The 60,948-nt window shown below is 46.5% G+C and overlaps 2 protein-coding genes across 4 annotated transcripts; one reads left to right on the forward strand and one right to left on the reverse strand.

Annotated features, from left to right (window-relative positions):
- Positions 1-32,347: 32,347 nt before the first annotated feature.
- LOC142571755 (insulin-induced gene 1 protein-like) lies at positions 32,348-39,845 on the reverse strand. Of its 2 annotated transcripts, none has more exons than XM_075680332.1 (5): positions 39,660-39,845; positions 39,118-39,239; positions 37,977-38,143; positions 36,034-36,133; positions 32,348-34,755 (listed from the first exon to the last, which is right to left on the reverse strand). In XM_075680332.1, exons 1-5 carry the CDS (start codon positions 39,841-39,843, stop codon positions 34,708-34,710), a joined length of 621 nt encoding a protein of 206 aa, XP_075536447.1. In that variant the 5' UTR covers positions 39,844-39,845; the 3' UTR covers positions 32,348-34,707. The 2 variants fall into 2 exon arrangements, with proteins under 2 accessions (XP_075536447.1, XP_075536446.1); XM_075680331.1 differs by having other exon boundaries at positions 32,348-34,788.
- A 137-nt stretch (positions 39,846-39,982) lies between these two features.
- fidipidine (coiled-coil domain-containing protein 93) lies at positions 39,983-60,402 on the forward strand. 2 transcript variants are annotated; one of them, XM_075680328.1, is made up of 18 exons: positions 39,983-40,121; positions 41,003-41,104; positions 41,191-41,285; positions 41,363-41,474; positions 42,615-42,710; positions 43,357-43,431; positions 43,708-43,851; positions 45,194-45,241; positions 46,801-46,887; positions 46,989-47,081; positions 48,117-48,179; positions 48,943-49,233; positions 51,972-52,080; positions 55,065-55,147; positions 55,742-55,779; positions 57,516-57,600; positions 59,770-59,883; positions 60,210-60,402. In XM_075680328.1, the coding sequence occupies exons 1-18, from the start codon at positions 40,032-40,034 to the stop codon at positions 60,270-60,272; spliced, it is 1,788 nt and encodes a 595-aa protein (XP_075536443.1). In that variant the 5' UTR covers positions 39,983-40,031; the 3' UTR covers positions 60,273-60,402. The 2 variants fall into 2 exon arrangements, with proteins under 2 accessions (XP_075536443.1, XP_075536444.1); XM_075680329.1 differs by lacking the exon at positions 39,983-40,121 and adding an exon at positions 40,412-40,807.
- The last annotated feature ends 546 nt before the right edge of the window (positions 60,403-60,948 follow it).

The raw sequence follows: 60,948 nt of genomic DNA on the forward strand, positions 1-60,948 counted from the left end.
CAGATTCCACGGATGGTTCCTCATGCATCGGGACTTATATCCAGGAAGAACATTTTGCGTAATCTCTTTCGAGACTAAGAACGCTGCCTGCTACCGCTGGATAACGCAAGTGATTTACTTCTCTTGTGCTCCATTGCTTTATCTCTTTCTATATTCTCACCCTTTCCCCCGTGCAGAGAGCTACCGCTGGCTATCATTCGTGCCTTTCTACACGCCCTTTCCTTCTCTCTTTTCAAAAAATTATTGAAGGCAATGTACGGTATCAAGTAAACAAGTGGCCGCACGAGAATACCCGTGCAAGCGAATGCGCATTTCAGTCATGATAACAGCGTCGTGGTGTGAAATATGCACGCAGACGCCATGCCGTAAATGCGTTATGTGTTTACACTACGTGTCGGTATAACCATGGGATGTTACAGACACATATTGAATAACGCGAAGCGGCAGTCGGATGATTTCCGACATTGGCGTTACGCTGCCGAGCACAAGGTCGTGGGTTCGTTTCCCAACTGCAGACGCCATATTCCTACGAGTGAGGAATGCTAAGTCACTCGTTCATGCAGAATTGGGTAGCTGGTTGATAGCTGTTGTTACGTTTCGCCTACGACGCGCGGTATAGCCGGCGCGGATGCAACGGAGGCTGGGGCTTCGTTCAAAGCGGCAGACATTTTGGCCCGTTCGGCGCCGCTGCTACGCCTCCCCGCCAAGCGCGTCCAGGCATGTTCCAATGCCACGTGTCTTCGGTGTGCGTGTGTGTGTGTGTGCATGTTGGTGCCCACGCTTGTCAAAGCGCGGCAGCCGGGGAGAGGAGCTCCCCCAACTGTGAGGCGAGGAGGTCTGAGCGGCGCCGGCCCGGCGGATGCGTCACCTACTCTTCCCAACGTTCCCGAGCGGCGCCGGCCCCGCGGATGCGTCACCTACTCTTCCCAACGTGCCCGAGCGGCGCCGGCCCGGCGGATGCGCCACCTACTCATCCCAACGTTCCCGAGCGGCACAGTCACGTGCGCGTCTATAGAGGCGTTCCTTCTTGCCCTCAACTGCGAGAGTATAAAAGCAGCTGCCCCCGGACGCCAAGGGAGAGGCTCCGATTTCTTCTGTTGAGTAACGTGCTCTCCAGTCTCTCCACTTCGGTCGACCTGACCGCCCGCTCTTATGCTGTGCTTGAATAAACAAGTTGTTCTGTTACCAGTCGACTCATGCTTTGCCGGGACCTTCGGATGCTTCCAGTTGTGCCCCAGGCCGCCAGGCCAACGCTACCCTTGGGGCTTGCGACCCAGGTGCAACAACGGGCGTCAGCGCTGAGGTTACAACACTGTTTAGTCAAAGGTAATCCGGAGTTTTCCTTGACGTCTCATATTAGCTCAGTGCGTTAGTGACGATAAACCTCGACAGCCAACCAGCTATATTGCCGTCGCATTTTTGGCATGCGGGCGCCCTAGCAGCTGTGATCGGCTTGTGGTCCAGTGATAATTAAGGCTGGGACTTTACAAGGTCGTTTTAAATGGGTAAGCGTTTCTATGGTTACCCAACGAGAAAACTGTCCGTCCGTCCCTCCTTCGTGTAAGACGATCGCTTTCAAGATAGAGCCAGCAAGCTGTGGAGGAAGAAGACGACGATCGCGCGAGCAGTGGCACGAGCGCGTCTCCGTGACCACGTGACGTGTACAGTCAAGCACAGCGGGGCGTGACACTTGCGCAGACGCCGGACGTTTGCGCGCATGCGCGAGTAAGAGCGGTGTGCGAGAGAGAAAATGTGGGGGCTTTTGCTCCTTCAATATATGACTCTGCCTAGGTACTACGGAGGAGTTTCTTAGCGCGTGTTCTATGTGTTTTTCCCTAGCCGTGTCGGCACTGCGGAGTGGTGTCGAGTTTGTTTACGCTTGGATGCTAGCTGCCGGCGCGGTCAAACAGGTGATAACATAGCAGGTGTTTCCGTCGGATCAGTAGGGCAACTCGTAGCAAACGACGTGAAAGAGGCCGATACGCATACTATATTGAAAATCTAGAAGGCAGAGCGCCTTAGCAACCGCGGTTGAACGCGAGTGGCTGAAAGGGCGCCGTTGACGCTCGACACGTTTTACGCTAACCTAACCTACGTTAACGTAACCTAAAGAGGCCGAGACAAAAAGACAATAATGCTCATGACGTAACTGTTGTGAGAATACGCCGCGCCACCCTAACGCCTTTTACGCTAACCTAACGTAACCTAAACTGACGTGAACGTAACCTAAACCTAAGCTAACCTAACGTAACGTGGACGAGACGCAAAGCCAATAATCCTCACGGCGTGACATCAGGCAATCTCGGTCAACCGTGGTTGCTGAGGCGCTGTGCGTTTGTTTCACTCAAAGGGGACCACTCAAAATGCTTCTGAAAAACCCAGGAGAGCAGGCCCGGCCTCTGCTACGGCCCCTATTGCTCCTCCGGGAAAATCAGTGTTTTTCTTTTTTTTCTTTTTTATTAAAGGTAAAGTGCCGGAAGGCGCGACAAAGCTATAATCAGGCATGACTGACTCAGCACCAGCGCCGCACGCGCGAGAAAGTCTGTCCGACGTACCTTTAGATACAGCGATCACCAAATGGGTCGTCAGCGCGCGCTGGTTCACCTGTTTCGCCGCGCCGGCAGCCAGCGTCCGAGCGCAAACAAACTCGGCCCCACTCCGCAATGCCGGCACGCTTAGGGACAAACGCATACAACACGCGCAAAGGAGCTTCTCCACCGTATACTGCCTAGGCAGAGTCAGGTATTTAAGGAGCAAAGGCCCCCAGATTTTCTCTCTCGCACCCGCTCTTACTCGCGCCTGCGCAGAAACGTCGAGCGCCTCGAGAAACGCCCCGCCCCGCTGTAGCTACTAGCAGTTATAAAAATGCAATCAGGAACGTACCAGAAATGTGGATCAGCCGCGGCTTCAGACCGGAACGTCGTCAGCGCACCTAGCACCGCCTGCAGCGCCTGCGGTACTTTGCTTGCCTCATCAGTTCACGTTGCATAGCTTTCCGCAGCAGTTCGCGTCGCCGCAGCGCTTTCGCATTTACCGTAATGGCGCCAAGACGACCGCAGACCCAGGAATGCAGAGTATCAGCGTGAATACAGATTACGCCAGAAACAAATGAACGGCGCTGCGCAGAGCTACAGCGACACGCTGCCGAACGCAACAAACAAGAGGAACGACGCCATGTCTATGCTACCCAATACCGACGTTCCAGGGAAAGCTTCATACATTTCCTTCGTTTTTTTGTCACGTTCGACGCCTATATAGTTTTGGAAACTCGCAATCGCAACATTCTTATGGGAGCTGGTGGCTCTTTGGTGCATAATCTGTATTCAAATACTTTTCATCCAGCGGTGCTCAGTATCAAATGTCAATCAAAGAACAGCCAACGACGCACATGCATCAAAGTCCCCAATTTCACGCGCAAGCGTAGCTGGCCAGCTCGTGAAATCGGAGGTGTCTGTCTGAAACCGCAAAGCAAGCGAAAGAGGAAGGCGCCAGGGCCTCTATACTGGCTCCGGTTTGCCTACAAATTTTGTCTGCAAATTTAATTAACACTATGGGCAACCATAACGCATAAATGTGAGGGTAAAAAGCATTAAACGTCCTTCATACTCTTTAATCTAACGCTTTGAACACAAAGTCTGACACCCATATGCCTTGTAGGTCGTAGGGAGGAACTTGGGAGGAACTAGGCGTACGGGATTTATTAACTTAAAACAAGAGATACATTCGACAGTCTAGCGTGACTCCCAAATGGAGCACGCAAGACGAAGCATACAGCACGCAGCTCCAAGCACACTGCTTCTCGCGCACGAGCACGAGCACGCCCTAGCAGCCGCACAACAGCTGCTTATAAACACTCTGTCCTCCCTAGATCCCTAGGTGAGGGAAAAACGGCAGTTCACCGCCGATTCGTAGCGTCCAACGGCATCGTAGCCGACCCGCCTTTTGAGGGGGAGGGCTCACACATACACGTACGCACTTTGGATTCCGAGAAACCGAATTGAGCTGGTCCTCGTAGCTAGGTGGTCACGCTTGCCCCAGCCGGCGCCTTTTTATTCCAGAGCTGACTTTCTCCGGTAGTCGCCACGAGTGTCAACAGACTGTGACGAATCTTGGGGCCCGAGGAAAACGTCCCGCAAAGCACCCTTTTGTTAGAGAAGCTCTTCTTGCTGCAAAGAGACCATGAAGGCCACGACAAATCAACCAATAATACACGGTCCGCCAAACGTGGCCAGCAATGCTGCCGTCGCCGATTCTCATGGTGGATTAACGCTGTCGTGGTCTCCAGTTCTCCGAAAGAAGTTCATGGTTGGCTAGTGCTGTCGTTTTCGCCGGTTCTCTGAAGGGCGCCACCACCGCGGATCGATCGAAGCACCTGCAGCGGCTTGAGATAGCTTTCCAGAACCGTACCCCTGCAGGCTGACTGTAACAGCCTGAAATTGCGCTACTGAAATGTTTGCTATTAATGGATAACGAAAAAAAGTCTTGGTGATCTTCCACTCTGTGAAGAGGGTTGACCAGCGAAGCTGTGTATGTGGGTCCCTTAACCCCTGCTTCACCTCCGCCGCGGGTCGGCCCGGCATTGCACTATTTTCGGGATCGGCCCACGTATGGGGAGTGCTTCATGCCTGCTTCACCTTCGCCGCGGGTCGGCCCGGCATGGCACTGTCTTCGGGATAGGCCCACGTATGGAGAGTGCTTCACGCCTGATTCACCTCCGCCGCGGGTCGGCCCGGCATTGCACTATCTTCGGGACGGTACACGTATGGGAAGTTTCTTGCTTACGACACGAAAATTTTCTTGGACGGTAGAGGTATACAGCTTCGCTGTAAAATAAAATTATGAAGAACCGACCCTGCTGGCTTTTCAAGGATACGTTAAGCATGCATTGGGAGGTAATTATTTGCGGCACTATATTGCACTCTGTTGCGGAGGGAGCTCCTCCTTGCCAACATGCCTTATCCGTACGCAGAAGCCAACCTGTACTTCGAGCGCCACTTCCTCAAGCAGCGCATTCGGAACCCCGTGCAGCGCCTGCCACCACATCTGATAGCGTCACAAGTCTCGCGTCACAACGACAGCGTCTCAAAGCGCTAGCTGCCACGAAGGAAGAATGCAAGAACGCTCCCTAAACGCTCCCTTTACCACCGTGCCACCATGCAGTACTGAACGGTACTACCCTGCTAGCGATACCACCACACTGTCCGACGGCGCGGTTTTCACGCGCAAGCGTAACTGGCCAGCTCGTAAAGTCGGCGGTATCTGTCTGAAGCCGCGAAGCAAGCGAACGAGGAAGGCGCCTGGACGTGAACAGAGTCTCGGGCCGGGGAAACTACGAAGGAGGGCGCTGAGCGCGAGGCAATGTAATCCCAGCTAGAGGAATGTGTAGGTAACATTGAGCAAATTGGCGATGGAGAAATGAGGCGAAGCATCGCGGAGGGGGAAGGTAGGGGGAGGCGCGCTGGGTTGACCTCCTGCGGCAGTTGCTATAGGTTTTCTTTGCTATGCATACGTACCGTGTTCGATCGTCTCGCGAAAACATCGATCTCGCGTGCCGTACACTTGTATGTGAGTTAAAGCGTGCGACCTTGAGCCGACGATGGCGGCTCAATGGCTCAATCTCGCGTGCGCAAGGGGAGGGAGCGCGCCGTATTCCTTCGCGCGCCTAACACCGGTGGAGGGGAGGGAGAACGGCGTTGTAATTCGGCCGCGCGCGGTCGCGCGGGCTTTATCTTGAAAGCGGTCTGCTTTGGGGGGAGGGGGAGGGGGGGCACAGCTTAGGTGGGCCGACGGCTCATAGCTTTGCGTGCGCCGTGTTCTCACCGCTCAGTTTGCGTTGAAGCTACAGACCGTTTTATCAGCGAGGAGGAACGTAGCCTCGAACCAGCGCACCGCGCCTCCTCGCACTGGTATGTGCGTATTCCGTTTATCTTCTAGCGGCAGCTTCGAAAGGTAGCGGTTGAATTGCGAATTAGTGCGATTCTAGCGTGCTCTGTCTGGGATTTATGCGATGTCAGATGACTCAAGGTCGACGGGCTACCACTCTGCTGTATTTAGGCTGAAAAAATAACTTTCGGAAGCAAGCCTGAAGTGCATCTTCAATTCGCGGCGACTTCGTGGACACCGCCGCTGTGATAGCAGAGAAGCGTCCGCTTTGTATTGTCGGCATACAAGGACTTGTTGCCATCGCGTGTCTCTTCGGAAGGTTTTGTTCGCAGTGAGCGCTAGGCACCCGCCGTGGTTGCTCAGTGGCTATGGTGTTGGGCTGCTGAGCACGAGGTCGCGGGATCGAATCCCGGCCACGGCGGCCGCATTTCGATGGGGGCGAAATGCGAAAACACCCGTGTGCTTAGATTTAGGTGCACGTCAAAGAACCCCAGGTGGTCAAAATTTCCGGAGTCCTCCACTACGGCGTGCCTCATAATCAGAAAGTGGTTTTGGCACGTAAAACCCCAAATATTATATTATGGGCGCTAGGCGACGGACTCAATACTCGGCACCCATGATCAAATATGGGATATGACAGAAAGGTGCGCATTCGAGTCGGTCAGCTATTGCGAATGGATGAAGTTAACTATTTTTTCGTGCACGCACATTAAACTTACTCTCCTGAAACGTGTTCTAAGATTACCATGCTTGGCAACCAATGTTCTGGTGGAAGTTGACCGAGGACGTATTATGAAAACAGTACGCGCCAAGAAATGAAGGTGTGTTCTTTTGCATTCTGTAACCAAAACCATGCCTACCGTGTGCCGGCCGGCCCTAGTTCACATGGGCTCCCCTGTGCTTCAGAATCTCGCCGGCAAGCTGTCGACCCCGCTCCATCGTGCGCTGTATTACTGCAGAAAATAAAGTTGCTGTTGCAAAGGGCAGTTGTTCGTTTTTCAGCTGTCTCGGTTGGGCGAGATGACCTTGCACGCACAGGCACCATTCGAGACCTATGAGCGCATAATCTTTCGACGCGTCGCGTGCGTCTGATTGATCGTGGCATAGGCGCGGCCACTATCATCAGCTCATTTTTTCCGTGTTAACAGCCCTTTGAGCGAGTTATTTTACAGTTCTTTGTTTTGTAAAGCTTGATGTCCGGATGCCAGAAACAATGTTCGTACCGCGAAAATTTTAGGAGCACGAAAGCTGGCAAAACGCTCCTCGGAGCTTCGCACTTACCTGGATTGGGATGTACGCTGGTGCGGCACACCGCATGGGACATGGAGACACCTGATTGTTTTCGCCTGAGTGATACCTTAACAGAGTTCAAGGCTAGACATACAATAATAACACGTTACATGTATACGTTGCGTATCGAAAATGTTCAGACTTGACTCGCCTCCTATTTCGATCGTAGGCAGAGCTGTCGGACCGCCTCTAAGCCCGTCGCCGTTCGATACTACGGTTATGTCGAAGCTAAAAGCTTAGTGATGACACTAAGAAGTTTCCTAATACAAAGAACTTGTTGACACCTCTTGAGAAAGCGCAAAAACTTGCTGCTCGTCGTCAACATCACGTTCGCCGTGCACCCTTCAGCGCGATCCCATATACCACTATGGCGCCGGACGATAGACGGCGCTGTACGAAGGTCACTTCGTTCGCTGCTGCTGCCGCGATTCCTCACGCCAGCATTTTCACAGCGAGGGTCCTCGGTCATCGACTGTGAAGCGTTCATGTTTGCCTCTGCGCGCTGACACCACGGTAGATAATTCAGATAGTAAGCGAATGCTTACAACGGGGCCTTCTACTCCGGCGGCTGCTGCGTATGGCGCGGCCGCGCGAGCCTTTTCTTGAATGCAATCTCCGATGCGGACAGTGTAGGCGTCTAGGCGCACCAATGGCCTATAGCGTTGTGCGCACTATAGCATTCATACACTTTCGCGTCACCCGCGTTCACGAAGTGAAACGTCACCGTAACATTTTTCGGTTTGAAACGTAATTATAAACTATTATAAAATAAAGGTTACCTTGCGTATACGTCGCTCGAATAGACAACTTCTTTGAGCGTCTCTTTCTTTCTTTTTCTTTCAGCCAGTAATCTGTATTTTGTATTTCGCCGGCTCCGCGTTGGCGATCAACGAGACGCTTGCACGCTTGCGGCGGTGAACGATGGCGGCGGGGTCCAGCAACGCAGCCTGCGTGGGAACGCGAAATAAGCGGCAGTATGACCATGGCGTCGGCGACGAATCATCGCTACGATAACAGCCAGAAAACCGACCCCTATAGCACTTCCGACGTAGAGTGCGAGAACTCGCTTATACGTCTTAGCTGTCTTTGATCTATCAGTTACTCAGATTGGCATACATATGCGAAGTGTCATTTCTTCTTTTTTTTTTTTATGTCACGGCAATGCTTGCTCTGCTTTCCTACTTTGGTGTCGGTATCCTTCTTTATTTCTTTCTAACCTTTATCGACTTTTCTCCAACACACCCCACAGGCGCGCCTGGAGAAGTGCTGTGACGCATGGGTCGTTTGGCATTCTTAGCCTGCTAGCCTTACTACAGATTGCAAATAATGGTATATTCAGCAATACCTTTTCAGCCTTTGCTGTGCTTGAATGCTAATCGCATCATTCATCGTTAGATGGGCTCTGCCGGAAAATTTTCAAGCATAAGAACTATACTGTTTAGCCTTTTGCAGTACATCATCTGAGGTCGCCATTTCCACCATTTAAATGTCATCGGCTGTCCATGTTGGGCATCAAAATCTCTTTTGTACTCATTTACGTCTTTTAGTTAGGCTTAATAAACTTAAAAGACATATGTTATGAGCAAAATCTCCCATTACTTTCTCGTGGGACACCATCATAACAAAAATTCGGGCAAATATTCACTAATAACTCTAAAATATTATGTGGAAACAAGAGATGCTTTGGACAAATGTACTACAGGCAGCAAGCATGCGCTTAGTGTTTGTTTGTAGCATTGCTCGACGTTGTTCAGTACGCATATTGTGGTTGATTTGATGTGTGCGTTATTTGATCATACGAATTATTTACAAACAAGCTATGCGTTCTAACGCCATCCTCTGTAGCACGCAAAATTTGAGTGCCGGTGACCCAACTCGTTATCTAAATATGTAGAGTGAGTTATGCACACGTATTGTTTGCGATTTGATGCATGGAAGCAGAACGGCTGGAACATTATGGCGCCACCCCCAATAGACACTATATAAATAAGATATTGCCACGTACGTGTACTTGTTTCTCTTTATCGGGCGACACGTATTACCGCCTAGCAAATGTTATCGCACAGCGTAGGACGCGTCTGCATGTATAGGGAGTTTCTGGAATGTTATCGATGCTTCCATCCGCTAGCTGTCTGTGACCGAACCTTGTGTAATCTAATCGCATGTGTGCGCGACGCGAATAATGTAAAACTTAGTGGAAGGCACGCGGGTCCCAGCGATTACTCTGGAACGTTCGACGACGGATGTATAAAAGCCGACGCGCTTGATCCGCAGATCAGATTTTCGACGATCGCCGACTGTGTTCGCCGTTGTCGCCATTCTTTTAGTGTAGCCTTTTTTTGAGGGCACAAGTTCGCCCAATAAAACGCTAGTTTCGTCTTTCCTAGTCGGGCTGCTTTCTTCACCGTCACTACCAGGTGACAATATCCTTGAAGAAGAAATAGCCAGCGTATTGGGTCCTCTATTGTTCCGGTTCAATGTCAATGACGTTGTTGATGTTGTCAGGCCAAATGTCCACATACGACTATTTGCCGATGATTGTGCTTTGTTTAATGAGATCACCATTACTAGCTACCAAAATGACCTAGCTGAATGACAGCCCGAATAACATCTTTCATTGGTGCAAAAAATGGGAGAGGACCCTAACGAAAAAAAAGTGTTTCACTCGCAAGCGTAACTGTCCAGCTCTTAAAATCGGCGTCTGTCTGAAGCCGCGAAGCAAGCGAACGAGGAAGGCGCCTAGGTGTAAAGAAAATCGCGCGCCGGGGAAAGTACGAAGGAGCGCGAGCGCGCGGCATAGTAACGCCACCTAGAGGAAAGTGTAGATGACGTTGAGCGAAGGCGGGAAGGACAAACGAAGCCAAGCGTCGCGGAGGACGAAGGTAGGCAGAGGCGCGCCGGGTTGACCTCCTCTGGCAGTTGCTACAAGTATTATTTGCGATACAGACGTACCAGGATAAGATCGTCGTCCTCGCGCTCCGTACGCTGTGTGTGCGAGTGAAAACGTGCGTCCGTGAGCCGACCATGGCGGCTCAACCTCGCGTTCGCAGGGGAGGAAGCGAGCCGTATTACGTCGCGCGCATGACACCAGGGGAGGGCAGAGAGGCAAGCCGTTGTACTTCGGCCGTGCGCGGTCGCACGGGCTTTATCTTGACAGCGACCTGCTTGGCGGGCACAGCCTAGGTGGGCTGTGTTCTCACCCTCGAGTTTGCGTTTAAGCACCACTTCGCTCGCTGCTGCTGCCGCGATTCCTCCCGCTAGCGTTTTGACGGCGAGAGTCCTCGGTCATAGGGTGTGAAGTCCTCATATTTGCCTGTGTGCACTGACACCATGCTAGGTAATGCAGATAGTGAGCGAATGCTTACAACGGGGCGTTCTATTCCGGCGGCTGCTGCGTATGGAGCGGCCGCGCGAGCCTTGTCTTGAATACGATCTGCGATGCGGACAGTGTAGGCGTCCAGGCGCACCGAGGGCTGTTACGATCGGCCTGCGGGGGTGGCGTCCTTCGGAGAAGCGACCTTCGAACCCTTCCCGGCTGCTGCGACGAGTGGCTTTGGAGAGCCAACAATGTGCGTCTTCGGGGAACTGGCGACGCCAGCAAAGTTAACCGACCATGCACCGCCTTCGGAGAACTGGAGACCACAGCAAAGTTAATCAGCCATGCGCCTCCTTCGGAGAGTCGACGGCACCAGCAAGACTAGCCACGTTCGGCGGACCGAGTATTGTTACTTGATTCGCTGTCGCTTCATGGACTACTTGTAGCAAGAGAGCTGCTGGAAAAGGGTGTTTGCTTACGACGGGTAGTTCATGTATAATATCTTACTTTTGCATTTCTTCACAGAAACGCTCGGCAGTAACACGAGGACTAAAATAACACTGCAGTTTAGATTCTACAAGCACCAACTCGCTTCTTTACCTGCTTCTCAATATTAGGCGGTTCTTCACGTGTTTATATTAAGTGGCGGTAATTTGAAGTAAAGCTAATGAAGGCTTACAGCTATTTGCAGAATACGGAGAGGAATGTACCAATATATATTTTCTTTTTCGTGCTACACGTTCAACTCACTTGAGAAATTTACTGGTGCTTGTTACTTGAGGAATATACGTGACGAATCTGTTTAAACTGACACAGGATGCTCCGCCCAAATTTTTTAGTGAGATATGCTTTTGGGATCGCAAGGCTGCAGCCAGAAAAAAAGCCGAAACGTCAATCATTAGTAGAATGGGACATATTGAATATATCATAATTCCCCGGTGGAGGGTCAAAAATCACGTGAAATATGTAAGGCCTATGTGTCTTCCTTATGAATGTTTTCGAGGTTCTCTTTTATGTGCCGAAGAAGCGAATAGTTCTCCGTTTGTATAATTAAACAACGCTGGATCGAGACATGGTGAGGCAGAAGGTGCTTGAATTTTTCTTTTCTAGGCAACCTAAGCTGCGCTGTAGTACCTCGAGAATGCTTTAGGCATTCCAATTGGCGCTGTAAAAAAATGCTTTATGGTTTCGATTCGAACTTGTAGTGAACTGGTGCACATGGGTTTCGCGAACAATGCGTGCCTCGCCATGCCGACAGTCGGTTGCTACGGTTACGTGAGGGGCGTGCAATATTGTCGATAAAGGCTACTGAGGGCCACCATGAAACATTTCATCGTTTGCAATTGATTGGCTCTCGATCTTAACCACGAAACCTTTCTTTCGGGTGATTGTTACTATAGTATTTGTGAATTAACTATGTAAATACTCTACGTGAGGCGCCGTCGTGTTAGCAGCCGTGAGCAATTCGTTTTATGGGAGCCTGTTTCAGAAAGCGGTGAAAGAAGCAGCAAACTTTTTCATAAGGAATGCGCGCTCAACTCTTTCTTTTACGCATTAATAAAGCGGCCACATTTCACTAGAACAACTCACCAGAGTAATAAGAATCGTGATGACAGCTTCGCCGAGCAGTGTCTTTCTAACACGGATAACATGTTGACGCCAATTACCAAGATTGTTCTTCCATGTAAAATACAATATGTCTCTCATAGCTAAATATTAAGGGAATGTTGTCAAGTGTTTAGCAAAGCATCATACACAACTTCGCGTGTTGAATTTGCAGACATTCTCCTTACGCAAAATTTATGGACAGACACGGCGCATATATGCATTGTAAAATTAGTAGAACTCTTCAACGCTACATAGCTTGCGATATCCAAGCCGCAAGTTTTCTCGACTCACGCGCTTTTGAAGAAGAATCTGTGGTCCAGGCATGGCAGCAGAAAGAAGCCGACATACCCTTCAATAGACCTTTTGCTTCCGCGATGTGGCAGCAGTGTGTTCATAACCCCAGGGAACTTCCGGTCAGCCAACTTCGACAGTCAAGTTAGCCAAGAAAAAAGAAGTATTTTGTCGCATAGTATACTCCAGGCACATATTCTTGGTGTTTTCAGATATAAGGAACGTGCGCTGAACATCAAGCTCATGTAGGGGATCTTTTTGTTGCATTTAACACCACAATTCACCTGTCAAACGTTCCAACTCTGCAGCAAAACTAGTGCCAGCTGGAGGGTCCTATAAGTTTATAGGCTATTGTAACATATTCCGCTACTGATCGCTTAACCGGAAGTCTTCTGGGAGCTCTGTTTGTAAGCATGAATACCGCTTTGAAGCATCGAACTCGTGGCTCAGTGGTAACGTCTCCGTCTCACACTCCGGAGACCCTGGTTCGATTCCCACCCAGCCTATCTTGGAAGTTGCTTTTTATTTATGAAGTGCCTGCCGTGATTTATCGCTCACGGCCAACGCCGCGGACGCCGACACCGGCTTTTCTGCGACACGAGCTCCTTAACGCTATCGCGTTAAAAGGGTCTATAAGTACGGCTCTAGCCACTCATGCCCCAAGCATACATTAAGGGAACGAGCGCGCGCGGCAGCCGAGCAAGCCGCAGCGAGTGGCGTCCTAGCCGTGACGTCACTCACAAGAGGGCGCCACCCCAAATTCTCGCCTCTAATATTCTTAACCAAAGTTTTGCTCGGCTGGTTCGACCTTGGTTAAGCTGGCTCCCTATACGTGGGGAATGGGAAATAAAGATAAGAAGGCAGAAGCAGAGTCAGTGTACGCGCATAAGCACATAAATATTCACTCACTTATGTATAGTCACGACTCACAAGCGCTCGTCTAGTCACAGGGGCGCTATAACGTAAAGCTATTCCAAACTTTTATATTCCAATCCGCCTCTTTTAAGAGCTTTAGAATAGGGGCCCCAAACGTTTTGGGGCCCCACAGAAATAGCGTCGATGCCACTGCGCATGCGCGAGACGCAAACTGCATTTGGGTTTTGCGTTGGGAACGCTGTTTCACCGATTTAGCGGGAGCCCAAATAGCGGTCTCAAAAGCTTTGCGTCAGCAAACATGGCGGCACCCATCGAAGCGATGGCTCTAACCTAGCACCAAACTGAGTTTGATTCGCGGTAACGCGTGAAGTTCGCAAGCTAGGAGAAGTGACTGCGGTTATCGCTTTCTCTCAACTAGCGTGTGTTATAAAGATTGATTCATTACACGCCGCTGATTCCGAATTCGAGTGTGGATTTTATGGCTCGTAGGCCTAACACGGCTAAGCTGGGCTGGTGAAGGCACGTAAAGTTGGTTTTGTTGCTCAAAACTAAGCGCAACTAATTGTTTGCTGCTTGAAGAGTAACCTTTAAATTGTAATTAAACGCGAATACACGCAAGTCAAAATTACTATTCCTATCATAAAATGATATATTTTATTTTATTATTTCTAATAGTTTTTCTTAGACGCTGTAGTGGCGCTGTCAGCGCAAGACGCTATCCGCAAACGCAAAGTCCTGTTCTAAAACTCTTCACTCCTGCGTGCCCCAGCGCTATAGTGTTCTAGAAGACTGTACCCAGCGCTAACACCCGCAAAGCTCTTTGGGGCCCCTATTCTAAAACTCTCTTTTCATGTTCCTGTGCTGCCCTCTGACACACGGCGCTGAAAACGTTTCGGAAGGGTGTCGGGGATTTCGCCGGTTGATTTGTGCACCTGCGCCCATGTTGAGTGTGCGTCGGTTGTGCGGTTCGTGGATCGCGTTCAATTATTACTGGTTTCTCCGGGGCAGCATGTCGTTCATCCATCGACTACAGTGGGTGAACAGGCCCGAGAGCGCTGTTGTGGTAACAGCGCGGCCGATGAAGGCACGCTGAGTTCCGTCTGCCGAAGCGGCTGCCTTGAGTTCGTTGTCGCTGACGTTTGCGATGGCACATCACTTTTTGTATTAATTTTACACATTCACTAAACATATCGCATATTCAAGAAGCCTTCGAGTGCAGCCTTCCGCGTGGGATTGGCCAAAGGAGTGCATTTTTTTACATCTACAGCTTCAGATCGCTGTTAGCTCTTCGAATATTGTAGAAACGGCGCATCGCTAATGTGAAATAATCTCAAAATGTAGCAAAACATACAGGCGAGTCAGTATGTGCGGCCGAGTCCCTTAAACAACTGCTACTGTGATCAAGATACTGTGACACACACACACACACACACACACACACACACACACACATATATACATACATACACACATACACACACATACACACATACACACACACATACACACATATATATAACGGACTGTTATCACTGATTCTCGGTTTTGTTTAACTTCGTCATACTTACAGTCTGCGCGTGCTATAAAGTATTATAAGAGACAACTGTGCTCGGCATAAGTCCCCACTTATATGCCGTGCAGTTCTCTCGCGAAAAGGCGGATGTCATCGCTGACACCGTTGGCAACTGAGCGAGTCTATGCTGCTGTATCGAATGCACTGTCTCTCCTTTCCTGTTTGACGCAGAGGTAATTAAGAAATGTCAGCACAAAAACGCGCACAGACCGACCATTTACGGGAATGCGACCGGCGGCGTTCGGGAACAATGACCAAAGTAAAGATGTTGGCACAGCGCTGTGTCGCCGCTTGCCGCTTCCTGTGTACGTGCCATGCGAAATGAAGAGTAGTTATCAAATCGCTGTAGGACCGCAACCTATATATAAGAGCGGTTTCCTTAGTTCTGACTGCTTATTTTTTAAGTCCAGCTCTGTATCGTGCGGTGCTGCAGGCAAGACATGACCAGAGGCTCCAAGCAAGGGGAGCGGAAAGCGTCCCCGTTTATTAAACAGCCGTGTATATATACACTAAGTGGGAGAGGGTGTGTTCCCTCACCACACTGTGTCATGGGCGATACCGATAGCTGTCACGTCACACGTGCCATAGATGCGAAGCCAGCGCTGCGCCAGATACGATACATCCCCTTTTCTTTCAAAGGAGGGAAAAAAGAAAGAAACACAGGAAAGAACATAAGTAGAAACGAACATTGAGAACGCGATTTAGGGAACTTGCACAAAGCTTCGATTATAAGTAAGCCTCTGTGGGGGCCTTCGCTCTCGGGTTGACCGTCTGAACGCAGGTTCTTGGTTCTGCTGCAAGCATGCAGGAGCGTTGGATGAGGCGGGAATGTGGCCAGTGACTCGGCGGCACTGTTGCTGCTGTATGGTGAAGGTCTTCCGTCAGCCCCTTGGCGGAGGTCTTCCTCGGAGTCACAAAGGCCTCTTTGTCGAAAAGCTTCTCTTGTAGGCAGCAGATGTCGTCGATTGCGCCGCAAGAATGTGTAGTCTTCAATAATTATGTTATACGAGCGGGGATATGTCGCAGCTTGAACGACTTGACCTTTGGTGGCCCACTCCCCTTCTTTGATGCGTACCGTGTCTCAGGGGTTGAGTGGTGGTAGTCGTCGGCTGCAACGGTCGGTCTGACGATGCTTCTGTACGCTGCGACCTGGGCAGGGCCGGACGTCGGGCAACGTTGTGCGTAGTCGTCTTCCTTGAAGTACTTCGCCAGGTGATGGTCCGGATTCCATTGGAGTAGATCTGTAGGCAAGAAGACCAAGCCAAAAATCGTGATTCATTTTAGTGCTTTTCTTTAAAATCGTCTTAACTACTTGCACACCTTTTTCCGCCAGTCCGTTGGACTGGGGGTACCGAGGGCTAGAAGTGGTGTGGTTGAAGTCGTACCTTCGGGCAAATGCAGCAAAAGCGTGGCTAGAAAATTGTGGGCCATTATCCGAACAAACTTCAACTGGTATGCCGTATCTAGCAAAGATTGCACTTGTTGCTGCAATGACAGTCTTCGCGGTAGTATCTTTTAGCAGCTGTACTTCAGGAAAGTTTGATAACGCGTCGTAGACGCACAGGTATGACCGTCCACCATGCTCAAGAATATCGATGCCGACACGATGCCACGGTTTATCAGGTACTGGGCGTACCTTTAACGGCTCTTGGGGCTGTCTGTACGCGTACGTTTTGCATGCAGAACACGCCTGTGCGAAAGTTTGTGTCACGGTTTATTCCTGGCCAGAAGACGAGATGCCTGGCCCGTGATTTGCATTTATTAATGCCCAGATGACCTTGATGGATGCGTTCCAATGTTTCTTTCCTCATCGTAGCCGGAATTACAACTTTGCACCCTTTTAAGAGGACTCCGTTCACGTGAGAAAGCTCTCCTTCAAAAGATTTCCAATGGCCTTGGAGTGCTTTTCCTGCCGCCAAGTCCACAAGAACTTGTTTTAATTCTTCATCCCGACTAGTTTCCGTAGCCAACCTCTTCCAGGTGTTATCGGTGACAAGTGAGGAAACAACACTTACTGCGTGCACTTCAGTGTCGTCGTCGACGTCGTTTTCCGTGATGGGTACGGTTGTTGCACGTGACAGCATGTCAGCGAGAAGCAGTTGCTTCCCTGGTGTGAACTGAAGTTTTACGTCATAACGAAGAAGGCGCAGGAAAAAACGCTGCAACCTCGGGGGCATGTCGCCAATGGCCTTCTGCGAGATAGCGATCAAAGGATGGTGATCAGTTTCTAGAATAAACGGCCGACCGTAGACAAAATGGTTAAACTTCTCGCATCCATATGCCACCGCGAGGGCCTCCTTTTCAATTTGCTAGTAACGTTGTTCGCACTCTGTAAGTGCCCGCGAGGCATACGCGACTGGCTTCCATGTATCCTGGTGGCACTGCAATAGCGCTGCGCCGATTCCGTTTTGCGATGCATCACATGACACCTTTGTTGCTTTTGTTCGATCGAACACGGCTAGTAAAGGCGCTCTACTTAAACTTGAGCAAAGCTGCCTCCACTCTTCAGCGCGATTAGGCGTCCAGTCAAACGCAGTATTCTGCTTTATAAGATTTCTGAGGAGCGTCGTCCTTTGGGCCAGTGACGGCATAAACTTGCTGAAATAATTCACGGTTCCTAGCATCCTCTGTACTGCGAGCTTGTCGGTCGGCGGTGGAATTTGAATCATTGATTTTGTCAGTGACGGGCTTGGTTTGATGCCTTCCTGGTCAATGACGTCACCAAGAAACTCGATTTTACCGACACCAATGGAACACTTGTTCGGATTAAATGTCAGACCGCCGCGTTCTGATGCTTGCAGTACCGACTGCAGCCGCCTGTCATGCTCCTGCCTCGACGACCCCCACACCAGTACATCATCAACGTATACTCTGACCCCAGGAAGGCCTTCAACCATTTCATTTAGCGTTTTGTGGAATACCTCAGGCGCCGATGATATACCAAACGGTAAGCGCAGAAATCTAGCGCCCGAATGGCGTTGCAAAGGTGCAAATTCGAGAGGTTTCGTTGTCCAACGGAATTTGGTGAAAACCAGAGTTCGCGTCAAGACGGGTGAAAACTGTAGCGCCCGCTAACTCTGCCTATGTCTTCTCTTCGCGGCATTGTGTAATGTTCTCTTGATGCATTGGTTAATCCTCCTGGGGTCGATACATACTCAAATTTTCCCGTCCTTCTTTCTAACAATGACCAATGGGCTTACCCAGTCTGTGGGCTCGGTGACTTTGGTTATGATGCCTGCGCGCTCCATGCGTCCCAGTTCTTCTCGCAAGGGTTCCTGTAGAGCCAGCGGCACTCGTCGGGCTGCTTGGACGATTGGCGTGGCGTCGTCACGTAGAACCATTCGATAGACCCTTTCAACGCACCCGGTTCCTGTGAACAAGTGGCGAAAGTTCCTTGCGACTTCCTCGGAACTGTTTCGAGATACTGCGTGTATGCGCGACACAAGTCCAAGGTTTTCGCTAGCCTGTAAGCCTAGGATGTCCTGGTGCCCCTTGGACACCACGAAGAAGTCGAGGACGGCGCAACGATCACCTAGTGCTAATTCTGTACGAATGACGCCATCATGCTTGATAACCCCTCCGCCATACGAACGTAACACCGCGCTGCTTGGTTTCAGGGGCGGTTTTGGGCGAATTTTACGGTAGCATCCGAAAGGTAGTAGATTTGCTTGCGCTCCTGTGTCGACCTTGAATTCAAGTGGTACGTTCTTGATTTGGCCGACAACTGCCCAGTCGTGTTGGTTTGCTGCGCAGCTTGACACGTCCAGAATGTCAAAGTTATCTTCACCGCCCTGAAGTTCGCCATTATCAGCAAATCGTCTGCAGCAGATAGCAAAATGGTTGGGGCGTTGACATTTGCGACATGTTTTCCCGAATGCAGGACACCTTCGTGGCGGGTGCATACGTGCGCACTTTGGACACTTATAATGCCTGGGTAACTCACTTTGTTTACTTGGGTGTTCCTTACGCATCGCGTCAATGTGGCTTTCGTCCCGTGCCCAAACTTTTTGTTGCGCTGCCGTCGCTTCAGCTGCTTTAGCAACCTGCTCAGCCTTCAGTAAATTCAGCGTAGTGTCCCGCAGCAACCTTTCTCGAAGTTTCTCGTCGTTAGTTCCATAAACAATTTGGTCCCTAATCATTGCGTCCATTTGGGAGCCAAAGTTGCATGCTCGTGCCTGGTTCTTTAAGTCTCGCAAAAAAGGTTCGAAAAGCTCACCAGGGGCCTGGACTCGCGTACGGAAAACGTAGCGCTCATGGACTTCGTTCTGCTGAGCCGCACAATATGCATCGAACTTCGCAATGACAGTGGCGTAGTCATTCCTGCTCTCGTCTTCGCCAAAGCTGAACGTGTTGAAGATCTCGATGGCTTCCTCGCCTGCAACGCTCAGCAGAAGTGCTGTCTTGCATGGTTCCGTTCGAGGCTTGCCGGTTGGCTGTTCTGACGCGGCGAGAAAAAATTCGAACCTTTGCTTGAATGCCTGCCAGTTCTTGGCAATTTCACCAGCCGAGCTCAGCGGGCCTGGTGGCTTCAGGAAGTCCATGGGGCTGGTCTTGTAGTATAATCGTCGGTTCACCAAGACTGCACGTCGGCGTTCATCCCACTTCTGACACCATGTATCGTGCGCTGCTGCAGGCAAGACATGACCAGAGGCTCCAAGCAAGGGGAGCGGAAAGCGTCCCCGTTTATTCAACAGCCGTGTATATATACACTAAGTGGGAGAGGGTGTGTTCCCTCACCACACTGTGTCATGGGCGATACCGATAGCTGTCACGTCACACGTGCCATAGATGCGAAGCCAGCGCTGCGCCAGATACGATACAAGCTCCAGCGGTAGTGGGTACACGAACTCGAGGGGGTCAGGCCTAACCCAAACTTCGCTAAACAGGATCAACATTGACTCAAACTTCACGTGCACGGCTTGAGAGGACTGAAACTCGTGCATTTCAACTTCGAAGGCATGTCGACGCATTTTGAGCGCGAGTAACTAGATGTACAAGTGAATGAGCTGCAGCTACCGCGTTGTCGGTTCGACGGCTGATCACGTAGGGTTCGGTCAAGCTATATACGGTCGGCACGCTGATATTGTCGGTGCTGTCGACACGAAAGCCCGTCGCGCTAATAACTCGCACCCATCGGTTGCGTCGTTGTCGGCCTATTACGATCAAATGGTCTCAGTGACACAGTGCTGAATGGTCGGCCAATCTTCGGCGTCAGCGTCTTGTCGGTCTCGTGCCGACCAAATGTTACCACGCCTTAAAACAGTACACGACGTCAGGCACGCGCTCCCACCACCAGCAACAGTGGGCCGACGCTGCAAGAAGACTGCGTCAGCAACGTGCTTTTGAAGTGTCGCTCAAGTGTAACGCAGGGGTTTATCGATAAATTTGAAAGCCGTCAATGCAAGGCGGCAACTACGTGTTTCACGGTGCAGTTCGGACCAAGCCCTGGCCCTTTTCTGTTTCAAGGTGGAGTTGCAGTCTTACGCACCTTTTCGGCACCGCACCGATGTCGGGCTACCAATAGAGTTTCAACGCGGTACATGGCACGAGCGTTTGCAACAGCCCGCGCCCAAGCGCTTTTTTTTTTTTTTCCGGCGGTACTTTCCCCCGATATCTCGCCGCGCGCGCGTCCCTTCCAATACGTTTCGCGACTAATCCGCTAGGGCAGGGCGCACGCGCCGTCGCGCCGTGAAAGAGGCGGATTCTGCAATCAGCGCTCCGCGATTGGTCAAAAACTTTTTTGGACCACTGCCACTTCTCCTGTCTGCCATGCGACGTCACGAAAACCGCTAAAGCTCCCAATCTGACATGACGTGTACACACTGATTATGCATGATTCTACTGAACAAAAGAAAAATAATTATTTCTGATTCCACGCCATTTCGCCATCAACCCTCTGCTATTGGTCAATTGGTTTCAGGCTGCACCCACTTCATTTTCCAGTCACTCGACGTCACAAAATTGTGAAAACTCATTGCGTCAAAGTGACGTGTACGCGTTAAAGATGCATTAATATGCTGAACAAAACAGTTTTTTTTATTATTCTGAATAGCCGGAAATAAAAACATATTGGAATAATTTTACGTTATAGGGCCGCAGTTCGCTTGAAATAAATTTAAATCCTGAGTTTTTTTTTTTTTTTTTACGTGCCAGAACCACGATCTGATTATGATGCACACCGTAGCCTTGGGGACTTCGGGTGAAGTTTGACCACCTAGGGCTGTTTAACGTGCACCTAATCCTAGGTGCAGGTGTATTTTTGTATTCTTCCCCCATCTGAATGCGGCCGCTGTGGCAGGGGTTTGAACCCGCGACCTCGAGCTCAGCAGTGCCACGCCATGGCCACTGGGCTGCCCCGGCGCGCGTCAGTTACATTCAAGTAGCGTATTAGCGGTTCGCTGATCAGCCGCGGAAGGACGGTGTCCCGCAGAGGACGTAAATAGAATGATGGTTATGATGACGGGACCTTAATTAAGATTGCGATGCGTAGGCGATATAATGCGATAGCACGGGTTTTCATTGACGTCATTGTGCCCGCGCCATGTTCGCCTACTACAGCACATTGAGACGCTGCGTAAACGAGGAACGCAAAAGCACAACAGGACGCTTTCCCAGTGAGACAAAGCCATCGCGTGGGGGGGGGGGGCGGAGCTGCGGTGCTCTAGCCGCGTTCCAGCTGCGCCTCTATTACAATGAAGGCAGGCGCCGTATCTTCCCGCGATTCTTTACAATATCCATTCTTTTTCGCGTTTCCTGATTGTCTCCGGCGCTGCTCGGACACCGCGTGCCAAGTGGCCGATCTCAGCGATGACGGCGTCCGTGGTTTCCACTGGTCCTGCAGGCGCTTCTGAGGAGAAGACTTCTGGACAGCATGGGCAGAAGAACGTGTCCAACAGTTAGTGTGCCCGGAAGGACCGCGGATAGTACTCAAGGAAGTGTTAGGCATTCTTCACACACATTTCCGCGGGCGGCAGGACTGTATACATGTGGTGACATATTTGGAGCAGAAGGAGACGCTCAGGCGTAGCAATTGCCGGCCAGGTCTGCCAGGCTAACCCCGCCTGTAGACACATCACCGCCGCCACCACCACCATCGTGGCCGAGTCAATGAGGAAGCGCGAAAACCCCAAGTGGTTACCCGCGGCAGTGAACATCATTTCAATTATATTTCACTTTCGGGGAAGGAAGCAAGGGTGGCGAGAAAAAAAAAAGTGTTTAGTCAAGGCTCAACTAGGCTCGTGCACCGATAGTAATCGTGGCCGCCATGTTCGCGTCTAGAACGGGGAAAAAGCTGCATCTGTGCCATCACATGAAAGTTGTCTTAACTGAACATGACATTTTGCTGCGAATAACTCGTACAACTGAACTCATAGACGGCGCCACTAATCACACGGGTGCTGTTACGTTTCGCCTACGACGCGCGGTAAAGCCGGCGAGGATACAACAGACGCCAGGGCTTCGTTCAAAGCGGCAGACATTTTGGCCCGTTCGGCGCCGCCGCTACGCCTCCCTGCCAAGCGCGTCCCGGCATGTTCCGATGCCACGTGTCTTCATGTGCGTGTGTGAGTGTATGTGCATATTGGTGCCCACGCTTGTCGAAGCGCGGCAGCCGGGGAGAGGAGCTCCCAACAACTGTGAAGCAAGGGGGTCCGAGCGGCGCCGACACGACGGCTGCTCCTCCTTCTCTTCCCATTGTGCCCACGCTTGTCGAAGCGCGGCAGCCGGGGAGAGGAGCTCCCAACAACTGTGAAGCAAGGGGGTCCGAGCGGCGCCGACACGACGGCTGCTCCTCCTTCTCTTCCCATTTGCCCACGCTTGTCGAAGCGCGGCAGCCGGGGAGAGGAGCTCCCAACAACTGTGAAGCAAGGGGGGTCCGAGTGGCGCCGACACGACGCTGCGCCACCTTATCCCTTTGTGCCCGAGCGGCACCGTCACGTGCTCGTCTATGGAGGGGTTCCTTCTTGCCCTCAACTGCGAGAGTATAAAAGCAGCTGCCCCCGGACGCCAAAGGAGGGCTCCGATTTCTTCTGTTGAGTAAAGTGCACTCCCGTCTCTCTACTTCGGTCAACCTGACCGCCAACTCTTTGCGATGTTAGAATAAACAAGTTGTTTTGCTGTTACCAGTCGACTCATGCTTGGCCGGGACCTTCGGATGCTTCCAGTTGTACCCCAGGCCGCCAGGCCAACGCTACCCTTGGGGCTTGCGACCCAGGTGCAACAACGGGCGTCAGCGCCGAGTTCCCAACAACTCGTGCCAGCGGCGCGATTACAACAGTGCCCGCGTCCATTTGTGGCCTCTGTATGCGCTTTTATGAGGGTCTCCCTAGAGGATATATACGCTGGATCCACCCCTGACCTGACCGCATAGTATAATCTACAGCTGCAAAAAAAAAAAAAAAGAAGAAGAAGAAGGAGAAGTCGCAGTTCGAAGCATTGATAGCAATAGCAAAGTATTAGACAACTACACGAAGCAAGGTTCGTAGATTTAGCGGCCGTTTATATTGCACTAAGCTTTCGTTTAATAACAAAACTAACAAGCGTGGTGTCACGCGCGAACAGACACACATGAGCTAGTCTCTCTCGATGACCGCAAACACTCGCGGTAAGAACTGTGGAATGAAGAAGATCCGAAGCAGCGGCGAGGCGAATTCTCCCTCACGCTGCCTCTCGCTTCAACGCGTCTATGAAACTTCAGATCATGCGACCTCCAACGCGAGGCTCGTGAAAAACAGCGCACAAGATGCCACCAGTCATGTCTGCTCGCCTGCTTCGCACCCGCCGCAGATTACCAGCAAGATAGTGCACGCGCGACTGCGCCATGCGTGGCCACAGCCGGGCTAGAAACGAGACGTTCATTTGAGCGATCGCCAGCTGTTTGTGCGCAGGCGCGAGTAAGAGCGAGCGCAAGAGAGAAATTCTGGGGGCTTTTGCTCCTTGAATATATGAATCTGCCTAGGCACTACGGAGGGGGTTTCTGAGCGCGCGTTGTAATCGTTTGTCCCATGCTTTGTCTCCATACATGCCGGCATTGCTGAGTGCATGCTGTCGAGTCGCGGGTCGCTTTTTTTCGTCGCGACGATAGATTGGATTTTTTACAAGCACTGCTCCAGGAGGGCACATGTAACCGGCAAACGGAAGCCTCAGGAGAGCAAAGCGGCGCAGTATCTACAGGGCACCCAAGGGATGGCGGGGGGAAGCAGGGCGGCCCGTGGGTTGGCGCCACAGAGGCCGAAGCGTGCTAGGGGGTGTTCGCATAAAAATTTGGCTGTTCGCGACGGCCGATCTTATACACCCATGGCACGCGCGGTTTTAGCTTTGGTGTCCCCGTTGCCGCTTTGGTGTCAAGGAGGCGCCGCCAATAATGCGAAATAATGGCACGTTGTTGCAATTAGTAAAAAGAACGCGGTTGAATAAATATTGTTTCGTCCAGCCACCAACTTGTGACGCTAAGTTCAGCACAACCGCGACTTCTGCAACACCAGTCAGAACTTTGCCTCTGAAGGTACGTCGGACAGACTTTCTCGCGCCTGCGGGGCTGGTGCTGAGTCAGTCATGCCTGATTAAACATTTCTTGCTTCTTACGGTGCTCTACCTAAAAAAAAAAAAAAAAGACACTGATTTTTCCCGGGCAGCAGTAGCGGCCGTAGTAGAGGCCGTAGTAGAGGCCCAGCGGTCGCCAAATCGGGCGTCAGTGCCCGCTGCTTCATCTGTTGTACCGCACCGGCAGCCAGTGACCGAGCGTTAACAAACTCGACTCCACTCCGCAATGCATGCACGCCTAGGGACAAGCGCCTACAAGAAACCTCCTCCCTAGTGCGTAGGCAGAGTCATCTATTCAAGGAGCAAAAGCACCCAAATTTTCTCTCTCGCGCCTGCGCACAAACGGCTGGCGTTCCCTCAAATGAACGTGTCGTGGGCTAGAAGAGGCACACGCTCACCTGCCCCCCTCCCCCTTTGCGTACACGATCACGATAGCATGCGCTCATCTCCCTCTCCCTCGACCCATTTCGCGAGTAAGGACACGGCGCGCATCAAGCCATCATCCTGCTCGGCTCACGCTCGCAAGCTTTAATTTGGGACCCCAAGAGCATTGCGGGTCTTAGCGTTGGGGCACGCAGGAGTGAAGGGATTTGCGTTTTCGGATAGCGTCTTGCGCTTGCAGCGCCACTACGGCGTCAAAGAAAAGCTATTTTAAATACTTACATAAAACATACCATTTTACGATAACAAGAGTAATTTTGACTTTCGTGTTGTAGCGTTTCATTACAATTTAGAGGTTATTCTAGAAGTAGCAAGCAATCTGTTGCACTAAGTTATGGGTAACCAACTTTACGTGCCTTCACCAGCCAAATTAAGCCGTGTTAGGCCTACGAGCCATGAAATCGACAATTTAATTCGGAATCAGCGGCTTCGAATAAATATTCTTCATTACACACGTTGACTGAGATAAAGCGATAACCGCAGTCACTTCTCCTAGCTTACAAACTTCACACATTACCACGAATTAAGCTCAGTTCGGTCCTAGGTTAGCGCCGTCATTTCGATGGGTGCCACCATATTTGCTGACACAAAGCTTTTGGGGCAGCTTTTGGGACTCCCGCTAAATCAGTTAAATAGCGTGGCCGACGCAAAATCCAAACGCAATTAGCGTCTCGCGCATGCGCACTGGCTTCAACGCTATTTCTTTGGGGCCCTAAAACGTTTGGAGTCCCTATTCTAAAACTCTCTATTATTGCACTTGGACTTTAAACGGAACCTCAAGGTGTCGTCTACGCCAACGACGACAGCGAAAATTCGTCTGGAGTGTCCAAACGTGTTCTGCACTCCATCGAATTTCATGGAGCGCATATCGTCCACCCAGCCATCGTCCATTTACTGGCGCTTCCAAAACTTGTTGCCCCTTCTGTCGTCACGCTGTCGTACGGCGAAAGGACTTTCCAACCACAAGGCCATACATGGCAGCGCGCTCATGTGATCAAATATGGTCGCGCATGCAGCAGCGCTGCAAAGCAAAGTGAGCTTTTCCACGCAAAGCCTTTTACTGCGGTGAAGCCTTCTTTGACGACCGCGTTTGAGGTGGCCGCGCACACGCATAGTGTAACTGCGAAACATGGCAAACATTTTGTGATAGTATGCAGTGACGTAGCCAGAAATTTGTTTCGGAAATATATATATATATATATATATATATATATATATATATATATATATATATATATATATATATATATATATATATATATATATGTGTGTGTGTGTGTGTGTGTGTGTGTGTGTGTGTGTGTGTGTGTGTGTGTGTGTGTGTGTGTGTGTGTGTGTGTGTGGAGGTTGTACACCACGCGAACTCCTAAGACTCGTCGGACAAGAATGCTTTAACAACGAGGATGCACGTTTTTGCGTTGCCGAAACAACATTTGCTTAACTTCTGACAAAAGTTTTTCATTGCTAATGCATGAAGTCATTTCGCATCAAATTATGTTATCATCCTTGTGCTGTTTTTAAAAATGCTGATATTAAAAAAAAAGAATTCGTTTACATATTGATGCATAAATATAATGTATGTTAATGGCCTAGCTTTTACATGACTTGGAAGCGCTAAATACGGGGCCAAACAAAACCAAGACAGCGCACTATCCTGTGTCTTGTTTGCAGGCCAGACTTGTTGCAGCCCAAGTAGCAGCGGAGATAACCGTTGTTTTGCAGCCAGATCTTCTAGTGAGTGGTACGGCCACGAATAAGTACGGAATAGGTCGAGCACTATTTTGCAAGTCGCCTGTCACTCAATCGCCCTTTCGGCGTTGCGGGCGGGCTATATTATTCAAGATTTAAAAATACAAGAACGGAGTTTTGCGCTAGAACTTCGATAGTATGATATGAAGCAAGTTTCACTCACTTTCAGTGACCTGCTGTCCGACTTGTTTGAAGAGATGTTTGGAAGTTGCGTGATCGTGATATTGTATTCATCACGCGACACATGTTTTTATTTGATCACACTCGGGAACTCATGATGCAGGCAGTCCGAAGAAGCGCTGCTTCCCGTTTAGAAGCCTTTGTGAAAATTACGGCATCCGTTGTTCGCAGTAAAATAAGGGCCAGTAGCTCCGACAGGCTTGAAAGCGTCCTGTATCCTGACGCTTGTATATTCTGGAAACTGCCGAGACGTTTATTTAGCGTGGGCTCTGCGCAGCAATTAAGCAGCACGTGTTACGACAGGGTAGAGGAGCCTCAGATAGCCTATGGGCTATTGGCCACGGGCTCGACCACGGGCTCGTATTGATCACGTCCCCCTTCTGGTGTTGAGCGATCGGACAATGACGAGACGCGCTCCCTATGTCCAAAACTTTCTGTCAACTTCGTTCTTGACGCCTTTTACGCGACTTCCCCCCCCCCCCCTCCATTCCTCGTCGTATCCATCACCTCTCTCCCATTCTTAAACTTCGTTTCCGTTGGTCACCGTCGCACTCCTCAACACTCGCCTGCTTGCTAAATGGAGCGGCGGCCCCTAACATTCCTATATTTCTGTTTTGGCGAGGACTTCGAGGCCATTCACCTATCTGACCTCCCACCTGTTTCTTGTGGCGGCTTCTTAGCTTCCCTGGCTCAGTAACCCCGTCCTTGATATATTTTGTCGTGCCCAAATGAGTGATCTGTAGGCCTTTCTTTCTTGTCCCGTTTTTTTTTTTTGCGCTGTTTTCATTCTTAACAGCGTGTACAAGCTAGCCTAACAGCGAGCTCTTCTCAAGTTTAGTAACATAATGAAAGTCAGAGACAAGGGAAAGAAAAAAGAAAAGGGGGGGGGGTTGCTTATTATGCGTTTCTTAGACAAGCAAGTCGCAATATTTTCGGAATGTTTTTCTTCCGCGCAGTGTGGTCGACGATTCACTAGAAAGTACCAGAAATGAGAAGCTCTTCGACGATACAAAGGTCCGGCGGTGAGTAACAATGCCTCACTAGTTTTATGCATGCGCTTGTCCCATCTTTATCTGTGTGTGAAATTTTTAGGGCTGGTCCTCCTCAGCAGTTATGGTTAACACGATCCGGAATGAGGTAGAGGCGCGCCATGAGTGGTGCCGCAATGTTCTGTGCTTGGGAGAGGGGATCGCCTACATGAATCCCCCCATCTCCCACCTTTCGCATCGCCACTATCCCTTGCCTTGCTTTCACATTCAAGCTTTTTCTTTCATCTATGTCGCTTCGGAGCCCACTTCCTGAAACTTTCTGTTCCGTGGGAAAAGGGGGGTAACGCAGGAGGGGATTCGTCAGGGGAGGGCGGGGGGGGGGGGGGGGGGGGGCGTTCCACTAACGCCGGTTCGAACCTCCCTGGCTACGCCAATGACAGTATGGATTCCGATTATTGTAGCTGTAGCCCTGATGCGGATTCCTAGTTGTGGCAAGTATCTTGTGAGCGTCCCCTTTCGGCTTTGTTTATAGAACCTTCTTACTCTCTTCCATTGATGTCATGTCCGCCAATGCAATGGTGCACAAGCTAAAATGTCCATTCTCTCGCGGCCTTTCGCGGTGAGCCCTGTCAGGCCTCTTGAACTTTCTGCACGGAAATTTTCTGTGATGTAGTTACGCGGAAATGAACTGTTAAATTGTGTTGTTACAAGTGCCTCGCTATGGTCCGGAGCGTTGCTGGCGGAAAGCTACGCCATATACTCGCGTATGTAGCTATTAAAACACGCTTAAGTTCGAGAAGGGAGTTTTTAAATTGGTTTTATGCGTTAGCAACTAAGCTAATGTTTTTTTTTTTTTTCGGAGAAAAAGTACAATTGTGAACAATAGAAGAGGGAACATGGAAGTTGTCAATAAGCAGCGATTGCTCGCGCCGTGTGGATTCAAAACTAACCTCTTCATATGTAACAGCAGGTATCCTTCTTATTGAATATTTAGTCTCATTCAACACACTTACGCGGGCCATGCGTATTTAACCAGCCCTCCCTCTTGAAAGCAATTTGGGTATTCGCATTCACGATTGCTCTAGGGGGTACAGTTAATGTTTTGAAAGGATGATCTTATCTACATATAAAATAAAAATTAAATTCTATGGTTTACATGACGTAACCACGATATGATTATGTGGCGCACGCCCATTGTGGGGGACTCCAGATTAATTCTGACTACCTGGGTTTCTTTAACATGCACTTAAATTTAAGTACAGAAGCTATATATATATATATATATATATATATATATGTGTGTGTATATATATATATATATATATATATATATATATATATATATATATATATATATATATATATATTGCCCCGGCCACGGCGGCCGCATTTCGATGGGGGCGAAATGCGTAAACACCCGTGTGCTTAGATTTAGGTGCACGTTAAAGAACCCCAGGTGGTCAAAATTTCCGGAGTCCTCCACTACGGCGTGCCTCATAATCAGAAAGTGGTTTTGGCGCGTAAAACCCCAAATATTATTATTATATTTTGCATTTTGTCCCCTTCGAATTGCGACCGCCGCGGCCGGGATCGAGACCGCAAACCAGAGCTAACTTCTCGTAAGTCTCACTGTAAATGTCGCGCGGGTCTTCCTATACTTCACGTTGGGCGGCATAGTCGATCGTCATCTGAGGAAGATCAAGTCATGTGTTGGTGCACACAGCGGGCCTTGCTATAAATGTTGAAAAATGATAACAGGAAGAAGGGGGAAAAAAATGGCGACCTGAGAGCAATTTCCGGCAGCTACGTACATGATCGACATACGCACGCCGCGAACAGCAGTTAAGCTACATGCTCATTGGTCAGTATAGTAACAATTATCTCACCTTGTGGCCGGTTTACGATCGACTGCCGCAGGCCCCGCAGCCCGTACGGCGTGTCGAGAGTTAATTACAGTGCACTCCGAATTTGCTTGCCTTGAAGAAGGCGAGTCCGCATATTTCCTTTCTCGCCGGCGATATATTACAATTACAGTGTACTAGATCATTATAACTTACGAAAAGGAACCTTCGACACCGCTTCGCCAACTAGGAACCGATTTACCGGTCCGTGCACTCTTCTGCGGGTGCCTCGATTCACGGGCAGTGAGGGGAAATTTTGCTCAGCCGTTGAGAAACTTTCTTCGAATTCTCATGCGTTAGTTAAAAACGATCCTAATCGTGTCCACCGCGGAAAGAGTGGTGAATGAACGTATACCACGCGCACGCGCAGCCAAGGGGTGTCGCCGAGTCCATTATTCTTTCATACTTGGCAAAGGCTCTAGCTCACACCGTTCTGCATACTTATATTGTGTGGCTTGGGTCACAAAACTCACAGTATCTCGTTTCCGTAAATGGTCTGCTTTAGCAGTGGTCACACATAATAAATGTATTAGAAGCGAACGATTATGCGCGCCCTCGCACTGGTGGAGAGGATAGCTGCGTCGACATATGGCAGAGACGTGCGGGAAAGAGCGAAAAAGCGATCGGTCGAACCGTTTCGCCTCAATGCACCATTCATCATACCACAGCGCCTCGGCGCTCTCAACATTGTGTTCGAGAAGCCGCTTCGTTTTTCGCTATGGGCTATCATGGAAAAATAGTTGCACGCATCTGTTGTCAAGTGGCGCCACCTCGAAGCGATTAATTGAACTGCAGAACGGCCTTGCTCGTGCTTCCTTCTACCGCATTCGAGCTTTAGTACGGCCGTAGCAAGAGCCTGTGGCGTAGCCACGGGTGGCACGTCGGGCACGTGCAGCCAGAGCCCCACCCCCCGCACACACATTTCTGCATAATCCTCTTCCTCCCTCCCCGTTTCCGGTCGAGTGCGTGTCCCCCCATCCACCCTTCTAAAAAAAAAAGTGAAAAAAAAAAATGGCAACGTCACTGCCAAGAGCGGTCGCGCAGTGTGCAAGGAAGCGCTATATCCAACATTAATAAAAATGAATCCCGTGCTGCCACCGAAACTCCTTCAGCCGCATTTTTTTTTTATCCTGAAGCTGCGTGACCCTATAGTTTTGTAGTAGGCCCCTCCAGTATTATTACGATAACCGCCACTTCTATGAAATTTGACCTAACAAAAATTGTAAACGATCCTATCACGAAGATATATTTTTTTTCTGAATGTGCTATTGTTGACAAATAATAGGTTTCATAAGTATCCTACATTAATGAAAACTACAAATATGGAAATTAAATAGTGCTTACATTATTTGAGCTCAAATTGTCATTGTTACTAAGGCATCAATCGACTGGTTACCAAGCCACAAATATTTCTGACAGCTGCACCATGCTCTCATAAGAATTCCAAGATGACGACCTTGAATGGGCAGTTCTGCTTTATTGGTTATAATGTCCTTTTCAATTGTCTTCCTCCAGCAACAAGATCATGTGAACTTAGGTGCTGAATGTATGTGGCAATATAGGAGACACTATTTATGGTCTGGGCACATCATGTCATGAGCAAAAAATATTTAGAAGTGTTGTTCAAGAGCAGTACATATGTAGTTGGGTTAGTTGGTGAACAGTCTTAGAATAAGTCTATGCAAAGCAAACAAACAACTCTTACATACAAAACACACAGGATGAGTACTGTCTCAGTTGCATCCTGTATCTTTGTATATGAGATGTTCGTTCACTAGCCGCCAAAATTGTCATTCAAGGGATGCGTATCGTACTATCCAGTCTGTTACAGCACTTTTCATCCAGGTGCATGAGCGATCCTCTCTGGATAGTTGCATGTCGATATGAAGTGCACGAGCTGTCAGTGTCTCCAGTGCTTTTAAGCAGATGCTCAAGTAAGCTTCACAACTGTCCAGGAGGTACTTAACTCTTTATTGACTAATGTTCCTTACAAGTAACATGCCAGAAAAATGTCCTTTTCTTGCCGAGCTTCAGTGTGGCGCACAAACATTCGGGCTAAATGTTTATTCCTCCTCCTTTGGCTAAATGCTTTCGGCCAATCATGAATGACAATCAGCAAGCATAATTTACTGTTTTAGAGCAGGGACACACAACGAAGAGGAATAAGTTTGGCACAGCATTGCTTTCTTCTGAAAGCACATGTACAGCAGATAGACTGATGCAAGATCTCTGGCTGCACTGGTGTCTCTCAGGTGACGTAAAGCATATGTAATGTACACCTGTGGTTCACATGAGATGATAGCCACCTGCAAGTAACTCCAAACGAAACTATAGGTGGCTTGGGGTGAAGCTCACTTCCAGTTTTCTGCCTGGCGTTTCCCACCTATTGCCGAAAAGGCTTCTTTCCATTGATTTTGCTTATTCTTGGTGTGTTTTGCATGCTTAAGCTAGAAAATAAGCATATTTTTCAGGTATTTATATGTGCCGTCATTAAAGAGTCAAGCATTGCACAGGCAGCTCTCGTTGAAAAGGTCTACAAGCTTGATAAGGAGAATGTGCTGTTAGGTATCTCTCACTGTACATTGACTTTGTCATCTGGCATGGAATACGAGCATCACTGAAAAGCAATGGGCAGGCTACAAGATGCCAGTACAAAATATATGGCCTTTTTTAAAGCATGCACCTATGAACATGACTGAATCAAAAGAAAGCAGGTACGCAAACTTTATTAGACCACTGTAGGCCTTCGCATATTGCCTTTACTGGAGTTCACATTGGTACAGGAACAGCAACAAACACTAAAATGTGTTCAATATATGGCACAAGATAGAGAGATGTGTCACTCAGCTGCCTTGGATGAAATTTCTTTATATACTAAATCTGTTCCTCTTCCACTGACATTTGAACACGGAGACACATGGCTGTACAGATGAAGAACACATAAATAATGTGACGAGTTTATTTAATATAGTTGGTCAGCATTAATGTGCCGCAAGCGATGTAGGAGTGAGCGATCAGGTGACAAACTCTGCGTGACTCTCATATTTGCTATAGCACAACACCTCTCATATCTAACGGGCTGTCTATTTTAGAATACTAGTATTTGTTCATGGAGAGTTGAGACTTCAATTTATCACCCAGGAGGTGAAATTCAAAACTTCCAGACTGCATTCTAGACAACGTTGGCAGACCCTGTATAGAATGTAGGGTTGCACATATTCCGTTGTTTCTATGTACAGGGGTGCTTTCTAGTGCAAGAAATGCTAGAGAGAAAAAAAAGCAACTATGATACACACATGATAAATACTACACAGAGGCAGAAGACAAACTGTACAATGTTCTGACAAATGACTTCAGCAAATATATATACATATAAATGTATTGCTTACTTATTCTGTGCAAATGTTTCAAGAGAACATAGTGTGCATGCTTAAAGCGACTGAACATTGTCCATTATTGCACATTTATACATGCCTGGACAAACATATTGCTATACTATTGAGGATTATGGCTTCCAGTCATGGAAATGCTGTCACATCAGAAGTCTGGCAGAAGAAGGAGCGACGATGTAGGTACACTGATCGAATACCAAAGGTAGGGTTTGAAGCAGTTTCTGTGAAAAGAAATCCAGGATTTTTAAGGATTTCCAAGGTTCCAACAAAGCACCTTCTAGAACAACACTACATTCAACAAGTAAAATCCTTTTATCAAATGCACAACAGGGAAAAAAAATGAAAAGAAAAAGGGAAGAAGTACTATACATGATAACAGTTTAGTGAGCAAACCAGCAATGCACACCACAATGCCTAAACAGATTAATGGACTGGGCTTCTGAATTGCACTAACAAAAAAAAGATCCACTAAGCTTAGCTGAAGATCAAATTTCAGTATTCTTAAGCACTTTGTGAAAGTTAAGCGTTCAAGACTTTAATTCATAAGACTTTAATTCATAATTCATAATTCAAGACTTTAAAAATCATAATCTCATTCTAAAGTAGTACCAAGGGCAACAATACATGTTTGAAACACCCAAAAACCTTAATTTGTTCCCAGACTTACTTTTGGAGTGCTGTAACAGATTTGTTCCTTCTTCACTTCTGCCTAACTGGACCCACTACCGTAATCGGGCATCTTTGCTTCGTCCAGTGCACCGAGTGCAGCTGTCGATTCCAGGTGACAAGAGGCAGTGAAGTACTACTGCAAGTTCTTTGTATGATACCAGAACAAGCCTTCTCAACGTAAGCAACACGAGTGAGAAGGCTTAAAAGCTGTCAGGCTACGCCAATGCTTATTAAAACCTGGGTCACACAACAAATGCGGCCTACATACAAATGCCATTACATCAAAGGAAACACTATACTTATCTAGAAGACGTTGAATGAAAAAACTATCTTTGAAATGCTAGGTTTCTGGTCATTAGCAGACAAATGTCAGCTATTAGCCAGGCTTTTCTGTAGCCAGTAACAAAATTTTTTACATGCGTCTACATAGCTTCAGATCATCTCATGCGAGTGCACAGGACGCTTAAATAATACACATTTCGTGCACCTAACTTGCCACAATCAATACCTCACCAAAGATGCACTCTGTGCAAAACAATAAAGCAAAACAAAAATAAGTACAGATGCAAGGACATTGCCCCAAACAATCCCTTTGGTCACTGCATACACAAGCACACAAAAATAGGTAGCAGAACAAGCCTCCGCAAGCGAAATAGCGCGATTCCAAGACTCCAGAGAACGCAATACATAGTGCAGCTCAACACGGCTTAGTTTGTTCACACAGGTCGGAGAAAGTGAAGGCAGTCTCTGACTGATGACGTCGATCGCACACAGTCTGTAAAAAGTCAGCATCACAGATACACGTTTTTTTTCATGAAGCCTACAGACGCACACAGTTTGGTGGTAGTGCTGCTTGTAGAAGTACTCGAGTAGTGCTAGCTGCTCGCTCAGTGCTGGTTTCACAAGAAGCTCACTCCTCAATCAGCCAACCAAGCTGGTGCCACGTGCTTCACTGCAGACCCTTGGCAAGGTACGAAAAGAGTTGTCCCGAGAAATGACACAGTGTGCTTCATTCTTGGTGTTTCTTGGAGGCAAGAGGTTCATCAGATGTCTCTCCCTGCAGAAGCAAAGTGCCCCACTCTGAGAGCAGCTAAAAGATGTGACAAGAATGCAAAAAGGAGCCATAGGTATTTCAGCTGGTCACTGGTCAAGTCTCCTGCCATGCTGCTAGCGAAATGCCAGGCCAGCAACTGCACATGCAGCAGTATTGATAGACTGATGAATTGATCATTTCATGGGGTTTAAGTCTCAAGGCAAAAGTGGGGTTATCACAGATGCCGTAGCCGAAGGCTTCAAATTAATTTTGAGCACTTAGGGTTCTTTAATGTAGGCCTAAATCTAAGTACCCGAGCATTTCTGCACATCACCCCTATCAAATTGTGGCTGTGGCAGCTGGGCAACAAACCTGTCATCTCTCGCTTAGCTGCAGAACACAATAACAATTGAGCCACCATAGCGTCTGCATTCATTATTTGATGTAGGTACTAGTGCAAGTGCCAGTATCCTCGTATATTCATCTTGATGCACAACTGTATTGCTAATGATGAACTCTACAGTAATATAAAAGGCAGAGATGTATATAAAGTGACAGAAGTAAAGCAGACTGACACAGCTCTTCTGAAATTAAACTCTGAACGCAATGATAATGGCAGTCATCCTACTGTAGCCAAATGTACTTAATTGCCGGAGCAACTTTTGCGGTGACTGTAACCATAGTTGCAAATTACATAAAAATGTGCAATACTGATGATTTCTGAAATTTTTGCAAAGTCCAAAGTCAAAAATGGACTTTTATACAAGGAACTTGCATTTATTGCTTGTAAACTGCACAGGTAAAATGTTCCGGAATGGTGTACAAAGTAACAACACTAGAATATCAAATCTAGGTTCTCTGCACTGTATGGCCTACTATCATAGATTAAGTGTTATCATTTCCATGAAACTACATTTAAGTCTTTTAGTAGCACCCATAAGAGCCAGACTTCTTGAATTCAAGAATGTAAGCAAATATAACGAAGAAAATGACACGCTGCATTCTTGGCATGTCAAGTTTCAGCTTTGCTTTCAGGGCTGATGTGTCCTGTTCTCAATGTATCCAACTTGAATACTTTAAGGTAGAAGCAGCAGCAGGAAAACTAAATTTGGTCAGTGCGACACTAGGAATTAATTTTCACTTTACCTGCGGTATAATTACAAAATGTGAACAAAAATGAAACCACTCAAGTGATTTTGTCAAGAACAGGAAGCTAACTAGCACAGCTCACTCTTGTAGGCATTTCCCACATGCAGACATTTTTGTTCTGTCTAAAAATTTAAGCAAGCCCAGTGTCCTTACCAGTGCAAGCAGCCGCCCAATGTTCCCGACTGTAATGCCTCCCGAGAAGAACACACAAGGAAGCCAGGATCTTACGAAAGCCAGGTCTTTCTCAGAACACCTTAAAGAACGAAAAGAGGAAAAAACACACACACACGATATTTCAAGCTTGATAGCACCTTTCATAATTTCCCTAAGCAAGTTGTAGTACTTTTTTTTTGCACTTTGATCGTAGTAGCCAAAATATGATAGGTGCTGCGTGTTTATGCAACCATATGTTTTGACAACAGTGGCCCCAAAGGTAATTTGAACCAGCTAACTTCGTTCACTGCCCGACTAGGCAACCAGCTGACCATGCCTGGTCAACCGCATAGACTGTGGTCGTCACATGAAACACGCAGCCTGTGATCAGCGAAAGCCAGCTTGCCACTTCCAGGCAGTTGCCAAGTCAGGAAATGAGCAAAGTTAGTTCCTTAAAACCACTTTTGGGACCACTGCTGTCACTGTGCGTTGGCTCATAATTGTGCAACACTTTTCACTATTTCGCATGCTACGAGTAAAGCGTGCAAAAAATTACGCCGGACATCATGCTGTGAAAACAGCTGAATGGGATATTTTAGGATGCAATAACAGCTTTCCATGAAAGCTGTTTCCAACATCAGCATGATTTTCCCGATCAATAGCACCAGTAATGTGGACCCTATAACCTTCCGAACTCAAATGCTGCATTACTTGCTTAGTGCTTTATTTTTTATCTGTTGGCACTTCCAGCAGGATAAAATTACCGAATAAATTAAAATAATTGAATAATAATTATTTTCCTGTGCTTAGACATGTTTCACTTACAACTCTCTCTGTCGGAATGTTGTAAATATTGCAAATGTTGCACTGCTGTACGCTGGTGTCACCTAGTAACACTGTCACATAGCATTCTTCCAGCCACAGTGCCAGAAGTCATCATACTTTTACACCACCAAACACTAATGCATGCATTCTCCCTTCTCTTTAGAATTTTCTCTGTGTGGCACTACTTATGGCAAATTTGGCTGGTCACTGTCGAACACTCTTAAAACAGTGTAGACATGTTCAGATGGTCAAAATTGAGTGCTACAAGTATGTTCAAATGGTTCTTTCAAAGCACTCCAAATGACTTCCAAGTGAGAATGCAAGCAAGATCTAGATGAGAGAGGGTCATGCAACACCAGCAGCCGCACCTGGCAAGGTGGCGTGAACCACCCCGGTCGCACCAAGGCCTGACCAGTGGCACAGCCTGACTTGAGTATGCACATGGCACACATATGTATTCCAATCCACTCATGCTAGCAGTTTGTTGTGGCATTGTTTTGACAGATTTGACACTGTGAGCTGCTTATGTACTGCAAAGGTGGCATGGTGTCATTGTATCATGTCAAAACGAAGCCAGGGCTATGATTTGTGGTAATGCCTTTTCCCAATGCTAATGCATTTCGGCACTTTTTGCATTAGTGAGTGGTCAAGTGACAAAATAAGTGGCATTAGCATTGAAAAAGGCATCGCTACAAAATATTGGCCCAGCTGTTGACAACAGGGGAACTCTGGGCTGCTGCTATGCCTTGGAGTTCATGCAAAGAGAAGCAGCTCCGATGACGACTGTCATGCTTATGCTATCAGGTTTGTCAAAGGGATTTCGCTGTGCACCGATGCATCAAAGCTGGATGTTGCCACTTGTTAAAGCCTGGTTTGAATGTTCATAGTGGTGCCACAGGTGCACACTGCTTCAAGATTGAAATGAGTAAAGCATTTGGCGGGGGAGTCATGTCTCTCGCTTGGATTGCGTACACCCTATGCATATGACCAAGTGACCAACCAAACACACTTCTAGTTTTCTGCACGCTGGCAGGCACAAATGCCATGTTTCTCCATCTATCTGTTCACTCCTGCTCTGTAGTATGGAGCATGTAAGGAACACCAAAAAAAAAGCCTACCTTCCAATCCTGTAGTACACAAGAAAGTGGGCCACCAAGGTGGCCACAAGTGCTGTGAGGATGCTGAGGCCAAAGCCGCCTTGTGTGCGGTCGCACAGCCACCAGAGGCTCACTGACAGCAGCACCAGAGACAGTGCTGGTTGCCAGTCACTCTGCAGCTCAATTTTCTGTGGACAGCTCAGTCAAGGACAAACAGCTGCGGCTCAAGGCTTGGCTCACAGCAACAATACTTCTTTACTAAGTTGCAAGCTAAAAAGCTGTGCTTGTACATAACTGTTTTCAGCCACTGCATTTCACCAGCCTTTAAATATTTTTTCTGTATGAATGCCTCAGTTCGCACTAGTTGCGGCTTCCATAGTATGCACTAACTATCCTACAAAAAGTTTGTTTTAAACCCATTTATTTGGCCGCAACATTAACTGCAGCCAAGAAGCACAACAACCTTATTGCAGCAGATGGTGGGCTAGTTGAAAGAGCTGGAATGCCTTAGGAGGAGTCTTCTTTATCACATCTGTACGAATTCCTGTGACAATATGAAAGCACAGCGATGCTTCATAGCAGCAAGGGGCATTGACATAGTATGTTTTTCGGCTCATTTACACAATACACTCATTTATGCAAAAATAATGTCAGTGGCAGGTGTACCAGCCAACGAATCATTGTCCACTGCATATTTGCACATGATGAAAATCATACCGTCAAGAATGGCTATTCTGAAATAAGGCCACTGGTGGTTCACATCAACTGAAAAAGGCTTTTGTAAAACTTGCCAAGAAATCTGCCAGCTGGTGTATAAAAAAATGGTTTTGCACATTACAATGTGCCAATTAAATTAAAGCATACCTTGACCTCAATGGCAATAGAAGTGATTTGGGTATTAGCTCTGTTTCTGTGAAGATTCCACCTGGTCAATAGGTAAAGTTACGATGTGTCAAGGTATCGCACTTGTCCCGCCTTAGCTCTTGGCAATGACCGACTACTAAATCATGAATTTCGGTAACTATGTATGCCATTTACTAAGGCTTGCCAAGATGTATGCAGATAAGAGCACATGATGCACAGCTGAACACTTCTAACAAGCTAACAATATACCCCTGTCAAATGGCAAGCAAACGCATGCACAAACATTTTTTAAGGATACAGCACTGGCTTGATTGATCCCCACGAATAGCGCGACGCACTTCATGACATCAGACCAGTGGTGGGGAATAGTTTCCTCGCCGAGCTTGTGGTCCAGGCACGGATACAGCAAGCCCACTGAGACTGGAAGCAGAGTTCATAACACGTAAGAGTCTGTAAACACTGCAAAGTTTCTGACTTCATATAACAGGCGCTGTAATACGCGCAGGCACAAAATAGCGGCCGCGCAAATTGAAATCAAGTGGTCACAGTTGTGCATATTCTTTGCTAAAGCTCTCCAAGCACGGCAATTTCGAACAAAATTGGAATAGGAGCTTGTTCGTAGAATACGCAATTACTGGGCCATCTGTGCGCCAAGAATAGAAAAACTATTTTTGCCCCCATTTATTTGCGGTAACGCATACGCGCAGGATGTGATCATAATAATAATAATCAGTCCAAACAGTTGACTACATATTGCGCTGCCGATATAGGTAACTAGGTTAAGCAACGCAGGGCCTACGAATTAAAAAAAATAAAAATAAAACGGGGGGATTGGCTCACCAGCAGCTGTGCCACATATGGCGGGGACCCACCACGGCGAAGACATGAACACAGATCCGATGAGATTGCGCTCGAACGCCGAGAGGCGGTACTGTATTTGAAAGAAGTCCAGCATCATGCTGAAGAAAACCCCGACGCAGAAGAGAAACGAAACCCTCCACAGGAGACTTCTCGTAGCCGTCATCGTTGTTCGAAGAACGTTCGCAGCCGTTCACACACAACCAAGACAGAGAGGCTCCTGCGCGCTTCCAACGATATGTGGCATCCCACTGCTGCGCGAGACAAGTCCTTCGGAGCCGGATCTCGGTGACGTAACAGATCTGAGCGTTCACCTCTGTCGAGTGGCGCGATTGACAAGTCACACGCCTGACAATGGGTCAGCAGGCTGCCGAGTCCCGACGCGCGAGATGCACCGAGCGTTCAGGGGCCGCGCGGATGATGCCCCTTCGTCGTCGGCCGCGGGTTCGTAGTATATCAGTTACCTTTGGCCGGGAAACTCCGCACGCGCGATCTCGGGTGCAACTCTACGTCGTCTTTATCGCGCAGGCGACGCCTCGACGAGCACGTTTCTCAGGCCGTATCATTGTTTATGTTTCACTTTTACCCTCTGGTGACGAAGGGAACGCAAAAACAGACGATAGACTGCGCCCAATCAGCGCTTAGGGCTATGCTCGTGCGATGCCGCGTCCAATGGGAGCGCGGTCATCCAACACATGACCGACTTCGGTGTCGCACCATCAGCGCCGGTTCCGTTTTCCGGCCTTGCTCCGCTGGCCCGTTCGTCCACCTGCCACTATTTTTTTCTTTTATTCGTGCGGAGCATTGACATCGAGTGCTGAGTTGTCATATACGAAGTACTTGCCCTTTGGGTGTTTCGACTGTACGCCTTTGTCTTGGAACTACTCACAAGCTGAAGGCCGAGTTTCTCAACCGATCTTTTTGTTAATCTGTGGCGCCCTCAACGACAAATATCATTGTTATCAATACGAAGCGATGTTGGCGCCCTGAGGGGCGTTTGCATTGGCCGGGAGATTTGCGACTCTGACGAGTTGATCCATGTTTATAAAATCTAGATCGTTATTGTAATAAAGTCAAATCTCCCTCGCCCTGTTCATCCGTTGCACACCATGGATTCTGCACTCGTGAAGGTAACCAGAGCTTGACGCTTAGTCGAAATAATTCTGCCTATAGTTTCGTCTTGGTTATCCTAATCACTTCCTGTGGTTAATTTGCAGTGGCTTGCTATACTTTGCTCCAGTATGTTTAACACTGATGTGCTCGCGAATAAAGCAAATGCACCAAACGATTGCCTTCGTCATTATTTTGCTTCTTGTTCAATGCAGACTCAAGGCGATCAAAACGACAAGATGCAAGAAATTAGTGAGCTGCTTGTTGCGGCCGGTTACTTTCGTGCTCGAATTAAAGGAATATCGTCTTTCGATAAGGTAATAAACTGTTCTTCATTCAAGCGCCCGTTGTTATGCTTTTCCAACCGTACTGCCCTTCAGCTACTCGTTCACTGCGTGTGTAGATTGTCGGTGGCATGGCATGGGCCATAGAAGTCTGCGCTGTGGACATCGATGTCGACCTTCCATTTAATGAGAACCTCAGCATCGGTCAAAAGATGTAGGTGAAGCTCCTTTAGTAGTTTGGTAACGTGATGATTCTCGACTCCTGTCATAGGTACACTTTGTCTTTGACAGATCACTGACCGAGAAGATTGTGCGAGTGCTGCTTCGGATGAAATGTCCGCATAGGATCGAACCCCATCAGATACAGGGCTCGGACTTCGATCATATATTTCCCGTGATTCAAGTGAGTTGTTGCAATATGATAAACGTGTGCTTTTCATTTCTATATGTAGCAGCGAGAGCTGTAGGCACAAGTCGCCGGGAAGATGGGATATGACGGCTGTTCATATCTCAACCAGCCATCACAGCTAGATTAATCAAGTTAGTGTGCCCGGCCAATCACCAAATATCAACTGCACAAAATTCGCCCGTTTGCATTTCAGCATTATGTGGCGACGATCGCGCACACTGCACATCACCTGTCGTGCACACAGGCAAAAAGTGAAAATTATGCAATGTAGAGCAATTAAAAAGTTTCTCAAACTGGACGCGTGTGGTACAAAAATACAAACACATTGCTAAAGATTCAGTCATTGAGAGTCTTCATTTTCATTGAAATTGTAGTGCTGGGAGGTACACTGCCAAGCTGTTTATGCTGGGAAAATGTAATATGGACATGCATGTTAACCACAGAACTTCCTCTTTTTCTTGCTGTGTTAATTTGAGCCGCGCATGTCTAACCCACTTATAAATCCACTTATGTATATGCTGCACTTGTGGTTTGAGACGCATCCTAAGTATGTAAAGTGATAACTAGGGAGTACCATGCACATATTTCATTCAGCCCGTACGACATGCATGCCCATATATCATCGTGCCTCGTAAGTCAATTTATCATCATTGAATGCATGCTGAACTGGCACATTGCTTTGAATAAACCACTCAGCAACTCGCAACACAATAACCATTGCAAAGCTTCAAAATTTCAGTGCATTCACCAGTCTGTGTAAAATGTAATGCATTGCGCTAATAGTGGTAAAGGATTTCGGTATGTGAGAGGATGCAAGAAAAATGAACTTTTTGCAGCATCTGTGGAATGGGAAAGCACACACACACACACACACACACATATATACTGCATTGCCTACCTGCACAAACTCAGACTGCGACTTAGAATTCCAAGCTACATGCTCCAGCTTTGAAGGAAATTGGATTTTTTTAATGTCACCTGCATGCCATGAGCTTTTGCAGATGGTACTACACATCTGCGAAGAAAACTACACAAGATAATGCTGTTAACAACTTTCCTCGTCCTCCGTACACAAGTGTGCATTCTTGTAATCTGAAATATGCACCTTCTCTTCCTCCATTTCTCTTCCTTTAGTGGCTTGTGAAAAAGGCCATTGAAACAAAGGCAGAAACTGAGGACATTCACCGCGAGTATGCTGTCTACCTGTTCAATAAGACTCATGGCTCTGTCGTAAGTACCTTGCTTCTCCTGCCTATCAAAATTTGTGGTGGTGGTCTTGGGTTGTAGCAGCAGGCTCAGCTTTGGCCTGGCGACTGAAACTGGCAAATGTACCGACTCTCACAGTGCCACTAGGGCATGTTGCCACAAGTACATTAGTACTAACTAAAGTGATAAGGGGTCATATTATATTATCGATTTGTTTCAGTTTCCATTATTTTTACTCTTTGTCACTAGACACTGCCATGCTGCCATTAATAAACACAAGGTCAGCCAATTCATGTGACATATTAGAAGAAGAAAGGAAAGGAAAATGGAATGGGAATTGATACAAAGTGTAGTCTTGGTTACCTTGATTCTTATGGGATATATTGTGCATGTTCATAGGTGCGGTGTTGCTATCTCGGAGGTGCTCTTGTTTGCAAAATGCTGCAATGTAGCTTTGTGCTGGTCATACAAGTATGCTTGCTTTGCTTTATTTTGGCCTGTTCATGTTTAAGTTTGGGCTACATCTGTCTGTAGCTGCTAGCCTATATTCCTCCACTACATCATACCTCCTGCCATCCTGTCTTGGTGTCGGGAATATCTGCTTGCTTTACTATTGGCCCGCATATTCATATGAGGCCTAATAGCTTCATTCTTTTTTTTTTTCTGCAAGGATACATCTGGCAAGGATACATCTGGCAGGGTGCAGTCTGCCGCTGCCTTTTCGAATGCATATGGTATTCTACAGGTAAGTTTGTGCTCTCAGCTGCAGGGTGTCTAATCAGCTGATTGTGCACCTCTGCACGAAAACTTGTTTGAAGAACTTTGCACTCTCTTTTTTCTGTGAAAGCAGTGGTGGATGGCAGTGGTTGTGTTCTTCGAAAAGAAGCCAAACTACCTATTTTGTTCATGTTTTCATAACACCTTGTAAAGGTTTTGGGCCATGTTGCACAGCGTATCTGATGCAGGGTAATGCAATAATTTGTCCTTGTTACTTACTGTTTTTTGAAATATTGTTTTAAAGGAGCGGTACCGCCCGCGGCGTCGCTACCGCCACCATGCTCGGCACACACTGAAGACAGAAGCTGCCCAGGTTCAGGCCACTTTACTTGAGTATGGCTCTGTTGCGCATCGAATGAAGGGGCCTGAGGGCGACCAGTCCCAGCAGGTGTGTATGAAATATACCATGCCACATTTATTTATTTTTTTGCTTGGGGACAAGTAGTGCAGTTTCACCACTGCAGGTGGATTACTTGAAAAGGCAGGCATAAATTGTTAAGAAAAAATAGCATTGTTCAGTTAAAGGGGTCCTGAACCACCTCTCAGGCTTGGTGAAATAACATAGTCCGCGGGTAGCATACGCTGCTGTAAACATCTCAGCCAAGTTTTGCTGTTGCAAGTGGTGCATGGAGCTTGCAAGTGGATCTTGAAGTCACCTTTCTCTCAAACGCTCTCTTTTAAAAATAAGGTCCTGTCCTCACTTACTTCTAGGCACACTATTTCATCATCCGACGCACTATTTCGTCATTTCCTTAGACGGCTGTTATTGGCCGTTAGCTGACATCAAGCTGCGGTCAGGTCGGCTACGTAGCATAGATACCACAACTGCCGCGGGGTGCCACCACGAGTTTACTGGCTAAGCGCACTGCGGCCCGCTGAGAACAACCGCGTTTGGCTTACGTTTAGCACACCGTACGCACCAAAGGCGGAAGTCATGGCATCTACGTTAACATCCAAAATGAAATTTGAGCCGAGCACCACAGTGACATTTAGAAGGCGGAGCATTGTGGTCATGCCCCACTACGCCATAGCCTTCGCAGTGCAAGGCATTGGAAAAAGAATGGGAGCACAGCAAAGGCTGTGTTTGATTGCCAATAAATCCACTTTTGCTGAATGCATTGAAGTACTTTTTGTGACAGGATATTTCTGAAATAGCCTATTTTCACTTCATATGCCTTTCTCCACTTCAATAAAGAGTAGTTCAGGGCCCTTTTAAGTAAACAAAATTTCACTGTATTTTTAATCATTTACATTAAGAGACATGTGGCAATCATGGAATTGAAACAAGGCACTAATGTAGTCGTGTTCATTTAGCCGAAGTCTTAATGATAATGCTCGTTGCAAGGTATTCATCCCTAAAACTCATTACATTACACTTTGTCTGATATTTACATAATTACGCATCCAGCCTTGCTTGCACATCTAGCCTTGCATTATTTTCTAATTCAAACAAATAATTTGACAGAAAAAAAAATTAAGATACACTTCAAGCTCATGATTGATATGACCACTTTCTGAAACAGCAATCCGTGTCCACCAAGAGCAAATAAACTCTTGCATGCTTTAAGATGTCAAAGCATGTGTTCTTCATTAGCAAAGACCAGAATGAATTTTTGACAGCAGTCTTGTTTCTCTTTGATATAGGCAATCAAAAGGCAGGAGTGAACTTGAGTGAATTTCGGTATGTTTAACATGTTCATTTATGAAACTCAATCATTATGGTTTTGCAGGAATCTGAGGTGATTCTGAGCAACATGGCTCCTCTTGCTTCTGCAGAGGTGAGTGCTCGTCAAGCATGCAAATGTCTGTAATGTCCCAATATCTTAGTGGCCTTAGCAATCTGCTGCTGACCATAAGGTCGTGGGTGCGATTCCTTGTTGTACCCACCATCACCATAGTGGCTTAGCGGCTGTGATGTTGCGCTGCTAAGCACGAGATTGTGGAATCGAAATCCGGCTGCGGCGGCCACATTTCGATGGTGGCGAAATGCAAAAACGCCCACGTACAGTGCATTGGGGCACATTAAAGAACCCCGAGTGGTAAAATTAATCCGTAGCCTCCCCACTATGGCGTGCCTCATAATCAGATTGTTCTTTTGGCACGTAAAACCCCGGAATTTAATTTAAATTTTTTAATTCGTTGTCATGGCAGATGCATTCCTTGGGGGCAGGATGCGAAAATGCCTGTGTACCGCACCTTGGCTGCACATTAACACGTTCACTGGGACGTGGATCATGGGCAGGTGACAGCAGTTATACCCTCTGTGCGACTCTGCCGGGCTCTCTTGCATGCACAAGCAACGCCTTTGATGGAAACCAGCGGAAAGGAAAAATTCTTGTTGCTTTTAATCTGATGTGTAGTGGCACCATCTCTCTGCACCTTGAGAGGCTTTCAAAGGAGCACAACTTCCGGGTGTCTCACCGGTAGGTCACGACACACTAGAAGAATATGACAAGTGACCCACTGCTGGGCATCACGAACATGAAATGAAACTTCAAGAAGTGCTATTGCAGTGAAGGTGTTAAAAGAATTTGTCTTGCTCAAAATTAATTCAGAGTCCACAGCTATAAGCATCTGCATTGCTTTTAGTTGTTAAACCCCATCAATCAATCACCCGTATTTCCAGCATCATTATGAGAAAATTTTCATGTAAAAAGTATTTGTTCTTCAATCATCCAATCAGTATAAGGTTAGTTCCTCTCCATCGAAGCTACATTTTGACACAACAGTCATGTGAAGCATTGCCCATTCGTACTACTGTTGTATCTCAACATGACGAACAAGGATATAATGAATTATCGGATACAAATATAAAGAATCCAAATATTTTCTCACCAGTGTCAGTGTGTAATGAATTCATGCTTATAATGAATATTGGATATAAAGCAGGTATTTTCGTTATTAAATATGTCTTCGTTATAATGAGGATGAACTTAGTTGTCTTGAGTATTGTTACCTTTCTTTAGTTTTCAACACAGCTGGTGCAATAGAATCCGTCTTGAGGCATCTAAACATCAATGTCTGGGTGCAGAATAGGCTGACCTGCATAGAGCTTACAGACACAGTTACAGCTACAAAGGGCACTGAGCATGTGCTGGTGGGCTAGTTGGTTAAGCATGATTACAAAGACGGCGCCGAATAAACACTTGCTTGTCTCGTGTCTCCCTTCTTCGTGTGCTGTTTTATTCGGCGCCGTCTTTGTAATCAGCTACAAAGGGGCAACATTGTTCCAATAAGTGCAGTCAGAGTCACAGCCCGTGGAGCACTTGGCATAAAGACCTGATCTTGGTGCACAACACATCCACTCCTGAAAGGCCACTTGCTCTTGTGTGTGCAGGGGCGACTCTCTGCCAAGTCTGTGGGCAACATTGTACAGAAGCAAGCTGCTGAAGCTCGCGAAATTGCTGAAGACTTGGAGCGAAGGGTGAGCTACCTTCCTTTTGGGCTACTTGCATGCAGTGAGGTCACGTTGCTCTCTGTGGGTTGCCTAATGTTTTTTTTTTGTGCACTGCGTTGTGCTTGCAGCCAATGATCCAGATGCCTGGTGTTGCCCGGCATGCAAGGCTGCTCAGCTCTGTGCAAAAGCAGCTAGAAGCCAAAAAAGAGCTTTTGCAAAAGGTGGGTGTTTGCTGTTTTCCCTAAGCTCATACACGTAGCGAATATATTGCATTGTGCCATCAAAATGTGGAGTATACTCCTAGAGATGAACAAATTAACTTGGCATATAAGCACTTAGACAGAGCTGCATAAACAAGCTTGTTGGCCATCACAATTGAGCTAACAGGACTTAAAAAGAAATGCTCAGTAGTATCTATATCTTCGTTTGTTCTTGAACAGTGCAATGTTTTAAATGCCTAAAACAGAATATTGCATTCCACTTGACCACAATTTTCCTCATAGGCAGACCACAATAATTTACCAGTAGCTTCAGCGAATCCTTATGTGGAGTCTGTGTGCAAGAAGATGTAAAAAGGACCAAAATTATTGAAAATACTGTGAAATCTGTGTCATCATAATGATGCCATTCTTCGCTGGGTGCAGGTACGGAGTTAAGAAATTCAAGTTAGGCCTTTGTTTCTTTTGCTCCTAATCAGTACCTTCTCATTTAAAAAGTTTAGGCAGTGTTTTTGGGTAGTAAACCACAGGCGTAAACTATTTTTGTGTTTTCACTCTGATGTCCCTTCAAGCTCCATATATTTGTTAAGCATACCTCCTAATTTTAGGCCCACTTGCATTGTGCTGCAAAGGAAGGCATAGCTCATATATATATGATATATATGATAATATATATGGCAAGTTCTACTAGTCGTTTTGCAGGAGTGACCTGAATGCTTGAGCACACTCTCGGATCAGGCTAGGATATTGCATATCCAAATATGCCAGGATCTGTGATAGATAGTGATGAAAGTTGTTGCATGCACAGCTAGCAGCTGGAAACATTACATGCTGAAGACCCTGCATTTGAACATATTCTGTTGAGCAAGAGATAGCGTTTCAGCATGGAGTGAATTGATCTTGGTAACCTGAGGAAAACCTGAACTTGCTCTGAATCCACCAGTGCAAAATATATTCTTCACTGCAGAGCACTGAAACATGTTTCAGTTCAACCAGCGGTATTTATATGTAGCATTTTTGTATATTGTTTGTGGGCAGGGTCAGGACCAGCTTGAGAAGCTGCGTGAGGAGTATGAGCTGCTACAGAAGGAAGACAAAGAGGTGGGTTCCTTTCTGTCTATGTGTGAGCCCATTTACAGTTTCACATGTCTTCTTTCTGCCAGAGATAGTGATACTTTGATGCAAGACTTCAAGGGCAAAATGTTAGAAGGATAAATAAAAGGTACTTCTGAAGAAATGTATTTACCATGTTGATGTCGTAATAACTCAGTGTGCTGTTTACTGGTCAGTGGTAGCTACCACCTTCTCTACAGTTGTGTTGCACCTTGCCAACCTTATTATGTTTCACTTGTTATGTGTATGCTCTAACGTACTGTGAGCATCATCATCAAATTATAGAACGGATCTTATTACTTACTTCTCATTATCACTTGTAAGAGACCAGGCCACTTACTCTTTGAGCCAATTCATTACTTGACTGCCAAATCCATTACTGAACTGAGTTAATTACGATTTTTATATTGAGTTGAATAACTGACTTGAATAACAAGACGATTGATTGGGTTAATAAAGCATAAAATGTGATAAGGCTATGGCTCTACTGTTATTATGGCTTTACAGCTGTTTGTTTACGATTACTTGCGATATATTAATCTAGTTCCTCAAATTTGCATCAAGTCTGCTGTGCCACAGTACTGCATAGGTGATACCATCAGTGTCGCTATTTTTGACTAACAAAACGCATGTTCACTTGTTCATTCAGTAAGTCACAGTTGACTTACTCTTTGATTGGTTTACTACGTGGTTGATTGATTGATGAACTATTTTTAATTCACATTTGCATGACCATTGCTTTGTCCTGCAGGCTGAGGCTCAGCTTGAAGAAGTGCGTGTGGCTGCTAAGCGCATTGCCGAGGGTGTTGGAAGCCAGGAGCCACAGCTGGCGAAATTGTGCACGCTGCTGCGCATAAATGCTGAGTTGGCCGACCAGGAGGCTCGCTTCAGAGCCAGCTGCCGGCAAGAGATGCAGCGGCTGCAGGAGCTCGTGGCTTCTCCAGAGCCAGAGCAGGCAGCTGGCAACAATGCAGAGGACAGCCAAGTCGAGGCCCAGTGTCAGCAGGAAAGAGAGAGACTGCAACGCATGCGACTGCTGCTGGTGAGCAACCCAGAAAAAAAAAAGGCCTTTTAGTCTGTAAGTAGTTTGACAACAGAGGTTCGTTCAGATTCCCTGAGAATATAATGGGGAATACAGGCTCCACATGAGCATTTGTTGATTACTTGTGGGCTGTACTACACGTTCAGTTCTTGGGTTCTGGGTGTTCTAGGTTCACTTTGCGACTATTTTTCTTGTAGCTTGGCTGTTTCATGCTATTGCCATGAGGTTGTACATAATATTACGTGTTTATGTTTTACCAATCTTGTAAAGTTTTAGTGGTGCCACCACTAGTGCAGACTGCTATTCAACGAGTGGGCACTCCCGGCTCATGGTGCTCTACAGAATAAGCAGTGTTTCTGGTGATGATTATTGCGTAGGAAGTGTAATACAGTAAAAGCTCGTTAATTCACAACTCATTAATTGGAAATTTTGAATAATTCGAAGTAGCCGCCACAGTCTGTCCAACAATGTGTTGAAAGCAATATGTAACACATCCTGCTAATTCACACTGAAATCCGCACCGCCACCAATAATTCAAACTCCGTGCCATCGTAGATGGGGAGAGTGCTATTGCAAGGGAGCACGTTAGCAACGCTGACGTCGCCACGCAGGTCGCACAGCTTTGCTTTTTCCATCAGCGGACAGGACGATAACACCATTGCCATGCACTGTGTTTTTTGTGTATGAGCGAAAGCGTGCGAGAGGGAGCCAGCAAATGTGGCTCAATCTCACTTGCACGAGCGAGGAAGGCGGGGTGGAACGCATCCTCTCCTGTCGCGCGCGAGACACGGGGGTGACGCGAGGGAGGGACGGGGGGACGTTCTTCTCTGGCAGCTGCTGCTTATGGTGCGGCCAAGCGGGCGTCGTATCTTGAAAGCGATCTGCGATCTGTTAATTTAGTTAGTCAGTGAATGTTTACAAGTTTATACGGCCGATAAAACTACTATCCTTACTTCATATAGCTATCTGCTAATTTGCTATCGCAATTGATGCTTCGATTTTCGGGCGATACGGTGAAATTTTTTTTTTCTCCGTGCCAGTCAGCGCGACGAATGCACAAATGGTCTCAACGTCGGGCACGTCGGACCACGTTGGCCATGCCAGTGCTTTGAAATATCAATGTTGTTCACGCCAATGTGACGTAGCATGTGTGTGCGTGTGCTCACGCCACGTTGGGACTTAACCGAGCGATTTTTTTCTCTGACTTTCATTAGTTCGAATTTTGTATTATTAGAATTTTCATAGCATCCTCGCGGAATTCGAATTAACAAGCGTTTACTGTATGCAATGTGTTAAGTATGTAAATGTGGCTCTTTTGGGGCCACAATGACCACTTAATAAATAAGGAATAAAGGCCCATAATCGCATCGCACACAATGCTGCCAATCCAACTGAGCTTTTGCTTGGACCACTATTTTGTAGCAAAGCCTTTTTCAGTGCTAATGCGATTTCATACTTTTTGAAATCGTGAGTGGTCAGAGTGATGCTTCACCCCTGGGTGGATCGTTGAATGGGACCAATCACATACGCGAAAAGAGAGAGAAGGCATTAGCATGTTAAAAGGTATCACTACTATATAGTGGCCTTGCATTTATCTTATTTTCTTTTTTCTGGTCAAAGGGCTTCTAAATAAACAAATAGATACCCTTGCAAAATTATTCCCTAAGGTAAGTATTAGAAATCATCTAAATCATATAAATAGCTACATTATAGGTTAGTCTACTTGACTGTGCCCTCAGCTTGACATTGACCCAAATCATGTACTCGTTCAACTGGTTTCATAGAAGTTATAAGAGTGTAAAAGTAAGAAAAAAAATTGAGATCTCCTTGTAGCCTTGGTGGGCAACATTCTATATTGAAGTCGGGTACTTCTGTCCCTCGTCACATGATTACCTAGCAACATAAGGTGTATATTTTGTGGTGTCTGTTGGAAAACTTTTAGAGACAGCTGCATGCGAGTTGAAGGTGACATTTTGAAATTGTCATGTGTTCACTGGTTGCAACTAATCGCAAGACATGGTGCAATGCCCATGTTCTTGTTGTAACGAGAAGAAAGGGGGTTAACGAGGGGCCTGGTCTTTATTAAGAATATCATGAGAAGCCAACAAACAAAGACACCAAGGACAACATAGGGCAAATTACTTCTGCTTACTAAATCAATTAAATATATGATAAATTAATGGCAATGAAAGTGGATGAAAAAAGAACTTGCCGCAGGTGGGGAATGATCCCACGCCTTCGCATGCATAATGCGAAGATGTGGGATCATTCCCCACCAGCGACAAGTTATTTTTTCATCCACTTTCATTGCCATTAATTTATCATATATTTAATTCATTTAGTAAGCAGAAGTAATTTGCCCTATGTTGTCCTTGGTGTGTTTGTTTGTTGAGTTCTCATGATATGTTCTTGTTGTATGGCACAGTCTACTCTGACTCACACTCATAAAACAACAAAATTCTATCATATTAGCATGCACTTGTTTTACAGAGCTTAATGCTTACATTTTTCTCAAACCTCCTGCTCTTGTGGTTTCTCTGCTTGGATAGTGTGACATAACTACAGCTCAGTTGGGCCAGTCCTATTTATGACTGTAAAATATATAAGTGTTCTTTTTGTAATTTGCAGTACCTTTCGCCTCTAAGTGTTGGGCACCTTGGTGCCTTGCGTGATTTTTCTTTGGTTGAAGGTCAAGAAAGCAGCGCTTGAGAAACTGTTTCTCTTGCCTGGGTGTGCAGGCTAAGAAGAACAGGGAGATTGCAGCCATTCAAAGGAAGATTGATGAAGTGCCATCCCGTGCAGAGTTGAATCAGTATCAACGTCGTTTCGTTGAACTGTACGGCCAAGGTGAGTGTATGGGATGTCACTGAGGCCTTGCAAGGATTTGCATTGAGATCCTGACTAGTGATTTATAGTAGCCATACTGCCGAACTTTAAGGAATTACGTTAACAGGCAGACACACTAGCAAGAATTCATTTGAGAGGCTCGCATGAATAACATTCACCAAAAATTCAGATATACCAAGTACAGTACCTCGATATAAGTACTTCGATATAACGAAGTATTTAACTTTGCATAACCTCTTGTTCAGAGAACACCATGCATTTAGAACCTCAAAATAACGAAGTGTGTTTGTATGCCAATTCAATATAACGAAATTTCACTGCGGCTGCAAAGGTATGCCGAGACAATAAATGGAAACTTACGCAGACGCAGACGGTTAAATGATTGAATTACAAGATGTTGTTGGCAAATGCGCCTCTCAGATCACGTGCCGCATGACGAGAGCAACCGCCAAACTGAAGCCGCATCATGTTCCGTATGAAGTTCACGTACGATAAGATCTGATCTTGCCCCGCACACTGCGTGCTTTAGGTGCGAGTGAAAGTGTGCGAAGGTGAGAGAAAGAGATGGTGGCTTCACGAGTTCTGCCTTCCTGCATGAGCAAAAGGAAAGAGGGGCAGGGGAGTGAGTTGTCGTAACGCATTCAAGCGTGCGGGAGGGGGCGCGGAGCGGGGGTGAGATAAATTGGTGCGCATCTCAGTTGTGGCTGCACATGGCTGTAAGCGCGGCTGAGTGCATACGCAGCCGCGCACCCTGCTTTAGAGGTAATTTGCCACGTATGCAAAGAGTGGGCATGCCGAAAGGGCGTGGAACCATGTAAGCTGTATTACTGCGCATTTGGTATTGGAGGTTGAGTACTCTCAAGGTTTGGTGACCTGTTGGAGCAAGAGGCTGACAAAGCATTCGCTTCCCGCTGCCGGTGCTTTTCCTGATAGCGTCAACCCAGTGTGAGCGATGCCATCAGCCGCAGGGTGCGTTATGCACGTGAAAGCGTGGCTGGCTTCGCTTAATTCGTACTGCTGAGAAGATACAAAGAGGTTAAAGAAAAACTGCTGGAGTGGAAACTATGTCCAAAGGTGAAGCGACACAGGAGGGGCACGATACAACTATAAATAAACGATAAAAAGGATGAAGAATTGCTTTTTGCACACTTCCCACAAGTTAATCAACCTCCTTGGTTAATCATGGCTTATTTTACCAGACAGATACTTATCTACGTGTATCTCTGTATTACTGGTTTTAGAGTGAAATCTGAACATCTTGGCATCCTGTATTGGGGAGAACGTCATCAATATTCAGAATAAATTGCTATTTTCATTGGGAACAACCAGCTTTTATTTTCTAATTTGCCTGGCATTACAATAACAGAGCCAAATCACTTAATCTGTAAGCGGACACCACCTCACAAGGCTCTATTTCAGGTGAAGGAGGGGCAAGCATTGGCTTCACCTTTTCCAGTAAGAAGCTATGGGAGCGTCCAGTCCAGCAGCTTTTCTTTAACCTCCTTGAGAAGATATCGTCAGCATATGTGGCCTGAAACAATATAATTTGTCGCCGACTCCCAAATTTATCAAAATGAATTGTTTTCTCATTCAAATTTGCTTTTTCGATTGCCCGATAATACGAAAAATGATGCGGCTCCTTTCTGTGTAAGAAAAATGTATCGGCGGCTGTAGTTATTTGCAAGAAAGTTTTAATTTCAAGTCAACAAAATTTTGGTGTGACGAAGCAAATTGCCGATTTTACCGACTTCGTTATATAGAGGTTTAACTGTGTTACTTGCCTTCAGATTCGGCTTCACGGCATTGCATAGTGTGCTGCCGTGAAGCCAACTTTTGCTGGCAAAGTTTGCATTCAATTGCGCTTCTCATTGCTGTGAAGTTGCACTGCGCTGTAGGAACGGTGTGGATTCAACATATGAAAGAAAAGTTTCCTGGAGATTTGCATTGCACTGGAAGCTCTGCCAAGTTGCCTTTCAAAAAGTTTGAATGTTGTAGGCAATAATTTTGATAGGTTATACGCTCACATCAAAAAAAAAAAAAAAAAGGAAAAGTTAGGGTTTTGTTTGGGGTAATGGGGTTATAAGATCCTTATCATTATTATGAAACTTTTTACAGTTGACAGCAGCGCCGGAACACCCAACCTAGTGATCAGAGGAAGCGAAATTGGAAAGGCACAGCTTACATTTGTGATTATACTTCAGATCGCTTACCCTAAGGCAAGGGTGGATTTTACTTCAGATTGCTTACCATAAAGCAAAGGTGCCCAATATATGCAAATGGTAAATAAACTGTGCTAACCATGGTACAATGATTCGGCAGGGTTGCACTTAACCATGGCAGCATGAACATGCCCAGGATTGGGCTTTGGGCTGGGCAAATCTCAGTAGGTAACACTCAGGCTAGCGATGAAGCACAGGTCCACCTTTTCACATTTTGAATGTTGTTTCATTTCCTCCATAGCCTTAGCAGCTGGTCCCAGCGAAAGTGGTGTGATCATTGAAGAAATTCGCAGCACCATCTGGCTGATGCTGTGTGTTTAGATACAATGGTAGGCCGTACATGCGAAAATATATCAGTGCTTCAAAATTATAGAAATTTGGCCTATGATAGGAATTTGGCCTAAGAGTCTTGAATCTTAGATGGTGTTAACAGAGGAAGATATATTGAGCAGATAAGTACCAGATGCAGTTTATCATAATGATATCCCGTTGTTACGATCTTTATAGCTGCTAATAACTTGTGCTTTTAATTTTCTGATTTCTGTTTGGTGTATATCATCATCTTCATTAATCTGCCTTCCATGCATGTGTTTTTGTCCATCACTCACGCCTCTTTGTAATGCCAAATGGCCCTGAGAGTAAACAAATGAAGTGAAATAAAATGATAGACTGAAAAATAAACGCCGAGTCAGAAATGTATTGAGCACATTACATGGCACATATTGAACAGGAACTGAACTGTTTTCTGTCTTCACTCCCTGACAGTGGCAGCTACGCACCGAGAAACAAAGCAGTTCTTCACACTCTACAACACCTTGGATGACATTCGCATGTACTTGGACAAAGAGGTATGTGTTGGGGCTTGGGCCTTGGGTAATTCATTATAAAATTTCTGGTAATGTAAAAAATGAACGGAGGCAGGCAAAGCACACCAACACAGTGCTGTTTGTCAATTGCTTTTGTTCAGTTTTGGTCTATTAGTATATCTACTAATCGAAAGGTACACACTCAACATGTCCGTCTATGTTGCAGACAGCTTGTTGCCTAGTGCTGCCAAACTTCTTTAAAAACATTTGTTAACGCTGTTTCCTAATATTATATATCCATGTACGATATACATTGCGTAGCAGTATTTGTTTCTCTAGTACCACATTTATGTGTGCTAAAAATAAAATCTGTTACAGTTTTTCTGAAAAATAACTATGCCTCAATTTGGCGTAGCTGAACCTATACATGGAGTTTGCCTATATGTTAAGTTTGCCAGTCCATGGCATCCATGGTGTGTGGAATAACCCTCGTTGTGTTTGGCTACAGTTTAAGCATTGTCTCGTATTTGGAGTTGGACTTGCACGCATAAATTCATGGTATTTGGTTTAGAGACATTGGTGAGTAGCACAGTTAGCTATTCATTGATACCTTTGTATTGTCTGCTGCTGTTTCAGATTGGCCTACTTAACTCAGTGCTGGAAAACTTCACAGAGTAAGTTTAGTATGCAGTAAGCTTGCACATTGTTCAAATATCAGCTAAAGATTGACGTTAATCTATATGAATCTGCATCTCTCAGTGCTCAGTGTACACTTGTCAATTTATTTTGGCCTTAAACATTGTCTCTACACCTCTGCTTGCAAGTGTCAAGAATGCTTTATGGAAATATGCAGTCTATCCTCTGGTTCGTTCTGAAAAATTTATCGCTCAGTACAGTCTGATTAGGCAAGATTCTTTCACTATAGAATCGGTGATAGCATTCAGGAGTCTTCCAATGCATGTAGGCACGTCTTGTGCCGAGCGATAACCTTGTGAGAGTGATTAGCCGACGAAAAAAGATCACAAGAAAAAGATTAATAATGTGCATGTGTCAGTACTATAACAGAAGTGAGCGGCTGTAACTGAACAGACTTTGCTGCAGTGATTATGCATGCCATTTACATTGCATTGCCTGTGAAGTTGTTAAATTCTTCAACCAAAAAGTGGGATTTAGAGTGTTGAAGTAGCCATTATCTGCAGAAGATTGCAAACGAGTGTGATATTCACATTTGACAGGAATTATGCGTCTTAGAATGCACAAGTTACCTGAAAAGAACGCAAGACATAATATGCTTTGATAACACCTGGCCAGACCTTAGGTATCTCTGGCAGATTAGTTCCACTGTTTCTTGTGACATATCTTCATTATTATTTATAAAGTATTTTATTATCTTGCTATTCAAACATATAGCACTCTAAACTTGTTGGCGGTTTCGAATAAAGTTTTGTTTTACTAAACACTGAAAATTAAACAATACAATGAGTAATCATTGCGTACACTTGTAATCTGTTTTTAGTGCATATGCGCTAAGAGCTTCAATAATATATCTGTTTGTTACCTTAAAAGGTGTGTTGGCTCCAAGGTCTTGCATAGAAAGCCACGTATGCGACCATTTAGTATAAGCCACTTCTATTGCTCTCACTAGTGATATTGAAGTCACAGGTACACAATTACTGAAGCAAATAATTTTTTACAGCGTGATGTCTGTTCTCAGAATCGTGGAAGATGGTACAATTGCACAATATGTCAGTACAGACATGGAAATTCAAATCTTGAACAGTCCTAGTGTAAATACAATAAGCTGCGGTTAAGCGCCATGAAAAGTGCCATTGTATGCAATATGTAAACAAAACACTGAAATGAAAGACATCGGGCATTTTTAGGAATAATCATTTTGCTTTGTGATTTGATATTGTTAATAAGACTGATAAAAACAAAATAGAGGAAATTTTAACTTTCTGTTGTTTATTCATTATGTCAACTTGTGATGAACTTAAGGCATCACTGGTTGAGAAAAACTGGATCCTATAAGTGTTGATGAGGCTGTATTGTCACTAAGAGGGCCCTCAGTTAACGAAATAAAGCTTAGCTGCGTTTTAAACAACCTTTGTCATGCTGCAGGTTGCTGTGAAATGACAATCGAAGATGCCTTTAGTGAACTAATGGCGTTTCTATGGATGACATACATTTAAGGCATTGTGTATATTTTGCCTGTGCTATACATAAAAAAGGATTGGTTCATGTAGCCACAATACCAATGTTGAATAATATCAGGGAAACTGTGATAATAAGGCTAGAGAAGGGAGTGACAGTGTGTACATCTCAAAACTACCACAACGTTTATCGAAGGCAGTGACATTTCTGTGGCGCTTGTCCCTGCAAAGAGTGAGTGTTTTCTGTGCGCTTGCAGAGCCATGTCAAACCCTGCAGCGAAAGACCAGTTCCTGGCACAGTTTGAGCAGATTGTTGAAGGCGTGAAGCAGAACCGGCTAAAGGTATGTCCTAGTTACTGGGCCTCTTCGATTTTTGGAGTTCTGACAGCCTGCTGCCCGCTAGTTCTGGTACTAATAGGAAGTCACACGGGCTGGTATCCATAGACAACTCAAAGCTGCCGTAAGTTTGCAAAATGAAACGCTGAGACAGCTGGCCGCGGGATAGGCACAAACATGCTACCAGCATAGCAGCAGCTGGCATGTGCTTAGTGTAGCCAGCCCATTTATGCGTTTCCAGCTTTCAAATATGTAGTTGCATTCATGAATGTGGTCACTTTTGCTAGATTTCACACTAGTCGACAAAGGACACGCACTGGGCATGTCACTTTGCACAGTGCAACAAACGGCCTCCGACGCCTCCGATGCCAGGACTCAAAATCGCACGTAAGTGATCACGAGAAGGATCGCTCGAAGGTACCTCCTTGCAGTGATTCCGTCAGCTACGGGTGACATTAATGAGTTGGCGTTTTGTCGTCATTTGACAAGACATGAAAAAGCAGGATATTGGGTACGTTGTATACGCATAAAATTTCGTGCCGACATGCTTGAATTCGATTTCAGAAAGTTTGTTTCAGCTAATGGTGCTTCTATTCTGCCCCTGTGCTGAAGGAGCTGAGGCTGCGGTTAGCATATGAGAATGTACGCCACCTGTGACCAGCACAAGAAGTGTCATATGAAAAATAGTATTGGTGGATCATGAGAGCAGTAAGCTAGTACGTGTAGCCATTGCTCAACCAGTGCATTCCTTTAACATCAACGGCCTATAGTTAAAACACATACGTTTTCGAGCTGCCACCCAAGCATACGATGGAGAGACGGAGCGAACACGTGCTAGCTGCAACACCTTTGCTAACTGCAGAAAAAGGAAATATTCACGCATACACGTGAGAGATGTGAAAAGGTATACCACCAGAGAAAGATCAACCAAAAGGCACTGTAATGTGTGGGAAAGAGCGTCTACAACTTCGCAGAGAACAACTTGCGTGAAACATGATGCAGATAGCATGCACAAATGATTGAGAGCACGGAGCGCTGTTCGCGGCTGGGAAAAAGCCTTCACGACACACACACACACACAATCAAAAGAAAGCTTCAAATAGTTCACTGCTGCTTGTATGGCATCGCCTCGCAAGGTGGTATGGCGTGTTAGAACCTCAAAAAGATAACGCTAGAAGTAATGCAATCCGAAGGTGACTAGCCAGCTCGCTGAGCGAGGTAAGAGTCCTCAAGCACCCGCGTTACAATCCGTCAAGTCCCTACAAAGTTGGAGGTGAGAGCTCATCGCCTTTTCTTGTCATCTGCTGGCCAGAGAACTTCCAGAGAGAAGCCAGACCAAAATCATCCTGGCTGGTTCTGGCAGCCTGCGGGTAGCCAGAACTGTCCAGCCCGAGTAAAACGGACGTGTAGCGGAAGTGCGTCGCGCGGTGGCCGGAACAACTTGAGAAAAGTGAAGGCACTCTGGGGCTGACTATGGGTGGCGGCAGGCAGCCAGAAGTGGAAAATCAAAGAGGCCCACTGTTATCTCAACTCCACCCACTATGCTATGCTATCGTAGACATGAGAAATACAAACGAGTTAGGGCAAACTATATTACCATCCTTCTTTTCTGTTTTCGCCAATACCTGTAATATTGGCATGATTTCAGTCCGTACACTTAGTGTGAAGCCGTATGTCATCTCTGGCGCCTAAATATGTGGCAGTTCGAGATCATGCTATTTAGTTATTAATTGTGAAAGGTGTTCTACTTTGTGATTTCTTTGCATCTCATTTGCCCATGTGTTACATTTACCAAAATAGTGCTCGCAGGTTTATACACTTGGCTGGTATTTGCTTGGTCACCCTGGGTAAGATTACTTTTCCACCTTGCTGATTTCACCATTATGGCGTTAATGAGCCATTTGCTGCAGTTGTAGTGTGTGCGATCTGGGGGAGAGCTGTGTGCTTAGTAAGTAAACCATGAAAAATTATGAATGCAGTCAAAATTAACAATGAACAATTTGGGCAATTTCGACTTATTCTTTGAGGGTACCAGGTGCACAATAACTTAGCATGTGTCATTATTGGCGTTAAAATCGTTTCTCTTGCGGGCCTCTACAAAAAAGTTGGTGTTGGGGTACACCTATTCAGGCATAAGTAAGCATCCCATCCACAATGTTCCTGTTGCTGTCACAGGTGGAGAAGAAAAGACAGGAGGCCAAGATGTCACGTGACAGACTGCATGATAGCCTCCTCGAGTTGGTGGACAAGCAGAGGCTCTACTTCCGCACAGTCAAAGAGTTCAAGGAGGTACACCGTCTTCACTGCGCTGCTCGCTTGTGTTGCTTTTCTGTTGTACTTTTCTGCAATGATTGCTGTTGTTGGCTCGTAACATGCTAGGATACTTTCAGAGTTGGCTGTGGCAATGTCTGTCACAATATGTTTCGTGGTTCTGTTTAAACTATGGTCATGCTTATTAAATGGAATTCAGATAGTCACTTGAATCCCAACTGCATGGAAGCTGTGTAGTGCTTGCACAGAAAAGATTCATTCAAACTACCATGCCTTGCACAGTGAACGTGTGTTATGAAGCTTTGAGTTGTTATAATTTTTTTTTCACTTTTTCTCTTGTGTAGGAATGCCGGAAGAATGAAGTCCTCGTTGGGAAACTGAAAGAATCATCAGGGAAGCAGCGATGATGGTTTATACCTTCCTTGAGCTTGCTGCGATGTCTGCAAGAATGTCGCACATTCCATAGGCCATTTTTTCTTTTCTTGCATCTTCTAGGTATAATAAAGGATGATATGTGCATACAGCATAAATAATTGTGTAGCTGGATCTATTTGTGCCTTACACATAGATGCAAAATGTGTATGCATGTGTATATAGCAAACTGATGCATTCATGTTACACCTGGTGTTAGCTAATGGCTACAAAATATTTAACAGGTTCTGAGACCTGGTACCATCGCAGCAAAAAGCAGTAGCCAATTGTTATATTAAAAGGGACATGCAGACAGCCACATACCATTTCGAAAGTCTATTCTCTGATAAAAAGATTTTGTAGATCTGTGCTGTCAGAATTGGTGGATGCAAATCTTTTTGACAACTTCCATCACACTTTCAGTACTGGGATGCTTTTGGTGTCTTGGTGCAGGTAAAATTGCGAGTAAAGGTACATGTACTATATGAAACTTAATGCTAGACATTTAAAGGGACACTAAATTGAAAAATGATGTCTTCTGCATCAGCAAATTACCCTTCTACAACACCAAAAACACCACTCTCACGCCAGAAAAAGCGCAAGAACGAAATACGGGTGGCAATGCCTACTTAAGTTCCCGCACCTGGTGGGTGTGACGTCATGGATTTTTAT

Source organism: Dermacentor variabilis, chromosome 2 (genome assembly GCF_050947875.1).
Source record: "Dermacentor variabilis isolate Ectoservices chromosome 2, ASM5094787v1, whole genome shotgun sequence".
In the NCBI taxonomy this organism is placed as follows: domain Eukaryota; kingdom Metazoa; phylum Arthropoda; class Arachnida; order Ixodida; family Ixodidae; genus Dermacentor; species Dermacentor variabilis.

Bases quoted from the DNA above. Each gene is read 5' to 3' on its own strand.
- LOC142571755 (XM_075680331.1), bottom strand. From the start codon at position 39,843: ATGACGGCTACGAGAAGTCTCCTGTGGAGGGTTTCGTTTCTCTTCTGC. The intron at 38,144-39,117 runs GTATCCTTAAAA...AGCTGTCCACAG, and splicing joins GGATCAATCAAGCCAGTGCT to AAAATTGAGCTGCAGAGTGA. The intron at 34,789-36,033 runs GTAAGGACACTG...CACATCTTTTAG, and splicing joins TTGGGCGGCTGCTTGCACTG to CTGCTCTCAGAGTGGGGCAC.
- fidipidine (XM_075680328.1), top strand. From the start codon at position 40,032: ATGGGTCAGCAGGCTGCCGAGTCCCGACGCGCGAGATGCACCGAGCGT. The intron at 41,286-41,362 runs GTAGGTGAAGCT...TGTCTTTGACAG, and splicing joins CTCAGCATCGGTCAAAAGAT to ATCACTGACCGAGAAGATTG. The intron at 47,082-48,116 runs GTGGGTGTTTGC...GTTTGTGGGCAG, and splicing joins AAAAAGAGCTTTTGCAAAAG to GGTCAGGACCAGCTTGAGAA.